At 41.3% G+C, this 72,089-nt stretch overlaps 3 pseudogenes; 1 reads left to right on the top strand and 2 right to left on the bottom strand.

Annotated features, from left to right (window-relative positions):
- The first annotated feature begins 32,377 nt into the window (after positions 1-32,377).
- On the top strand, positions 32,378-32,902 carry LOC148041443 (rop guanine nucleotide exchange factor 7 pseudogene; annotated as a pseudogene).
- Positions 32,903-35,238: 2,336 nt separating this feature from the next.
- Positions 35,239-39,021, bottom strand: LOC148041442 (uncharacterized; annotated as a pseudogene).
- A 3,550-nt stretch (positions 39,022-42,571) lies between these two features.
- On the bottom strand, positions 42,572-43,423 carry LOC148041441 (uncharacterized; annotated as a pseudogene).
- Positions 43,424-72,089: the final 28,666 nt, after the last annotated feature.

Raw genomic sequence — 72,089 nt, 5'->3', positions numbered from 1 at the left:
CAGTACGCTCACTAGATTCGAAAGAGTGTTGAGCTCTTGCTCTCGCAGGCGCCTTTTTGATAGGAAGCTTGGAAGGTGCCATGGCTGTGATAATGAAGGATAGAAAGGTGGAGGGTAGAGTGGAGAGCAATGGGAAAAAATGAAAGGAGAGATGACTTAAATACGAAACTTTCAAACTTACTATGGTGTAAATGAATTTTAAATTTATCATTTCATTTCATTTCTCCACCCCATCCCTACCTCTCTCTATCTCCTGACACCCCCCTCATGCCCCCCCTCTCTCTCTAGGCCAATGAATGTTCCAATGTTTAGAATTTTCATATCTTTGTCTTAGGATTTCAAAATGGACTTTTCATAATTAAAAAACAAAGTTCGAAATCAACTTTGAAAAATATAGTGACAAACCTTTGAAATTTTAAAGAAAATTTATAAGACATCTCATGTTAGAGATATGAGTATTGATGTGTCATATCCTTGGGACTTGTGCTCTCTTGTGGACTCTAAATGCATCAAAATTATTATCTTTATCTAGGTCTCCATTTTTTGCCATCTCTCTCTTGGGTTGCCAACCATTCTGTGTGCCGTTGTCTAGCTGTGCTGTTTTCATATCTTGCTTTTCTCACTTCATATATTGCCCTACTTATAGATTCTGCTTGAGATGTTTTGGACTTCTTTTCTTTTTCCTCGTATCGTATCTCTAGTCTCCTATACCACCATTGGAATAATTGCCTCATAGAATTGGAATCATTGATGCCACCTCCATGATCAGTTGCCTTTTGAAAAGCACAGCGAGCTTGCCAGTGAGATCTTTCCATGCCTTGAGTTGACCATATTGCCAAACTTCCTTGATCTGCAAAGTATGGACCATGTGCTTCAAGTATATGCTGCACAAGAAAAGAGATTAGAAACACAAAGTAATTCGAAATGATGATTTTTTTTTGCAATGGTGATAATACTGACCATGTAGTGTGTTATGCTATTTGTAGTCCATGCCTCCACCATGGACTTATGAAATTTAGCAGCTGTCTCTTTAAATGCATTGGCATCACCATCCATAAACCCCAACTTCTGTAAGAGAGCTGCTAATCTATCTAGGTGTATCCACACCTGCCTTCGCAATCCTCGTTCGTCCCCCATTGCTCCAATCTGAAACAGCAAGGTGCAACTTTTTCGATGCTTCGTACTTCTCTGGTTGTTTTACTAGTATATTGCCTTCCTCATCTCGAGGTGGAGATAAAAACTTCCTAGCCTTGGGTCCGCCAAAGCATGGTTTACAAGGAACATTTCCACTCTTCCCCGATTTTTTCTCATCCTTTTTTATTTCTACTTGGCCTCCGTGCAATCCAACTTCAGAGAGGACTTGTTCTACCTTCTTGCATGTAGCATCAGATTCTGACACGGGCTGCATCTTGTATGCAAAGCATATATATTCATATACTAGCTTCTCAATTATTCTAACCAAACAATGCAATGTGCAAAAGTGAACCCTTGTTAGTGGTATTTCCAAAATAGGGCGCCAGTTTGGATCCACTGGAATTAGCATTCCATTTCTCATGACTTTCTGATCACGTGTCGGAGCACCCTGTTGTCCTGCCTTGGCAAGCCATTATTTCTTTCCATCTTTCCCTTTCTTCCTAGTTTGCATGCAGTATATGCACGGAAATTTTGCATTTGATGCATTTGATAAACCAAACATACACTTCAATGTTTTTAAATCACCTGCAAGATGCCATTCAACTTGATAGTCCCCAAACCCCTCAACATGTAAAACTGCTCCATTATTTTGCTATTGAATAACACTGGGTATATTAGTGAGGTTAAAAAAAACTTTAAGTACTTCATGGTCCTCCTTTGGTACTTCAAATGCTGCAAGCCACCATATTTCATTCTCCGATTGTACACTGAAGTATAAAGGATGTTTTTCATCGATGTTGGGATCCAATGCTCGATTCATAAGTGTTATACTCACACGCTCAAGTTTTTGCCCCTTGATAATCTCACTCTCATCAAGTTTGAGGACAAACTTAAGCTTGCCTCTACATTCTTCCATAGACATATTGTAAAACTTGACCATAGCAATCTGAACCCTACATATATCCAATACAAAGTTGTTGGATGCATTCAATAAAAAGGCAACTTCTTTGGAACCATACTTCAATATGTGTGTGTGTTCCAGATGCGTAGGCTCACCAATTAGTTCTAAAACTTTCTCATTTAGTTGTTTTCGAGCCTTCTTCACGTGAAATGGTTTTGGCAGAGGCATTACTCGCTTAGTATTGAAGACTTGCTTAAAACCTGTATCCAATTGTTGATAGAGCATACTATATGACTCAAAACTCATTCCCACCTTGTCACATAATCCCTGAGCATCTGTAGCAGTAAACAAGTTGCTCACATCCCTAAGACGTTCACTAGCAACACCATCCACAATGTCCCTGAATTTACGATTTTCCAATGCATTTTTGACCATATTCTTGCTAAGGACTTTGGCAATAGTATCATTCTCTGCATGAGGAAACATATTTCTCATTGTAGTAGATTGAGCATATATCCGTCTATGATATTGTCCACTTCCTTTGGCTAATTGGCCAATTGGTTTAACGGATCGGATGCGCCGACGTGCCTCTTTGGTTTTTAAAGTGGGCCCAATCTCCAAAGTTTTTGTGAGCTTCCTCTCTATGTTTTGATTCTCCTTCTCCAAGTCATTGACTTTAGACTGTAACTCCATATTCTGCACGTGTGTAGCATGCATAGCATCTTCAATGACAGACATTACTTGTTGTAGATTCTGGTTCTCTCTATCCTTCTCAGCCAATAATCTATCCTTTTCCATCAAAGACTGCATATTCCCTTGTAATCTTGTCTGCATATTTGTCAAGGTTTGATGAGGCCCTGCTATTCCTTGTGTGACAAGTCTGCATGTGTATCCATACAATCCTTCATTGCCTTCACAAGCAAACTTTACAAATGATGTAAGCCCTTCAAATTGTGGTGGCCTTCGAGTGAGTGGATTGGGTGGATAAATGCACCCATCAACCCAAAGGTCCACATTTTTTTTCCCTGCATTTCTTTCTTGTTGCATCCTGCATCTTATTGCATCATCTCTTTCCACAGTTCTTTTGAACATTGGTGCATATTCATCCTCCAATTGAAAGTGAATATCTCTCTTTCTCTTGGTACATCCTGCACCTGCATTCTGCAAAAAAAAAAGTATGCAAATGTTAACTTGGATTAACATTCAAATAGCAGAACTACACCCCTTTGATTCACTATATCTGTGTTTTTTTTAAAACCCAGTTGGTTCTTGTCTCTTTCTCTTGCTTTCAGTCTTGATAGACCCTAATCAACCCCTAATCAGCCTATAATCTTGGCTTTTAATCTACCTCTAATTAGCATCAAATCTTATCTTCTGTTCTATCCAAAATATTCTCTCTCTCTCTCTCTCTCTTCCTCTCTCTCTCTCTCTCTCTCAACAAAAATTCATCAAGGAAACCCTAAACACATTCATACTGAAGCTTGGCTAGTGGAAAACAATAACATCATCTTATCTTCTACCCTAATTTACTATCTGTCACTCTATCACTTATTTTCTTTGTTCATCTCACACAGTCCTCTCTGTCCCCCCCCCTTCTCCCCTCCTCTCTCTCTCTCTCTCTCTCTCTCTCTCTCTCTCTCTCTCTCCCCCTCTCTCTCTCGCTCTATGAATTGATGCTTAAGGACTGAACAACAACTGTGAAGAATAATAACATCACAAAGATTTAAAAAATAAAGATACCTCCATTATCACTGGATTGCTTGTAGTATAGACTGTTGAAGACGGAGATTTCTTACTGCATATTTCTGAAGAGGAAGATGGCTTGTAGCAGGGTAGAGTGTGTTGTAGATAGAGATTCTTTGATTTCAACAAATGGTATCAAAACTACTCCTCAATGCTGCTTCAGAAGAACTCGTATGCAAGAAACCATATTCTGGAGGGAAAGAGAAGAATGCACAAAATTTGGGACAAAACTAGAGCTTTCTGAGGGAATGAAAAAATGCCCAGAAATAGGTATATACTTGTCCAAAAAAGATGAAAATTTACAAGGAAACTCTTGAGTCAAAAAGGTGTCTCTGGGTAAAAAATAATCTTAAAATATGATGTGTACTTCATTTTATATCATTTTTTAACTTCCGCCCTTTTAAGAAGCGAGAATGAGAATGATTGAAAAGTCATGAGGGCACTAAAGAGGGCATTAAAGAGTCATGAGGGCATTAAAGAATGATTGGCTGCGTTTTTAGAAAAAATAGAATTGTATTTTTTTAGTTATGAGGATTTTGAGAAAAAGTGACCTTATCTTGCAGTTTGGGAATAAAATAATAGGTGAAATCTATTGAAAACACAAAAACGAGATTTTCTTGATTGTAGAAGATCTCTTTTTATAATATTATTTTGGAATCTCTTTTTAGAGAGAGAGGTGAGAGAAACCCCTTAAGGGGCAAAAAAGAGAGTCCATATTTCTCCTAATGCCTTAAAGTATCTAAGCACCCACATCCTAGCTTTCCAATGACTCTTATGAAGTTTATTTGAGAACCTGCTCAAAACACCAACAGCAAAACTGATATCTGGTCTGGTATTACACAAGTAGATAAGACTGCCGACCAACCTCTTGTACCTCCTAATGTCTACTAGTGCTGATGTATCCTCAATGGATAACTTTTCATTCACCTCCATAGGTGTAGTTATCTCCTTGTACTCGGTCGTGCCAAATGCCTTCAAGATCTCCCATGCATACTTCTTTTGAGAGTTGAAGATCCTTCTTGGCTCTTGCTAGACTTCAATCCCCAAACAATAATGTAGCAAGCCTAAGTCTGTTATTTCAAACTCAAAACTCAATGCCTTTCGAGTTTGGTTGATCGTATCTTCATAGTCACTTGTAATAAGAAGGTCATCCGCATATAGGACAATCACTACAAACTTTTTACCATCCTTGTAAACATACAAGTTAGCATCTGAGGCACATCTTTTGAAGTTTAAGCTTAAAAAGAACTTATCTATTTGCTGGTACCATGATCTGGGGGCTTCTTTAGCCCATACAATGCCTTCTTCAGCTTACACACTTTGTTCTTAGAATGAGTGGCTTCAAACCCTGGTGGCTCAGCCACGTATACCTCATCCTTGAGGTCATCATTTAAGAACATTGATTTAACATCCATTTGGTAAACTGGCCACTGCTTGTGGGCGGCCACTGCAAGTGTGAATAGTGGTCATTCTGGCAATTGGGGCAAATGACTCTTGAAAATCAAACCCTTCAACCTGTGAAAATCCCTGGGCAACTAGTCTTGCTTTGTACTTTTCTAAGGTACCATCAGCCTTGTACTTTACCTTCCAAATCCACTTGGTGCCAATAACCTTCCGCTTTGTTGGCTAATCCACTAGCTCCCAAGTGTCATTCTTCATTATTCTATCATACTCGGCTTGCATAGCTGCCTTCAATGCTGGATCTACAAGTGCTTCTTCCAAGTTAGTTGGCTCCTTTACTTCTCTCATAATCTCAGCCATCAAGGCCATATTGACTATGTGAGCAGAAGCCCTCCTTTGCTCCTCTATTCTTTGAGACCTCCTTGGTCCGTCTGCTTTCTCCTCAACAAATGCAGGCATAGGATTATTGTGGTCATAGAGATGCTTCACCCAACGTGGCAATGGCTTTTTTGGTGGGGTGGTGTCAGGTTGGTGATATTTTTCCTCATCATCTGAAGATGATGCTTCCTCCTCCTTAAGGATAGGGACTACTTCACTTGATGATAAAGTGGAAGAACTTGCCTTCTCGTCCTCCATTGTATGCGGCTCCTCCTTGAACACCACATCACGGCTCGCGATGATCTTCTTTGCCTCTTGGTCATATAATTTGTAAGCCTTTTGCTCATCACTATAACCCAAGAATATACATTTTTTGCTTTTTTGTTTTAACTTGTTTCTCTTCTCATCTGGAACATGTGCATAACATTCACATCCAAAATTTTTGAAATGTGAGACAGATGGTTTCTTACCAGTGTAAGCCTCATGAGGTGTTTTTTCCTTGAGAGCCTTTGTGTAGCTCTGATTTAGAATGTAGACTGCAGTATTAACAGCTTTAGCCCAAAAATGGTTAGGCAATCCCTTGCCCTTTAGCATGCATCTTGCCATCTCCACAATGGTGCAATTATTGCATTCCACAACACCGTTCTGCTGATGTGTGTGAGGCATCGTCAATTAATGCTTGATCCCTTTGCTCTTGCAAAAGTCTTCAAATTCCTTTGAGTTAAACTCACCACCACCATCTATTCTAAATTTCTTCACACTTTTCCCTGTTTCATTGTTTTAGCCATTCTTTAAACTTACCAAAATCTTGAGCCTTATCACGAAGGAAGTACACCCGCATCTTCCTATTGTAGTCATCAACAAAATCAACATAAAATAAGAAGATCCCCCTAAGGCCTATATAGGCATCTTATCGCACAAGTCAGCATGCACCAACTCTAGAGGAGCCTCTGCTCTATTCTTGCTTTCCTGTGGAAATGCCTTTCTCTATTGCTTGCCCATCATACAAGCTTCACATGGTTCCTTCAATTCAGTCACTGTAGATAGGTGAGCAACCATACCTTGCTTTTGCATCTCCTTCAACACTACAAATCAGATGTGTCCAAACCTTTCATGCCAAAGCTTACTTGTGCCCACTCTAGCGGTGGCTATAAGAGCACTTAACTCATACATGTTGTTCTTTCTTTCTCCTTTGCCAATAATTTTTCCAACACTGTCAAGAATTTCTGCACCTATCTTCTTGAACCTCACTTCATGACCAAGATCAATTATGGCAGCAACTGATAATAGATTTCTCCTAATTTCAGGAACATACAACACATCTGAAAGCTTTTTGACTTCACCATTTGCAGCAACAAAAGAAATAGTACATGTGCCCGAAACAGGGCATTTTGCATCATTTCCAACCATCATAGTGATGGATTCTTGTAGAGGCTGCATAGAACTATATAGATCTTTCTTGTTGGTCATGTGACGGGAGGCCCCACTATCCAACACCTATGAGTCAGTGGTAGATTCTTCTTGCTCCAAGGAGCACACTTCCTCAATGGTCGCCATGAATAACTCCAACGCTGCTTCAGCTGTATTGGCTGTCTCTTTCCCTTTACTTTTAAGGGCACCATTCTTTTCATCTGCCTTCTTGACATGATAATCTACGATTGCATGTTCTTTCTTCTTGCAATAGAAGCACTCTCCTTGAAACTTCTTATTACCGCCCTTCTTCTTTTTGTCCCCATCACTTTTGGTGGAGGAACCACCTTTGCCTTTTGCATTGGCAGAGAATGCAACATCTCCATTGTTGCTTCCTTCTCGGGCTTTCAACCTCAACTCCTCCTCCATCAATAATGCACAAAACTCCTCAAAAGTCAAAGCTTGAGGTCTCACCTGAGTATTAAGGGCAGTTACTAGTCCATCAAACTTTTGTAGACAAATCCGAAGACACCTCTTCGCTAGCTCTTCGCTAGTCTTTTGTATCCTAGCGCAAGCCATCTGGTCGCGCAGATTCTTAATCCTAGTGATGAATGCTTCAACCGTCTCTCCTTTAGCAAACTTCTCCGCTGCTAGTTGATTCTCCAGGTTTTGAATACTTGTTTGGTTTCATGTTTCATACTGACTCCTCAATACATTCCAAGCCTCTAATGCTTTGGTTGTGTTGAAAACACTGTCAGAATAGCTTGTAACTAAGGCACACAATGCATATGCATTCCTTCGTTTTCAACCTCGTAGAAGACCTACATTTAGAGGAATCATCACACTAGAATTTGATGGGTCGGGGGTAGGCTGTGGTTCTACGTCAGTCCCCAGTACAATATCCAAAAGCTCATAAGAATCAAGGATAGTTGTAATTTTGAACTTCCACAAGGTGTACTTTGTACCATCTAACTTGGCTTAGTTGAAGGTTGGTGGATGAATCCTTAGTGTTTGAATAGCTAGTACAACAACACCGCCTCCTGCACCACTTCCTGATCGCCAAAATCACTTCCAAAAGACAGCATCGTTCCTCTTTGCTGTTGAAGCCTTTACCTCTTGCACACTCTTTGATCCCTAGAGCCCCCTGGGCTCTAATACCATGTAAAAATTTACACGGCACAATGAACAGAATCTGAGAAAGAGATACAAAGTACACAACAGCTAAGAGGACAATAACAAAATTTCTTTATCTCCAAACAACTGATACAAAGATGGCTCTGTCCACCCGTGTGCTTCCACTGTGAAGCTTGGATGGAGATCTAGACAGAAGACAGGTGAAGAGCAACTCTAACTGGGTGAAAAATGGATCATAGATGGCTGTGAAGGGGTTTAGCTTTTATAGCTTGTGAAGGGGGTCATGATGGATGACCTTCCATATGCATCTGTGTCTGTTGACCTTCCATGTGCCCATGTGTCTATTGACCTTCCATGTGTAGCTCCACTAGTTGGCTCAGGAATATTCTAGGGAATATTCCCTTTACCATTGGCTAGGGCCCCTGATAACTCTCTTACCCTGCAACTCGATGCAATGTGCCTCGAGTTGCTACCAGCTTAACTAATCTATCTAACCCAAAGATTAGACCCACAATGGTCACCTTTTTACCATCCGGTCACATAGACCTCATCTGACATACAAGTCAGGACTCAACCAATATCCAGGCTCACATATGACTTCTCCTCATAATGGGGGCCTTACAACTTTGAGCACCATGGATCATTGGTGGCACCTTATGAGGGTGGGGCATTGAGCATATCTAACATATTCCACTCATTATATTTCATCCCAACCCTCAAATTTTTTTACCCTTTAAAAAAAATACAACTAGAGGCACTTGATAGAGTGGCTAAAGAGTGGGGTTGCAAAGCACTACTTTGATCCACATCACAAAATGGAAAGATTGGGTGAATATTATGGATAGCATGATATTCATTATAGGCTTGTTGAGGTAAATCAACCATAAATTTTGATGGCCTTCTCCAATTGGGACGTGCCACATGTCAAAACAAAGCTTATGATACGCACTTGCAACCCATGTAAGAAGCACATGGCTATAATTGAGGCATGTGTTCAGAAATGAGACACAGATAGAGGAGAGGAACCGAGAGCTCAGTCATGTTCTCTATGTTCCATTCATTATTCCATTGTTCTTCTTCACTTACTAAAGTTATACACTAGATTTAACTAACCATGACTAACTCTAGTTAGGTCACACTAACTAACCCAACTTATTAAATGTCTCACACTTACTGATACATTTGGACACAGCTAAGACATTGTCTGCCACACATAAGAGCTTGAAGTCTCAACACTCCCTCTCAAGCTCAAGATAAAACCTGTACACCAAGTAGATGTCGGAATCGACTGAACTTATCTTATCTTTACCCAAAGACTTGTTAAAGATATATGCTACCTACTCATCCGTCTTCACATGCATAAGATTCACTTTCTCTACAAGAACCATCTCTCTGATAAAATGGTAGTGTACCTCAATGTTTTTAGTCCTAGCATGATAGACTGGATTTGTTTCCAGGAGTACACTACTAAGATTTTCGCATAACAAGGTCACTAGAGCATTTACCTATATGTCCAAATCAGCCATAAGCTTAAGTAGCCATGCAATCTCACGTGATGCCAATGCAACACCCTTGTACTCTGCCTCAGTGCTAGACAATACAATAGTTGGTTGCTTCTTGCTACTCCAGCTAATCATTCCACTTCCAAATCCAAAGGCATAACCACTTCTAGATCTACAATCATATGAGCATCCTACCCAATCTGCATCCAAGTATCCAATCAATGACAATGGCTTATCTTCCACATAAAATAGCCCATAATCTACAGTGGAATTTACATATCTCATAATCTGCCTAACAACATCTAAATGTGGCTTTCTGTGCTTCTACATGAACTGACTTATGAGCCCAACAGCATAACTCAAGTCAGGCTTGGTGATGGTCAACAAGTAGATCATCAGACTTCCAACCATCTGCCTGTACATAGTCATATCATCAATTTCAGCTCCAGTGCTAATGTCGAACTTGACATTCTGATCAAGAGGTGTTCCCAGTGGTTTACATTTAGCCATGCTGACAAAACCGAAGTGGAGGGAGTCAGTGAGGCCACTCAGATGGGAAGTCAGGAGCTCAATGTCTTCTTCTCCTCCATTATTCTCCTCTATTTCTCCAACAGTCCACACACACTAAAATAGTATCCTCAAAAGATAGATACCCCAAACTTAAAGACACTTTACATACAACCATAGGATATGACATATTTATCAACACTCCCCCTCAAGCTCAGAATGAGCTTGCACACATAAGACTCCAAGTACACTCCTGAAGTACTCAAACTTATCTTTACCTAATGCTTTGGTAAAGATATTAGCAACTTGGTCATTTGTTTTCACATGGACCAATTCAATCTCTCCATTAATGACTTTTTCTCTAATGAGATGATAGTGCACTTCTATGTGTTTTGTTCTTGCATGGTAGACTAGGTTCGTTGCCAACATAATGCTACTAACATTGTCACAATACATAATGACTCCACCATCAATCTCTATGCCCATGTCATATAAGATCAATCTCAGCCATGTCTGCTCACATGCTACCAATGCAATGCCTCTATACTCTGCTTCAGTGCTTGATAAAGCAACTGTAGGTTGCTTCTTACTGCTCCAACTTACCATGGCTGATCCAAATGACAATGCTTAGCCACTAGTAGATCTTCTATCCATAGAGCTACCTGCCCAATCTGCATCTGAGTATCCAAATAATGTAGGCTTGATTCCTTTTTCATAAAATAGCCCAAATCCAGCTATCTTCTTCACATATCTAAGAACTCTTCTCACTACATCCAAATGTGATTTGCATGGTTTCTGCATAAACTGACTTATCAATCCAATAGCATAACTCAAGTCTCGTCTTGTAATGGTCAAGTAGATAAGACTACCAACCATCTTTCTGAACATAGTAACATCCTTAACATAAGATCCATCATCCATCAACTTAGCATTTTGATCCAATGGTGTATCAACCGGTTTGCATCTTGTCATGCCATATTTTTCCAGCATCTCCAATGCATATTGAATTTGTATCAACCATATACCATGAGATGTGTTAATAACCTCAATACCCAAGAAGTATCTCAACAAACCAAGGTCCTTTATATCAAACTCTTTATGTAACCCATGCTTAACTTCAGTAATCTCCTTCTCAAGTGTACCTGTAATAATGAGATCATCAACATAGATGACCACAACAACCATACCATCTTCTGTATGCCTCACATAAAGTGAATAATCAGCTGTGCTCTGCTGAAATCCCATACTGCATAAGAATTTGCTGATTCTATCACACCATGCTCTTGGTGCTTGCTTCAGTCCATATAAAGCCTTCTTCAACCTGCATACATAATGTGGGTATTTTGAATCCACATAGCCTCTACTTGATCCATGTACACTTCCTCTTCTAAGTTGCCATTCAAAAATGCATTTTTCACATCCATTTGATAAAGCCTTCAACCATAGATAGAAGCCAAAGTAATTACCGATCTCACTATCGTCATTTTAGCTACTGGACTGAATGTTTCTTCATAGTCCAAACCATAAGTTTGTGCATATCCTTTTGCAACTAGCCTTGCTTTATACCTTTCAAGAGAACCATCTGACTTACATTTGACCTTATAAACCCATTTACATCCAATGGACTTCTTGCCATAAGGTAGTTTCACCAAATCCCAAGTCTTGTTTTTCCTTAGTGCATCCATCTCTTCATCCATTGCTTGTCTCCACTCTTTGCTCTCTACTGCTTCTTCAAAGCAAGTAGGCTCCACACGTTGTACATAAGAAACCATGTATGCATAATGCATCTTCATGAACCCATTATAAATCAATCCATCAATTGGATACCTTACCCTTTCTGACCTTCTTAATTGAGGTGCACTACCGTATGTCTCATCTAATCTAGCATGTGGTGGCACATACTTTCCTGCACTTCTAGTGCCAAGCGTTTTAACATGTGGAATGCCATACTCGTCATCTATAGATTTGTCTTATGAACTTTTAGTCATTGGTCTCCTACCTTTTGCAACTTCTGCACTCCTTTGTGCATTTCTCAATCTACCACTCCATGGACTATAGCTGCCACTTCTTTCCACATTCTCTTGAGGTCCTGAAGCATCTTTCACATGCTGATTTTCAGCCTTGTTGTTTGCTGAAATTTTCCTTCCATAGCCATCATCATCATTTCTTTCATAGGAATCAACATCCACTACAATTTTGGGCTTGTACCATGATTCATATTCATTGGATCTGACATCCCTGCTTATGTATACTTCCTGACTCACTGAATCATAGCATTTGTATCCCTTCTTCTCATCAGGATATCCAAGGAAAATGCATTTTACAGCCTTAGGTTCCATCTTCTTTCTCAAATCATCCAAACCATGAACATAACAGACACATCCAAAGACTCTAAGGTATGCAACAGTGGGTGTCATGCCATACATTCTCTCGTATGGTGACATATTATGAATCAAGGCTGTAGGTGTAAAATATTACACGGCGCAGCGAACAGAATCTGAGAAAGAGATAGAGAGTACACAACAGATAAGAGGAGAATCAGTAAATTCTTTAACTCCAAACAACTGATACAAAGATGGCTCTGTCCACCCGTGCGCTTCCACTGAGTGAAGCTTAGATGGCGATCTAGACAGAAGATAGGTGAAGAACTTAAGGCTAGCTGGAACAACAACTCTGACTGGGTGAAAGATGAGTGTATGATGGCTGCGAAGGGGTTTAGCTTTTATAGCCCGCGAAGGTCGTTAGGTCGGCCTGCTGACCGACCTACCATATGAGCCTCCACTAGTCGGCCAGGGAATATTCCAGGGAATATTCCCTTTACCATCGGGCCGGGGGCGCTGCCCCCGGACCCCCGCCAGGGGGGCCGCTGGCCCCCCTGGGACCCCCCAGCCAGGGGCCGCTTCCGCGGCCCCCGGACCCCACAATAGGGGCCCCTTTTAACTCCCTTACCATGCAACTCAATGCAATGTGCCTCGAGTTGCTACCAGCTTAACCACTCCGTCTAACCCAAAGATTAGACCCACAACAGTCACCTTTTTGCCATCCGGTCACATAGACCTCATCTGATATACAAGTCAGGACTCAACCAATGTCCGGGCTCACATTTGGCTTCTCCTCATAATGGGGGCCTTACAACTTTGAGCACCATGGATCATTGGTAGCACCTAATGAGGGTGGGGCATTGATCATATCTAACACCCCCCCTCAATGTCCACCCATAGGTGAACTATCTCCTCGGCCCAATGCCGAGTCTCTGAAGATGAACTTGAAGCAGATCCTTCGTAAGTGCTTTGGTGAAGATATCTGCTCCATTCTCCTCTGTTGGACAGTAGACCAATTCCACTATCCCATCCTCCATCAAATCACGCACATAGTGATACTGGATCTCTATATGTTTGGTGCGTGCATGAAACACTGGATTTTTGGCAATGGCGATGCAACTCTGATTGTCACATCTCAGCACAGTTGGTTCTTCATCCTGCACTCCCATATGCCATAGAATCCTTCTCAACCATACGGCCTCACATGCAGCAAAACAAGCTGCCTTGTACTCTGCTTCGGTAGAAGACAATGCCACTGTTGGTTGCTTCTTACTAATCCAAGAGAAAATTCCTGAACCCAAAGAGAAACAATAACCAGAAACTGACTTCCTGGAATCAATGTCTCCTGCCCAATCTGAGTCACAGTTCCCCACAAGAGAAGTTCCGAAACTGTATGTGATACCATAGTCAAGAGTTTTCTTCAAGTATCTGAGCACCCGCATCCCAGCCTTCCAATGACTCTCATGAGGTTTGTTTGAGAACCTGCTCAAAACACCAACAGCAAAACTGATATCTGGTCTAGTGTTACACAAGTAGATTAGACTGCCGACCAACCTCCTATACCTCCCAATGTCTGCTAGTGCTGATGTATCCTCAACGGATAACTTTACATTCACCTCCATAGGTGTAGCTATCTCCTTGCACTCGGTCATGCCAAATGCCTTCAAGATCTCCCATGCATACTTCTTCTGAGAGATGAAGATCTTTCCTGGCTCTTGCCAGACTTCAATCCCCAAACAATAGTGCAGCAAGCCCAAGTCTGTCATTTCAAACTCAAAACTCAAAGCCTTTCGAGTTTGGTTGATCATATCTTCATAGTCACCTGTAATAAGAAGGTCGTCCACATATAGGACAATCACTACAGACTTTTTACCATCCCTGTAAACATACAAGTTAGCATCTGAGGCACATCTTTTGAAGTTTAGGTTTAAAAAGAACCTATCTATCCGCTGGTACCATGCTCTGGGGGCTTGTTTCAGCCCATACAATGCCTTCTTCAGTTTACACACTTTGTTCTCAGAATGGGGGGCCTCAAACCCTGGTGGCTGAGCCACGTACACCTCCTCCTTGAGGTCACCATTTAAGAACGCTGACTTAACATCCATTTGGTACACTGGCCACTTCTTGTGGGCAGCCACTGCAAGTACCGTGCGAATAGTGGTCATTCTGGCAGTTGGGGCAAATGACTCTTGAAAATCAAACCCTTCAACTTGTGAAAATCCTTGGGCAACCAGTCTAGCTTTGTACTTTTCTAAGGTACCATCAGTCTTGTACTTTACCTTCCAGATCCACTTGGTGCCAATAATCTTCCGCTTTGCTGGCCGATCCACTAGCACCCAAGTGTCATTCTTCATTATGCTGTCATACTCCGCCTGCATAGCAGCCTTCCATGATGGATCTGCAAGTGCTTCTTCTAAGTCAGTTGGCTCCTTTACTTCTCTCATAATCTCAACCATCAAGGCCATGTTGACTATGTGAGCAGAAGCCCTCCTTTGCTCCTCTATTCTCTGAGACCTCCTTGGTCCGTCTGCCTTCTCCTCAACAGATGCAGGCATAGGATTATTGTGGTCATAGAGCTGCTTCACCCAGCGCGGCAATGGCTTTTCCGGTGGGGTGATGTCAGGTTGGTGAACTTTTTCCTCATCATCTGAAGATGATGCTTCCTCCTCCTTAAGGATAGGGATAGCTCTCGGGACAGGTTCATAGTGGACTACTTCTTCGCTTGATGATAAAGTGGAAGACCTTGCCTTCTCCTCCTCCACTGTATGCGGCTCCTCCTTGAACACCACATCACGGCTCGCGATGATCTTCTTTGCCTCTTGGTCATATAACTTGTAAGCCTTCTGCTCATCACTATAACCCAAGAAGATACATTTTCTGCTTTTTGGTTGTAACTTGTTTCTCTTCTCATCTGGAACATGTGCATAACATTCACATCCAAAAATTCTGAAATGTGAAACAGATGGTTTCTTACCAGTGTAAGCCTCATGAGGTGTTTTTCCCTTGAGAGCCTTTGTGTAGCTCCGATTTAGAATGTAGACTGCAGTATTAACAGCTTCAGCCCAAAAATGGTTAGGCAATCCCTTGCCCTTTAGCATGCATCTTGCCATCTCCACAATGGTACGATTCCTGCGTTCCACAACACCATTCTGCTGAGGTGTGTGAGGCGTCGTCAATTGACGCTTGATCCCTTTGCTCTTGCAAAAGCCTTCAAACTCCTTTGAGTTGAACTCACCACCACCATCTGTTCTAAATTTCTTCACACTTTTCCCTGTTTCATTCTCAACAAGTATTAGCCATTCTTTAAACTTACCAAAAGCTTGAGCCTTATCACGAAGGAAGTACACCCACATCTTCCTACTGTAGTCATCGACAATCAACATAAAATAAGAAGATCCCCCCAAGGCCTGTGTAGGCATCTTACCACACAAGTCAGCATGCACCAACTCTAGAGGAGCATGTGCTCTATTCTTGCTTTCTTGTGGAAATGCCTTTCTCTGTTGCTTGCCCATCATACAAGCTTCACATGGTTCCTTCAATTCAGTTATTGTAGGTAGGTGAGCAACCATACCTTGCTTTTGCATCTCCTTCAATACTGCAAATCCGATGTGTCCAAACCTTTCATGCCAAAGCTTACTTGTGCCCACTCCAGCGGTGGCTGTAAGAGCACTTAGCTCATACAGGTTGTTCCTCCTTTCTCCTTTGCCAACAATTGTGCCAGCACTATCAATAATTTCTGCACCTGTCTTCTTGAACCTCACTTCATGACCAAGATCAGTTATGGCAGCAACTGATAAGAGATTTCTTCTGATTTCGGGAACATACAACACATTTGAAAGCTTTTTGACTTCACCATTTGCAGCAACAAAAGAAATAGTACCTGTGCCCGCAGCAGGGCATTTAGCATCATTTCCAACCGTCACAGTGATGGATTCTTGTAGAGGCTGCATAGAACTGTATAGACCTTTCTTGTTGGTCATGTGACGGGAGGCCCCACTATCCAACACCCAAGAGTCAGTGGTAGATTCTTCTTGCGCCGAGGAGCACACTTCCTCAATGGTCGCCATGAATAATTCCAACTCTGCTTCAGCCGTATTGGCTGTCTCTTTCCCTTTACTTTTAAGGGTACCATTCTTTTCATCTGCCTTCTTGACACGACAATCTGCAATTGCATGTCCTTTCTTCTTACAGTAGAAGCACTCTCCTTGAAACTTCTTCTTGCCGCCCTTCTTCTTTTTGTCACCATCATTTTTGGTGGAGGAAACACCTTTGCCTTTTGCATTGGCAGAGAATGCAGCATCTCCATTGTTGCTTCCTTCTCGGGCTTTCAGCCTCAACTCCTCCTCCATTAATAATGCACAAAACTCCTCAAAAGTCAAAGCTTGAGGTCTCACCTGAGTATTAAGGGCAGTTACTAGTCCATCAAACTTTTGTGGACAAATCCGAAGACACCTCCGAGCTAGCTCTTCGCTAGTCTTTTGTATCCCAGCGCCAGCCATCTGGTCGCGCAGATTCTTAATCCGAGTGATGAATGCTTCAACCGTCTCTCCTTCAGCAAACTTCTCCGCTGCTAGTTGATTCTCCAAGTTTTGAATCCTTGTTTGGTTTCGTGTTTCATACTGACTCCTTAGTACATTCCAAGCCTCTGACGCTTTGGTTGTATGCTGAATCAGAGTCAAAACACTGTCAGAACAGCTTGTAACTAAGGCACACAATGCATCTGCATTCCTTCGTTTCCAAGCTCGTAGAAGATCTGCATTCGGAGGAATCATCACACTAGGATTTGATGGGTCGGGGGTAGGCTGTGGTTCTGCGTCAGTCCCCAGCACAGTCTCCAGAAGCTCATAAGAATCAAGGATAGTAGTAATTTTGAACTTCCACAAGGTGTAGTTTGTACCATCTAACTTGCCTTCGCTGAAGGTTGGTGGACGAATCCTCAGTGTTTGAATAGCCGGTACAGCAGCACCACCTCCTGCACCGCTTCCTGATGCGCCAGAACTGCTTCCCGGAGTCGACATCGTTTCTCTTTGCTGTTGAAGCCTTTGCCTCTTGCACTCTCTCCGATCTCTAGAGCCCCCTGGGCTCTGATACCATGTAAAATATTACACGGCGCAGCGAACAGAATCTGAGAAAGAGATAGAGAGTACACAACAGATAAGAGGAGAATCAGTAAATTCTTTAACTCCAAACAACTGATACAAAGATGGCTCTGTCCACCCGTGCGCTTCCACTGAGTGAAGCTTAGATGGCGATCTAGACAGAAGATAGGTGAAGAACTTAAGGCTAGCTGGAACAACAACTCTGACTGGGTGAAAGATGAGTGTATGATGGCTGCGAAGGGGTTTAGCTTTTATAGCCCGCGAAGGTCGTTAGGTCGGCCTGCTGACCGACCTACCATATGAGCCTCCACTAGTCGGCCAGGGAATATTCCAGGGAATATTCCCTTTACCATCGGGCCGGGGGCGCTGCCCCCGGACCCCCGCCAGGGGGGCCGCTGGCCCCCCCTGGGACCCCCCAGCCAGGGGCCGCTTCCGCGGCCCCCGGACCCCACAATAGGGGCCCCTTTTAACTCCCTTACCATGCAACTCAATGCAATGTGCCTCGAGTTGCTACCAGCTTAACCACTCCGTCTAACCCAAAGATTAGACCCACAACAGTCACCTTTTTGCCATCCGGTCACATAGACCTCATCTGATATACAAGTCAGGACTCAACCAATGTCCGGGCTCACATTTGGCTTCTCCTCATAATGGGGGCCTTACAACTTTGAGCACCATGGATCATTGGTAGCACCTAATGAGGGTGGGGCATTGATCATATCTAACAGTAGGTGTTCTATTCATAATGTGAACTACAGTATGCACTGCTTCTGTCCAATATGACAATGGCATTTTCATTTGGTTCATCATTGCCCTTGCAACCTCTGCAATAATCCGATTCTTCCTTTCAGCCACACCATTTTGCTGAGGTGTATACCTGCATATCAATCCCATTTTGATACCATGATCTCTCAAGAAGTCACAAAACTCATATGACATGTACTCTCCACCATTATCTAACCTCAAACATTTTATGTAGCATCCAAACTGCTTTTCAGCCATAGATTTAAATTCCAAGAACTTTTCAAATGCTTCACTTTTATGCTGCATAAAGTACACCCAAGTCATCCTGCTAAAATCATCAATGAAAGTGATATAGAATCTACATTTTCCGCTCATGGAAACATTCTGACATGGGCCCCAAATATCTGAGTGTATTATTTCCAAAGGATAGCTGCTTATTCTCCCCCTCTTTGGAAATGGCAATTTGGACTATCAAGATTGTGGGAGAGAAGGAAGGAACCTCACTTGTAGCTTCCTCGCTTGCACAATGGGAGAATACACACAAAGGTGGAGGCTGAAAACAGTTTTCCTCTTCTTAGTTGTGTAAGCCAAAAAGAACTCTAGTACAAAGAAATAGAAGAACCCTATATATGGGTCTCAAACCAAACTCAACTAACTAAGGTGGCATACTAACTGAGCCACGAACTAGAGTAGATAAGGATAGCTATCATCTAGCTATTATTCATGGGCCGTGTACCAACCGCATCTGCAGCTAACGAGTCGGTGACATAAATGCACAACGGTCACCCTAGCATATCATGAGTGAAGCTCAATATCTCAACACTCCCCCTCGAGCTCAATCCCAATTCCTGCACACCAAGCAAGTCTCTAAACTTGCGTAGCTTCTCTGCGCGCCCAATGCCTTCGTGAATATGTCAGCTACATGATCCTCTATGCTGACATAGACTAGATCAGTAAGACCTAGTAAAACCCTCTCCCACACATAGTGATAATGCACCTCAATGTGCTTTGTTCTAGCATGATAGACTAGGTTATTTGCAAAGTGTATACTGCTCATGCATGCAGCCATTGCTACACCCCTGTACTCAGCCTCTATGCTCGACAAGGCAACTGTAGGCTATTTCTTGCTGCTCCAAGTGATTGCAACACTCCCAAAAGAGAACACATATCCACTGGTAGATCATCTATCAGAAATACTACCAGCCCAATTAGCATCAGTGTATCCATGCAACTGTATCTAAACCCCAGTCTCATAAAATAGTCCATACTGCAATGTGGACTTCACATACCTAAGTATGCTTCTAGCCGCATCCAAATGTAGTTTTCTTGGAGCCTGCATAAACAAACTTACCAATCCAACAGCATGTTAGATATGATCAATGCCCCACCCTCATTAGGTGCTACCAATGATCCATGGTGCTCAAAGTTGTAAGGCCCCCATTATGAGAAGAAGCCAAATGTGAGCCCGGACATTGGTTGAGTCCTGACTTGTATATCAGATGAGGTCTATGTGACCGGATGGCAAAAAGGTGACTGTTGTGGATCTAATCTTTGGGTTAGACGGAGTGGTTAAGCTGGTAGCAACTCGAGACGCATTGCATCGAGTTGCGGTGTAAGGGAGTTAAAAGGGGCCCCTATTGTGGGGTCCAGGGGCCACGGACGCGGCCCCTGGCTGGGGGGTCCCAGGGGGGCCAGCGGCCCCCCTAGCAGGGATCCGGGGGCAGCGCCCCCAGCTCGATGGTAAAGGGAATATTCCCTAGCCGACTAGTGGAGGCTCATATGGTAGGTCGGACCTAACGACCTTCGCGGGCTATAAAAGCTAAACCCCTTCGCAGCAATCTTTCACTCATCTTTCACCCAATCAGAGTTGTTATTCCAGCTAGCCTTAAGCTCTTCACCTATCTTCTGTCTAGATCGCCATCTAAGCTTCACACAGTGGAAGCGCACGGGTGGACAGAGCCATCTTTGTATCAGTTGTTTGGAGTTAAAGAATTTACTGATTCTCCTCTTATCTGTTGTGTACTCTCTATCTCTTTCTCAGATTCTGTTCGCTGCGCCGTGTAATATTTTACACAGCATAGCTCAAATCTGGCCTGGTAATAGTCATATAAATCAAACTTCCTACTATGCGTTTGTACATAGTAGGGTCTTCCAAAATATCACCTGCATCTGGGCTCAGCTTCACATTCTACTCCAAAGGAACTGAAATAGGCTTACAGCCTGTCATCCCATATTTGGACAGCATGTCCAATCCATACTGCCTCTGCAAGAGCTGTATCCCACTTGGCGATCTAATCACCTCAATGCCCAAGAAATAATGCATCTCTCCCAAATCCTTCATCTCAAACTTCTGCTTCAATAGCATTTTCACATGAAGGATATCTTCATCACTATCACCTGTCATAATCAAATCATCAACATAAATGACAAGTAGCATAATACCTTTCTCTGTTTTTCTCACATAAAGTGAGAAATCTGCCTTGGAAATATGAAAGCCAATAGTGACAAGATACTATCCTATCTTGTCAGACCATGCTCTAGATGCTTGCTTCAAGCCATACAAGGCTTTCTTCAACCTGCAAACAAACTCAGAATGAATAGCATGCACATAACCTGGTGGCTACTCCATATAGACCTCTTCTTGCAAATCACCATGCAAGAAGGCATTCTTTACATCCATCTGATGTAAAGACCATCCCTTTGATGAAGCCATAGCAATGACTACTCTTACGATTTCCATCCTTGCAACCGGACTGAATGTTTCTTCATAATCAATGCCATATGTTTGTGCACACCCCTTGACTACTAATCTTGCCTTGTATCTATTCACAGAACCATCTACATTGTGTTTCATCTTATAAACCCACTTACAACCAATTGCATTCTTATCTTTAGGCAAAGGTACCAATTCCCATGTAGCATTTGCTTCTAAGGCGTCCATTTCTTCATCCATGGCTTTCTCCCATTTTTCTTTTTCCATGGCTTGCTCAAAAGAAGTGGGTTCTGGTTCATGTATCACTTTGACCATATAGGCATAGTGAATGGCTTTAAATCCATCATATTTTAGCCTATCCACAGGATACCTAGCTCTGGTAGACCTGCGCAAAGTAGGTTTACTCGCAGGTGCTCTCAAAACATCCCTGGTCTAGGTGTAACAATAGAAATAATACCCAACTCATCATCAATGCTCTGTTCTGAGCCACTGGATTCACCATCCACATAAGAGTGACCTGCATTCACATCAAACATGGGCTGATCTACCTTCTCTTTTCTTTTTTGTGAAACCTGCATACCACTATCTGCATTGTTTTGAGGAGATTCTCCTTATCTCAATCTGCCTATCCATGGCGAAGAATGTGAACCACTGCTAGAGGACACTCCAAGTCCACTAATATTTTGTGACTGCTGCTGTGAATTCTGTGCAGCATTACCATTTTGTGCATCTGCATCATCAATCACACTTATTGGTTTATACCAACTACTCATCTCATCAAAAATAACATCTCTGCTCACTATAAACTTACGAGTAGAAGGGTTATAGCATCTATACCTTTTCTGTTGAGAGTAACCAATAAAGATGCACTTCTCAGCTTTTGGATCCAACTTGGATCTCAACTCATTTGGCACATGAACATAGGCAATGCAACCAAAAATCTTCAAATGCAAAATATCTGGTTTCATACCAGTATACCTCTCCTCTGGAGTCATCCCATGTATTGCTGCAATGGGAGTCTTATTCATTATGTAGACTGTTGTAGCAATTGCTTCAGCCCAATAAAAATCTGGCAAGTCTTTTTCATTGAGCATGGCACGAGATACCTCTCCAATATGCCTGTTTTTTCTTTCTACAATTCCATTTTGTTGTGGGGTATGACTGCATAAATATTGCTGCTTTATGCCATGCTCTTGCTGGAACCTTGCAAACTCATTTGAGAGGTACTCTCCCCCTCCATCTGACCTTAGGCATTTTATTTGCAAGCCTGTTTCTTTTTCAACCATAGGTTTAAGAGTTTTGAAATGCCCAAACACTTCATTTTTCTTTTTCATAAAATACACCCAAACTTTTTTGCTATAGTCATCAATAAAAGTAACAAAATAATGACAGCCTCCAATAGATGCAGCTTTAGTAGTCCACACATCAGAGTGGATTAATTCCAATGGCTTCTTACTCTCTTGAACATGTCTAGGAAATGGTTTCCTTGCCTGTTTTCCAAATTGATAGGCTTCACATACCTTATGCATTTCTGCAACCTTGAATTTAGGCAATCGTGAAACAATACTTTGGGCTTGCATTGATTTAAGTCGTTGTACATTAACATGACCAATGCGTTTATGTCAGATATCAATATCTGCAACTACACCGGTCCCATGTGCAAACATTGCTACACTCAATTCAAGCATGTATGCATCCAATGTAAACATTCTACCCTTCTTCTTTCCTTTTGCTATCAAGTGACCTTTATTTTTCATATCCTCAACAAAGCATCCATGAGAATTAAATTTGACCTACAAGCCCTGCTCAACCATTTGACCAACAAAAACCAGGTTCTTGGTGATATTCGGGACATGAAATACATCCGACAGGTATTTCTTTTTCCCATCCTGCATAGACAAAGGAAATTTTCCAATCTGCACAATAGGATGTGTAGTAGCATCACCAGTCTCCACAAATCGTGGTTTTTCCATTTTCCTTGCATCCTGCATCCATTCTTCATGACCTGTCATGTGGTTTGATGCACCTGAGTCAACATACCACACATCGTTTCTTTCTTCTGCACTTGTCACAGAATTGGTCATGTGCTGCACCATAAACAAATGCTCATTTCTGTCATCACCCTGTTTACTAGAAGATGCATAATTCTCTTGTTGCAATTTCCCATTCATGATGTCATTCTGCTTTTTATAGCAGTCTTTAGCCATATGACCCATTTTACCACAGTAGTAGCATTCAACATTGTTGTTTGCATTTTGGCCTCGTTGCCATCCACCACAACCTCTTTGGCTCCCCCTGCCTCTAGAGTTACCACCTCCTTCTCCATAGGACTGGTTTTCTTGAGTTTGCTGCATATTCTGATTTCTACCACGGCCTCCAGATCGGCCTCCTCTACCTCTGCCTCTACCTCTTCCAACATTTGAGTAGAAGACAACTTCTTTTGAAGTTCCTCCTAAAGAAGATGCACCACCATTTCTCTGTTCCTCAGAAATTAAAAGAGCAATCAACTCCTCAAAATCAGGAAATCTTTCACGGATGGAAATGGATGTTCGGAATTGTGCATAATCCTTTCCTAGACCATTCAAGGTCATAGAAACTAAATCATCATCTTCCACTGGCGGCCCAATGGAAGCAAGTCCATCTGCAATCTTCTTTACCTTCATGTGGTAGTCATTGATGCTCAACTATCTCTTTGCACATTGTGCAACTCTTGCTTGAGCTGTATTTTCCTGGCTTGCGTATTTGTGCTATACATTTTTGACAAAGTATCCCATGCCTCCTTTGGCGTACTTGCATCCTGAATATGCACAATCATAGAGTCTGAAATACTGATAGACAGCCATTACATAACTTTCCTGACTCTCTCATGCCATCTTTTAAATACCTGCATTTGTTGTTGATTGGGAACATCAGGAAGAACTGGTTCTTCTTCATTTCCTGCAACGAATTCCCAATATTCTTTTCCCATAAGTAAATTCGTCGTTCTAAACTTCCATGATTGGAAGTTGTTCTTGTCAAGCTTTTCAGTGACAATCTGTGAAAGAGAATCAAACGCCATTACAGAACACTGCAAAAAATTCTATCACTGCAAAAAACACAGCTTCAGCCTCACAAGGGCAAATCTGCAAAACTAACGAAAGTGGTATTTAACCACACAATCACTTGCTAGTGATGATTTTGCATCAATAGGCAACAAGGATGATTCTGTAACTCCCAATGTCTCTGTGCACAAGCATACGATACAATTTCTATGGTAACTTTTCACCGATCTGTAGAACAGTGGTCGCTCAGCAAAAAACTGGGCCTTTTCCTGAGTGCGTGCGAAAAACTTCCGCCTCCAAAACAGGCCCCGAAATGGCCTTGAATCAAAAAAATAGGGCAACCATAGGCTAAAGCCCTCTCCTACAGCATATACTGCCCTCTTGCTACACAACGAAGGTGTTGAGATATCGAGCTCCACTTGTGATATGCTAGGGTGACTGTTGTGCAATTATGTCATCGACTTGTCAGTTTGCAGATGTGGTTGGTACACTGCCCTTGAATAATAGCTAGATGAGAGCTATCCTTATCTACTCTAGTTCGTGGCTCAGTTAGTATGCCACCTTAGTTAGTTGAGTTTGGTTTGAGACCCATATATAGGGTTCTTCTATTTCTATGTACTTGAGTTCTTTTTGGCTTACACAACTAAGAAGAGAAAAACTGTTTTCAGCCTCCACTTGTGTGTGTATTCCCCCATTTTGCTAGCAAGAAAGCTACAAGTGAGACTCCTTCCTTCTCTCCCACAATCTTGACATGGTATCACAGCCTTGTTCGTGGTAAGGAACTCAAGAAAGCAAGCCAAGTTCGTGGTGTTCTGGTAAAAGGACCAGTGTTGCTTTCATTTTTCTGTTTGGGAGCAAGTCTCTGCAAGTAGCACAACCGAAAAGTGCAAGAGTGCATTGTCTCAGATTGAGATGCCCTTCACTCTGTTTTTTTGATTTTGGGGCCTGTTTTGGAGGCGGAAGTTTTCTGCACGCACTCAGGAAAAGGCCCTGCTTTATGCTGTGCGACCATTGTTCTACAGGTCAGTGAAAAGTTACTGTAGAAATTGCATCGTATGCCTGTACGCAGAGACATTGGGAGTTACAGAATCATCCTTGTTGCCTGTTGATGCAAAATCGTCACTGGGAAGTGACTGTGTGGTCAAATACCACTTTCGTCAGTTTTACAGATTTGCCCTTATGAGGCTGAAGCTGTGTTCTTTGCAGTGATAGAATTTTTTGCAGTGTTCTGTAATGGCGTCTGATTCTCTTTCACAGATTGTCACTGAAAAGCTTGACAAGAACAACTTCCAAGCATGGAAGTTTAGAATGAGGAATTTCCTTATGGGAAAATGATATTGGAAATTCGTTGCAGGAAATGAAGAAGAACCAGTTCTTCTTAATGTTCCCAATCAACAGCAAATGCAGGCATTTGAAGCATGGCATGAGAGAGCCAAGAAAGTTATGTACTGGTTGTCTATCAGCATTTCAAACTCTATGATTGTGCATATTCAAGATGCAAGTACGCCAAAGGAGGCATGGGATACTTTGTCAAAAATGTATAGCACAAATATGCAAGCCAGGAAAATGCAACTCAAGCAAGAGTTGCACAATGTGCAAAGAGAAAATATGAGCATCAATGACTACCACATGAAGGTGAAGAAGATTGCAGATGCACTTGCTTCCATTGGGTCGCCAGTGGAAGATGATGATTTAGTTTCTATGACCTTGAATGGTCTAGGAAAGGATTATGCACAATTCCGAACATCCATTTCCGTCTGTGAAAGATTTCCTGATTTTGAGGAGTTGATTGCTCTTTTAATTTCTGAGGAGCAGAGAAATGGTGGTGCATCTTCTTCAAGAGGAACTTCAAAAGAAGCTGTCTTCTACTCAAATCTGGAAGAGGTAGAGGTAGAGGTAGAGGAGGCCGATCTGGAGGCCGTGGTAGAAATCAAAATATCCAGCAAACTCAAGAAAACCAGTCCTATGGAGGAGGAGGTGGTAACTCTAGAGGCAGGGGGAGCCAAAGAGGTCGTGGTGGATGGCAAAGAGGCCAAAATGCAAACAGTAATGTTGAATGCTACTACTGTGGTAAAATGGGTCATATGGCTAAAGACTGCTATAAAAAGTAGAATGACATCATGAATGGAAAATTGCAACAAGGGAATTATGCATCTTCTAGTAGACAGGGTGACGATAGAAATGAGTATTTGTTTATGGTGCAGCACACGAACAATTCTGTGACAAGTGCAGAAGAAAGCAACGATGTATGGTATGTTGACTCAGGTGCATTAAACCACATGACAGGTCATGCAAAATGGATGGAGGACGCAAGGAAAATGGAAAAACTAGGATTTGTGGAGACTGGTGATGATACTGCACATCCTATTGTGCAGATTGGAAAAATTCCTTTGTCTATGCAGGATGGAAAAAAGAAATACCTGTCCGATGTATTTCATGTCCCAAATATCACCAAGAATCTAGTTTCAGTTGGTCAAATGGTTGAGCAAGGCTTGCATGTTAGATTTAATCCTCATGGATGCTTTGTTGAGGATATGAAAAATAAAGGTCGCTTGAAAGCAAAAGGAAAGAAGAAGGGCAGAATGTTTACATTGGATGTAGATATGCCTGAATTGAGTGCAGCAATGTTTGCACATGGGACTGGAGTAGTTGCAAATATTGATATCTGGCATAAACACATTGGTCATGCTAATATATAATGACTTAAATCAATGCAGGCCCAAAATATTGTTGCAGGATTTCCTAAATTCAAGGTTGCAGAAATGCATAAGGTATGTGAAGCCTGTCAGTTTGGAAAACAAGAAAGGAAACCATTTCCTAGACATGTTCAAGAGAGTAAGAAGCCATTGGAATTAATCCACTCTGATGTGTGGACTACTAAAGCTGCATCTCTTGGAGGCTGTAATTATTTTATCACTTTTTTTAATGACTTTAACAGAAAAGTTTGGGCGTATTTTATGAAAAAGAAAAGTGATGTTTTTGGGCATTTCAAAACTCTTAAAGCTATGGTTGAAAAAGAAACAGGCCTGCAAATAAAATGCCTAAGGTCAGATGGAGGGGGAGAGTACCTCTCAAATGAGTTTACAAGGTTCCTACAGGAGCATGGCATAAAGCAGCAATATTCATGCAGTCATACTCCACAACAAAATGGAATTGCAGAAAGGAAAAACAGGCATATTGGAGAGGTATCTCATGCCATGCTCAATGAAAAAGACCTGCCAGATTTTTATTGGGCTGAGGTAGTTGCTACAGCAGTCTACATAATGAACACGACTCCCACTGCAGCAATACATGGGATGACTCCAGAGGAGAGGTATACTGGTAGGAAACCAAATATTTATCATTTGAAAAATTTTTGTTGCATTGCCTATGTTCATGTGCCAGATGAGTTGAGATCCAAGTTGGATCCAAAAGCTGAGAAGTGCATCTTTATTGGTTACTCTTTGTATCAGAAAGGGTATAGATGCTATAACCCTTCTACTCGTAAGTTTACAGTGAGCAGAGATGTTTTTTTAATGAGATGAGTAGCTGGTATAAACCAGTAAATGTGATTGATGACGTAGATGCACAAAATGGTAATGCTGCACAGAATTCAGAGCCAGTCACAAAATATTATTGGACCTGGAGCGTCCTCTAGCAGCGGTTCACATTCTTTGCCATGGACAAGCAAATTGAGATCAGGAGAATCTTCTCAAAGCAATGCAGATAGTGGTATTCAGGTATCACGAAAAGGAAAAGAGAAGGTAGATCAGCCCATGTTTGATGGGAATGCAGGTCACTCTTATGTGGATGGTGAATCCAATGACTCAGAACAGAGCATTGATGATGAGTTGGGTATTCCTTCTATTGTTATACCTGGAGTAAGGAAGACCAGGGATGTTTTGAGAGAACCTAGGAGTGAACCTACTTTGCGCAAGTCTACCAGAGCTAGGTATCCTGTGGATAGGCTGAAATATGATGGATTTACATCCATTCACTATGCATATATTGTCAAAGTGATACAGGAACCAGAACCCACTTCTTTTGAGCAAGCCATGGGAAAAGAAAAATGGGAGAAAGCCATGGATGAAGAAATGGATGCCTTGGAAGCAAATGCTACATGGGAATTGGTACATTTGCCTAAAGGTAAGAATGCAATTGGCTGTAAGTGGGTTTATAAGGTGAAGCACAATGCAGATTGTTCTGTGAACAGATACAAGGCAAGATTAGTAGTCAAGGGGTATGCACAAACATATGGCATTGACTATGAAGAAACATTCAGTCCGGTTGCAAGAATGGCAACCATAAGAGCAGTCATTGCTATGGATGCATCAAAGGGATGGTCTTTACATCAGATGGATGTAAAGAATGCCTTCTTGCATGGTGATTTGCAAGAAGAGGTCTATATGGAGCAGCCACCAGATTATGTGCATGATGTTCATCCTGAGTTTGTTTGCAGGTTGAAGAAAGCCTTGTATGGCTTGAAGCAAGCACCTAGAGCATGGTTTGACAAGATAGGACAGTATCTTGTCACTATTGGCTTTCAAATTTCCAAGGCAGATTTTTCACTTTATGTGAGAAAAACAGAGAAAGGTATTATGCTACTTGTCATTTATGTTGATGATTTGATTATGACAGGTGACAGTGATGAAGATATCCTTCATGTGAAAATGCTATTGAAGCAGAAGTTTGAGATGAAGGATTTGGGATAGCTGCGTTATTTCTTGGGCATTGAGGTGATTAGATCACCAAGTGGGATACGGCTCTTGCAGAGGCAGTATGGATTGGACATGCGGTCCAAATATGGGATGACAGGCTGTAACCCTATTTCAGTTCCTTTGGAGCAGAATGTGAAGCTGAGTGCAGATGCAGGTGAGCTTCTGGAAGACCCTACTATGTACAAACGCATAGTAGGAAGTTTGATTTATATGACTATTACCAGGCCAAATTTGAGCTATGCTATTGGATTGGTAAGTCAGTTTATGCAAGCTCCAAGGAAACCACATTTGGATGCGGCTAGATGCATACTCAGGTATGTGAAGTCCACATTGCAGTATGGATTACTTTATGAGACTGGGGTTCAGATACAGTTGTATGGATACACTGATGCTGATTGGACTGGTAGTATTTATGATAGACAATCTACCAGTGGATATGTGTTCTCTTTTGGGAGTGCTGCAGTCACTTGGAGCAGCAAGAAACAGCCTACAATTGCCTTGTCGAGCGCAGAGGCTGAGTACAGGGGCACAGCAATGGTTGCATGTGAGGTAGCTTAGTTGCATAAGCTACTTTATGATATGCATCAGTCTACAGATTGGACCAGTTGTCATTTATTGTGACAACATGAGTAGTATACACTTGGAAAATAACCCAGTCTATCATGCTAGAACAAAGCACATTGAGGTGCATTATCACTATGTGCGGGAGAGGGTTTTACTAGGTCTTATTGATCTAGTTTATGTGAGCAGAGAGGATCAAGTAGTTGACATATTCACGAAGGCATTGGGCACAGAGAAGCTGCGCAAGTTCAGAGGCCTGCTTAGTGTGCACGAATTGGGATTGAGCTCAAGGGGGAGTGTTGAGATATCGAGCTCCACTCACGATATGCCAGTGTGACCGTTGTGCATTTATGTCACCGACTTGTCAGTTTGCAGATGCGGTTGGTACACCACCCATGTATAATAGCTAGATGACAACTCTCCTTATCTACTCTAGTTCGTGGCTTAGTTAGTATGCCACCTTAGTTAGTTGAGTTTGGTTTGAGACCCATATATAGGGTTCTTCTATTTCTATGTACTTGAGTTCTTTTTGGCTTACACAACTAAGAAGAGAAAAACTGTTTTCAGCCTCCACCTGTGTGTGTATTCCCCCATTGTGCAAGCAAGAAAGCTACAAGTGAGACTCCTTCCTTCTCTCCCACAATCTTGACAGAAGGACGTCTCAATCTAAGACAATGCACTCTTGCACTTTCCGGCTGTGCTACCTGCAGAGACTTGCTCCCAAAACAGAAAAATGAAAGCAACACTGGTCCTCTTACCAGAACACCGTGAACTCGGTTTGCTTTCTTGAGCTCCTTACCACGAACAAGGCTTTGATACCATGTCAAGATTGTGGGAGAGAAGGAAGAAGTCTCACTTGTAGCTTTCTCACTTGCACAATGGGGGAATACACACAAAGGTGGAGGCTGAAAACAGTTTTCCTCTTCTTAGTTGTGTAAGCCAAAAAGAACTCTAGTACAAAGAAATAGAAGAACCCTATACATGGGTCTCAATTTAAACTCAACTAACTAAGGTAGCATACTAACTGAGCCACGAACTAGAGTAGATAAGGATGGCTGTCATCTAGCTATTATTCATGGGCGGTGTCCCAACCGCATCTACAGCTAACAAGTCGGTGACATAAATGCACAACGGTCACCCTAGCATATCACGAGTGGAGCTTGATATCTCAACATGGACTGCTTGCCAAATTGACAAGCCTCACGTACATGATCAAAACTCACATATCCTATATGCGGTTGCATTTGCTTCAACCTTTGTAAATTAACATGACCAATTTGTCTATGCCATAATTCCACATCCTTATCTTGCCCATGTCCTCTCTCAACATACATAGAGTTTTGAACCACTGGAGTACCTGCATCCAAAGCAAACAATCTCCCTTTCTTTCTACCATGAGCAATCACCCTGCCAGTTCTCCCATTATGAAGCTCTTCAATGAAATATCCAAACTTATTGAATCTCACCTACAATCCTTGATCTCCAGCTAGGTTCTTAGTTATTGTGGGCACATAAAGTACATTACCAAGCTTGTTCTCAATCCCATTTTTAGTAACAAGTGGCACACTACCAATATGAGTAATTTTGTGTAAAGTATCATCACCAGTGGCAACATATTCATCATTCTGCATTTGCTCCTTGCTATCAAACCACTTAGCATGATGAGTCATGTGGTTTGTAGCTCCTGAATCCAAAAACCAGACATTCTCACGAAGAGGATGAGTCATGCTCCCACGCACATGCTCCATATCAAATAGGTGACCTCTACGCGATCCACCTCTAGGTCCATAACCTGTACCACCATAAGTGCCTGCATAGGGGCCATATTGGGCCCTTCCACAACCCCTAGACATGGCATTCTGTTTCTGATAACAATCCCTCTCAAATTGACCAAACTTCCCACAATAATGACAAGTGCCATCTCTTTGTGAAGAAGGACTAGACCGTCCTCTACCTCTAGGGAAAGATCTCCCCATGCCTCTATGCATGAAATTACCATGACCAAGGTTATCTCTTCCACCAGCAAAACCATAATTACTATGACCAAGTGAAGAGTCTCTAGCTCTAGATGAGCTGCCATGACCTCTCTGGTGATAGAAAACACTATCTCCACCTGCATTTTTGCCACTGCTAGATGCATTCAATCCCAACTTGATTTCTTCTATAAGTAGCAATCCAATAAGCTCCTCAAAGTCAGGCATAGAGCCTCCCCTAATGGAAATAGAGGTATCCAAAGATTTGAAAGCTGGTCCAAGCCCATTTAGTGTCACTGACACTAAATCATCATCATCAATAGGTGCATTAATGGATGCAAGGTCTTCTGAAATTTGCTTGATTTCTGCCACATAGTCACTGATATTGCGATTGCCTCTCCATGCACCATGTAATCTCTACTTAAGTTGTATCTTACGAGCCTCTGTACATGTTCCATACATTTTTTCTATGATTTCCCATGCCTCCTTACAAGTATTTGCCTTTTTGATATGAGGAATCAATGTTTCTGAAATACATATGGAGATCCAATGCAAAACCTTCCTATTCTTCCCAGTCCAATCCTTATACACTTTCTTTTGCTCTTTAGTTGGATGTTCAAGAACTTTTGGACATTCATCATCACCTGTTATGAGGTCCCATAGACCTCTACCCATAAAAATATTATCCATCCTGTAAGACCAAACACTATAGTTGTCTTTGGTCAATTTGTCTCCCACGATCTGAGTGATCTGTGCCGTGTCAGACATTATGAGTGCTGCAAATTCAAAAGAAAAACAACAATACAACCTGTTCAGAAATGGTATTCAGCAATATGATTGTCATACATGTGTCCAAAACTGTCATATACATCCATCCATGATGCCAACATGTCATACATTCAGTTCCCAACAAGAAACATCCAAATTGGATCCCACACGATGTCTATATAACCCAAAAAAAGCATCAAAACATGGGTCTAAAGTTGACCACTTTTCCTGTAATTTTTATGCAATTTTTTGTGCCTAGCTAAAAGTACTTGTCAAGCTGAAGTTGCAGAAGAATTGTAGAGCTTGTGCCTTCTTGGGAAACATTTTTAGATGGTAGTAGAGTCGAGGTAATGATCAGCAAACCTCGTTCTGATATCCAGGTCAATCTTCCTGCATTACGAAAGTTGGATGCAATGCTTCTGGATTGCTTAGATAGCTTCAGTGAAACAAAGTTTTGGTACGTTGACCAAGACATTGTTGTTGTGGAAGATGATGGTTATGGTGTACAAAGGCTTCCACAAAGACAAGAAGAAAAGTGGTGGTTGCCTACTCCAAAAGTCTCCATAAATGGTCTTTCAGAAACAGGAAGACGGTCCCTGCAACATCAAAGGGAATGTGTAAACCAGATACTGAAGGCTGTAATGTCAATAAATAGTCAAGTCTTGATTGAAATGGAAGTGCCCGCAGTGTATTGGGATGCACTGCCCAATACTGGAAAAACCAGTCTTGGGGAGACCATTTACAGGCATATTTCTTCAAATTATTTCTCTGCAGAAGCAGTCCTCTGTACACTAGACTTGTCAACTAAGCATAATGTAGTGGAAATGGCAAACCGGATTAAAGCTGCTATGCCTCGGGGACAGCAACCTACATGATCCCTCTAAGATTGGTACTCTGCACGCTTTTGGTGTACGTTCAAGTTATCTTGCATCAAGGCCTCTGCTGGAATAATCTTCCACGAATTGATGAGAAATCACAGGAGTTGTCAAGGTAACCAAACAATCCCCATTCAATCTGTCTTCGATCGGGCTGCTCTGCTCCCTCGGCCTTGGCTGATGATGACGATGATGATTCTTTTCTTCTACTTGCAGTGTTGCAGCAGCAACAACATATGGTGAGTCAACTTGAAAAGCTAATGGGACACACGCAATGTTATCTGGGCCAGGAGTTGCTAGTACATATAATCCAGTTGCTAGTGGTTCTGGAATCAATGGTGGAATAGACATTGCTAGCCGGTCATGAGGAATGAATCGTGGAGTTGGGAGGTTTCTGATGCAAAGAACATCTTTTGTGGCTCCATCCGTCGCTTTCAGCTTGCGCCTGCCATGCAAAACTTAGCAGTGTCTTCGAAAAGTCCATGTATTGTCTGCCTTGGGATTCTCGAAAGATATCAGAAATTCTTTGAGGATTCTGATGGGTAGGAGGCCTGAGCATTGCTATTACTACAAACTTTACAATCTCCCTGTTCTGATACCAACTGACAAAACCGAAGTGAAGGGAGTCAGTGAGGCCACTTAGATAGGAAGTTAGGAGCTCAATGTCTTCTCCTCCTCCATTATTCTCTTCTATTTCTCCTATAGTCCACACACACTAAAATGGTATCCTCAAAAGATAGATACCCCAAACTTAAAGACACTTTACATACAACCATAGGATATGACATATTTATCAACAACCATGCCATATTTCTTCAGAATTTCCATGGCATAGTGTTTTTGCATTAGCCCATAAACCATTTTCAGTCTTGATCACCTCAATACCCAAGAAATACTTCAGTTCACCTAAGTCTTTCATATCAAATTCAAATTTCAGCATTTGTATAATATGTTGTATCCCCAAGTCATCATTACCTGTGATTATCAAATCATCAACATAGATAACCAAACTTACTACCAAATGTATTTTTCGTAAATAGACTATGATTAGCCCTGCCAACAATGAATCCCAAACTTTGTAAGTAATTACTGATCCTTGCATGCCAGGCTCTCAGAGCTTGATTCAGGCCATACACGGGGGGTTCACTCATAGTAAAGAAAACATGTCACCTACATGCAAGGACTTCTTAAAAAAACCCTATTTATGAAGCTTGTAAGGCTAACCTATTTAAGCTTATAAGATACATACATGTATGACTTTTATGTATTCCCTTTCTTAAATGTAAGTCGTCATAGAACATATACTAACTTTCTTTTTTAAAAGTTGGAATTATCCTAAGCAATTAAAAGTATCAAAATGGTTATATCACAAAGTGATTTATGTAGTGGCACTTGGATACCATCGAAGTATGTGTCACAATGTTTTTGAGTGCTTGTGCCACCTTACCACATGAGGAGAGAGAGTAGGGGAATCGAACCCCTTTATACTTAAAGTGACTACACCAAGCGGACACCAAGCTCTCTTTGGAAGAAGGGGAGTTGAATCTCTCTATCAAAACCATGGGAGAGTGCCAACTCTCCCCCTCCCACACTATGATTAATATAAATCAAGAAAAAAAATCAAACAAAAATTAAAGAATTAATTTTTTTCTCTAAGAAAAACTTGGGTTCAACCTCTTACCAAGCACCTTGAAATTCCTAATACTAACATCTAGTTAGTGTTGAGAATCTGCCAATCACACCCTATGTATGCCCCTTTGTATGGAACAACTAGGCTAGGAAGGTACAGTTCATTCTAAGAAGAGAGACAGATGCCATAGGCACAGTGATGAAATGTGCTACCAAGCATTCCTATATAATGATGTACTTGACTATCACTTTCATATGAAGATAATGCAATAGTACTTGTCTCTTTCTGTCAAGTCACTGTGTCATTGTCAGTCCTACACAAGATTGTGTTTATGAGTTCAAGTCTCAATCTTGAAACCTAATTCACTTGTGTAACAGTTGTCTTCTTTGTCAATGTCAACATGAGTAGTATCTTCATCTTCCATCCTCCATAGCTTCCGCCTTTGCCATGCTCTAGATCCCGCATTTCTCACATGGTATCAAAGCGCAGCTGAGCATGGCTTAACATGTTTCAGGTCCTCTCTCTGCTCCCTCAGTCTCTCATGATCTCTATCCAGCTCAGCTCAAGTGTTTAACTTAATCTCCAACTTCATTTTCACTCTCTACCCCTTGGCAGCCATAGCCAAACTGGACCTGCAGTACTTGGAGCCTCCATATCTTCCTCTACAGACCTTATCTCCTCACAATTTCTTCTATGAATATCTTCTCTAGGTCAGGGCGAAGCCTCCTGGTACATCACAGTCTGACATTGGTCCGTCTATGCTCCAGCATTGCTCAGAGTCGTGATTGCTGTCCAGATCTGCGCCTGTGCTGGTCGTACGTCTGATTCTACCTCTGCGCTGCACGATGTACCCTGCGGCCTTAGGGCTTTTGAAGCTTACCCCATAGGCTTGCTTCTCATCAACAGCACACCAAATAATCCGTCCTACGAGCTGCGCCAGGTCGAAAACCAGTCAGGCTGAAAACCCTAACTGTGGGACTCCATAGCCATTTTTTCAAGCTTCCATTTCACTTGATTTTCCTTATTGGCTTGAGTCAAGCTAAACCCTGCCACTTTGATTCACTGATTTGATTAGTCTCCAAGAACATTTGTCCATCAAATCAAGGAGGGGAGATCTCTGAAGCATTGAAGCACTTAAAGACCATTGAAGATTTGAAGACCTCTCATAGACTTGAGTGACAGTAGCTTTTCAATCAACTGAAGGTTTTGCTACTCTGATCTACTCCAAAACTCAGTCTTCAGCAAGAAATCAAAACATCAAAATCAACAAGAAGAAGGTTCAAGAAGATCCAGCATCAACATCAGGCTCATCAAGAACAGTATCTATTGATACTTATCAAGTGTTATTTGACACTATTTTTCTTGTATCCTTTGATACACTTGAGTACAACACTCTTACTGATTTATCTCAGATTTGAAGCTGATTCTTGGTCATATCAATGAAAATCAGGAAGATTTCTATGTGGATACACTTCATGAAGAGTAACATGACTTGTGTTGCTTATTTACATGACATAGAAGATGTTCTTACTCTACTTGCAGAAGGAAATGGAGCTACCTACACCAAAGAGAAATCAATGAATCCATTTGAAGATTCTGAAGACATGTCTACCACTTTGCTTGGGGGGGACAACTGGAAGAGAAAACTCAAAAATGCTACAAGCAAAGTCAATAAAGGAGCAGACCAAGAAGATCATGAAGAAGAGAAGAAAGATAAGAAGATTTTCCATGATGCTGACAAAGAAATAGCATATGCTGAAAAAGACCACAAGGGCCTATCGGTCCCTGTCTCTCATTTTCTGTTTTAAAAGCATTGTACCTGCCTTAATGTTCCTTTCATAAGCTTTGTAAACTCCTCATGTAGCCTTGTACTACAGCCTCTGTACACTTTGTGAGGCCCCTGTTACAGCCTCTGGATGTCCACCATGTTTATGGTACCCACACTTAGCCTTTTCTGTGACAGCCTCTAGTGTTTTTGCCATGTTTGTGGTATGCCCACACTTTGCAGGTACTGCTCTCACTAAAGCCTCTACACACTTTGTACTTTTAGGTTGTGATTGAGGAGGGGTGTTGAGAATCTGCCAATCACACCCTATGTATGCCCCTTTGTATGGAACAACTAGGCTAGGAAGGTACAGTTCATTCTAGGAAGAGAGACAGATCCCATAGGCACAGTGATGAAATGTGCTACCAAGCATTCCTATATAATGATGTACTTGACTATCACTTTCATATGAAGATAATGCAATAGTACTTGTCTCTTTCTGTCAAGTCACTGTGTCATTGTCAGTCCTACACAAGATTGTGTTTATGAGTTCAAGTCTCAATCTTGAAACCTAATTCACTTGTGTAACAGTTGTCTTCTTTGTCAATGTCAACATGAGTAGTATCTTCATCTTCCATCCTCCATAGCTTCCGCCTTTGCCATGCTCTAGATCCCGCATTTCTCACAGTTAGTAGTCACAAATTACAATACACATGAATGAGTGAACTTAGCAATCATAGATATCCTTGAATGAAATACATGTTGAAGATACCTCCAAAACTGTAATGTTGCAATGTACTTTGCTTCATTACCATAAGATTATCAATACATATACTTTTCTTCACCATCAAAGGATTGCCAATGCAGCCATATGCCTTTTCTATTGCATATTGGTGGCTAAGATGGGGACCCAAAACTACTGGCTATTGCCAAGTGTGGTTGCAAGTTGCTTCATGCACATGAGTGATGGAGAGAGTTTATGACCTTAAAACTCAAATTACACCCAAAATGCTCATAAACGTTTCGTGCCAAGTGTGGTTGCAAGTTGCTTCATGCACATGCGTGATGGAGAGAGTTTATGACCTTAAAACTCAAATTACACCCAAAATGCTCATAAACGTTTCGTGCCAAGTGTGGTTGCAAGTTGCTTCGTGCACATGAGTGATGGAGAGAGTTTATGACCTTAAAACTCAAATTACACACAAAATGGTCATAAATGTTTATGACTCTAAAACTCAAATTATACAATAACTAGATGACCACAAAAGTTATTTGATATTTCTTCGTAGCATGTATGATGTATACATATCAGCTTTCAACCTACAAAGAAAAACAAGATTATTAATTTAATACTAATGCATAAGGACAACACATTAAAACTATTATAGATTTGTATTTTACTCTATGCGCTTCAAATTACCTTATCTATCTTTTACATAGTTGTTGAAGATCTTATAGTCATTGGGATCAAGTTGATATTTCTTTGATATTGGATCATAGCTCAAATTTGCCAGAGCAATTATAGATTCCAAGGACACTGATTGATTATCAACGATATCATATGTGTAGCATCTACTTCCTTTGGTTTTTCGATACCATTCTAGATGAATCTCCACATTTGGAGGACGATCTAGAATATCAAAAGGGCCCCTTGTCTCTTTCATACCATTTCCTATCTTCATTCTCATACTCATTACTCTTCCGAGGTACCATATGCCTTTCTTGACCCCTTGACTAGTATTTGCAACCTTGCCTTTTCTTTTGAGCTTTGTATTATCTCTAAGTATAATATCTTTAAATAGAACCGCACAATCATATCCTATTCCAAGGCAAGTACTGGTTTGAGGTTTTGACTTCATCTCAAATGAGAAATATACTCCACTTTTTACCCTTGTTAATCTATCCTTTGATACCATTGGATTTCCATTCAATTGGCTCACAAGTGTGCTCTTGCACAAAGTCTTCCCATTAGCTTCCACAAAAGGTGATATTTGGCTCACCACATTCTCATCATTGTCAACTATAGAATCCATGACATGGCAAAGCTCACTTTTTGTGCAACTGTATCCTCTCATCAACATCCAATATTGTATCCATGATTACATCTCCAACAAAATCATCCAATGAAACTTCTTATTCTTCTTCAAGATTGTCATGTGCATTGTTTTCAAGATTCTTTAAGTTATCTTTTTCTTCCCATAAGGCACCCCATGAAGCTTCACCTTCCATACCAAGCTCATGACACATGACCTTTTCTTCTGCTAAACCCTCCTTTAATGCATATACAATCTGCTCATCAATACTCACAACCGTGTAGTCATTTAAATTTGCCAAAGGAATGCCAGGCATATGATTCATATCAACCCATATGTTTTCTTGCTTTGAGTGAGCTGCCAAAAAACTTAGATTTGAACTTGCTTGAAACTCTGAAATTCTATTCAATGCTCTTGCACACTACTCAACAAGTCACAACCATCATAACACCTCTCATTGCTAACCATCATAACACCTCTCATTGCTAACCATTCCACCTACTTTACTAAAGAAATTCTCACAAGTATCAGATCCCGTAGAAGATAAAGGAACTGCCAAATGACTATATCTATCTCTAAAGATCTTTATGAGAAGAACCACAAAGTGACATGACAATTGGATGTCCATGAAAGTTTCTCTACTAATGAAGTTTTGCTTGAGTCTATATACATCATGCTTGGTGATCCACATGCACCAAATCCTAATAAAACATCATAAATCAACTGATTAATAAGACATAATGGTGCTACCATAGCAACAACATGAACATAAAATATCAGCTAATTATTTATATATGTTCAATAGATAACATGATTTTTGTACCTAAAAAAGAAGGATACCATTCCAGCAGCTTTCACACGCTCATACAAGTTGAGCGTAGGAGATAGAAAAATATCAATGTATGCTGCCTCAATTGAGAGATACACCTTTGTACGAAGTGTTCTCTCTTGACAATGATTGGATCCCATCTACAAGAGCTCTAAAAATTTTTGAACTTTATGTCTAGCTATCCTCTGTGCTGATCTCCAATTTTGTCTATCTTTTCTCTCTATATCTCCTTCTTGCAAACCATGATCATCAACCTTGAAACTTTGATATACCAAGGCTACATGATTTAAGGTGACGAGATCATTACCAAGCACTAATATTTTAGATGCATTATCTAGAGGATTAATCATCTTATTTCCATTATGTATATAATCTTGGTCATGTAATCCAATGATGCTTCCATAATCTTCCATAGAAGTTGTGAATGGCCAACTTTTCCAAGGAATTGAGTATCGAACACTTGTAAGAGAGCTATAATCTTCAACCATAAGCTTTCTTTGTTGAGATTCAGCAATCACACTCACTAACAGCCTCTTTGTATGGAGCTTTAGGGCCAAGGACATGCAGGCTTACCTATCCCATATGCACAATAGTGCCTACTATAGTTTCCTACTTTCCTATAAAGCATTGTACTTGCTTCCTTTTCTTAATGCAATGATAGTACTCTTTTCTTATCAGTAAAGTGACAATGTCATTTTCCACATACACAAGATTATGTTTATGAGTCCAAGTCTCAATCTTGGAACCTAATTCACTTGTGTAACAAACAGTGTCTTTGTCTTCTCCATCATGAGTTTACTCTTCTCCTTCCATCCACCATAACTAACTGCCATGTCCTAGATCCGGCTCAATCGACATGGTATCAGAGCATAGACGAGCATGGTACTACTCCTTCAGCTCCATTTCACTTTCATCTAGCTCAGCTTAAGCTCAGTCCAGCTCAAGACTTCATCTTCTACTTTTTTTTCTCACTGCCCTGTTTGGCAGCCATAGCCAAACCTGCACCTACCTGCCTTTGAGGCCTTGGATCTCCCAAACAAAGCAATATCTCCACGCGCTTCCTTCTGAAGGATTTTTCCTAAACTCATTGAGCTTCCCTCTGTTTCCTAACAGTCCAACATTGGGCTCCTATAGCTCCAGCATTGTCATTCTTCTTTGCTTTTGTCCTATGGCTACCACAGCCAGCCTGGACATACCTCTAATAGAGGGCTGAGATCTCCCTCTATAGGTCAAATCAGCTTACGACCTCTTCTTGGAAGATGTTCCCCAACATTAGGCGCAACTCTCCATCACATTAAAGCCCAACATTACTGTGCCCTGACGTCGGCATTGCAGAAATCATCGCCTCTATCTGAAATTGTGTCTGCCTACGTCTTCCTGCTCTGCGCGCGCCGTACTACCCACGATCTGGTCGATCTCCATGGGGATTTGATAGCCCTTGAAGTAAGCTTCATTTTCATTAAAAAAACTTTTGAAAATGATCAACTATTGAGTTCACAGCTGAAAAATCAGGCCCTTGTCTCAAAAACCCTAATTCCACCATAGCCAAAATCTCCCAAGCTCATTTTTTCTCTCATTTTCTCACTCTTAACACTAAACCAAGCTAAAGCCCACTCTGATCCACTGTCCCAGCACCAAATCAAGGAGGGAAAGGACCTGAGAAGATTGAAGAAGGATCAACGACCCCGAGCAAGGAAGATTCAAGCTCAACATCAAGTCTCTACATAGTGTGTTTTCACACTACCATTACTTGTGTCTCTTGACACATTGTAATTTGCTCCTTCACCTGTAACATCTGAGAATCTTGGTATTGATTTGTTGTTGCTATCCAACATGGGAAAAGACTCTCCAAATGCTCAATTCAAGAGAGTTGGGTTTCACACCTAGCAAACCCGCATCAAGCTCATTCTGATGAAGAAGGGTCTTTGGGCCATTACCAATGGCAAAGAGAAGAAACCTCGGGATGCGGACCTTGCAGTTACTTGGCAAAAGAATGATGACAAGGCACAAGCCATCATTAAGCTAGAATTGGATGATAGCTACATCCATCATGTGGATGCCTGTGACACGTCCCATGACACTTAGGACAAATTAGATACCTTATTTGGTGCACAGTCAAAGTCGTCTAAGTATGGTCTATTGATTGAATTTTTCCGACTTGATATGAAGCCTCATACATCCCTAGCATCCCATCTGAACTACATGGTAATCCTGCTTACTCAACTTGCAGGGATAAAGCTAAAAATGGATGAAGTTGTTTGTATTGGTGTCTTGTTAAAAAGTCTGCCTCCTGCCTATGATAATGTATCAACCACTCCAACCAATATGCCTGATCCTCAACTTGTTGATATTAAAGGGTCTCTACTAGAGGAAGAAAAGAAACTTAAAAGCAAAGAAGAACTTAGCACTTCAAAGGATGAACAAATGTTATATGTAAACAACAGATACAAAGGTAAAAAGAAACCACTCTTCTGTGGCTTCTGCAAAAGGACGGGACACACTGAGAAGTTCTGTCATGCTAGAAAGAGGTCCCAAAAGGCCTATCTTGCAACTGTGAAAGAAGAAGAAGACCATGGACCAAAAGATGAAGATGAAGATGAAGATGAAGACCACCAGGATCGAAAGGACAAGACTCATCAGTCCTTCTACTCTCATTACTCTGATAGACTGTTTTAAAAGCCTTGTATTTCCTTGTCCTAATGCTTCTTGCCATAAGCTTTGTAAACTCCTCATCTAACTTGGCACTACAGTCCCTGTACACTTTGTGAGGCCCTTGTTACAGCCTCTGGATGTCCATCATGTTTTGGTGCCCACACTTAGCCTTTTCTGCGACAACCTCTGGTGTCTACCATGTTTGTGGTGTGCCCACACTTTGCAGGTGGTTCTCATTACAGCCTCTACACACTTTGTGCCTTTCTAGTTGTGATTGAGGAGGGATGTTGAGATTCAGCAATCACACTCACTAACAGCCTCTTTGTATGGAGCTTCAGGGCCAAGGACATGCAGGCTTACCTATCCCATATGCACAGTGGTGCCTACTGTAGTTTCCTACTTTCCTATAAAGCATTGTACTTGCTTCCTTTTCTTAATGCAATGACAGTACTCTTTTCTTATCAGTAAAGTGTCAGTGTCATTGTCCACATACACAAGATTGTGTTTATGAGTCCAAATCTCAATCTTGGAACCTAATTCACTTGTGTAACAAACAGTGTCTTTGTCTTCTCCATCATGAGTTTACTCTTCTCCTTCCATCCACCATAACTAACTACCATGTCCTAGATCTGGCTCAATCGACATTCTTTGCCTTGAATCTCCATCAGAAGCATGACCAAGTATTGGTTCAATCATATCCTTCACATACATATTCCAATGCAAAATGACTTCTTTCCATTGCTCCTTGATGGACATAGAGTCAAAACCTATTACAAGTTAGTTGTATAAGAAGAACTAACTTTGGCAAGCATTCAGCAAGAGGATTTGCAATCAATACTCTTGCATAGTGGGCAATCACATTATGCTCAAATGCATCAAAAATTCTATGATAACCATTTTCACCATCTCCAACAAGTACTACAAAATTTTAAATGCATGTGTGACCTATCTTCTTTCCACAAAAACCAACAAGTTGGTCATCTCTTGCTATCCACTTCACCATTCTCTTGATCATAGTCTCATCTTCAGCAACAATGATAGGTGCACTTCCCATGCAAAGCCCATTTTTCAACATATGATGCTTATATGTTTCTACCACATGCTTGAATACATCCTCTCTCAATCCGATCCTATAACACAGAGCTTTTCTCAATAGCCTTAGATGTAGTTGAAAGATGTGGACCTTGAAGATTCATGGACAGAAAGTTATGCAATCTTGTACCTCCCCAAATCTTAACTGCTTCAAATAGATTTTTTGTTGTATCAGAATATCACTTTCCTCAACCCACTCTTCCTATGTTTTGAGAGACGTCAATGAAAAAGTCAAACAAAGCTTTCTTCCCCTCAAATAATCCATGCTTATGTGCATTGACAATATCAGTGCAAAACTTCTTTGCATCTCCTCGTACCAAGGCTTCAGAAACACTTTCTTGAAGACTCCTCACCTTTACACTCAAAGTAGCAACCTTTGTGTGAACCATATTTCTTTTTTGAGTCGTCTAACCATTATATTTTTAGTCTTAGCAATTCTCAATATCTCAAAATGAGTCAAGTAATCCAATCTTCTACCACCTCCAGTGTCTCTTAATCCTCTTTCCCCTCTAGAGTGCATGTCTCGATACACACGCATGAAAATGTCTCTCTCCTTGGAAATGGATGCACATGATGAGCACTGGAGATTGGAGAAGGGAACTCCCTCAAAACTTACCCACTTGCAATCATTGTGACGAAATGTGCCATTGATCTCAACAAGCTCTGTTCCCAATAAAATCATTGCCTTTGTGCTTGGCTCACAAGTCCAATGCACACCTCCTCTATTATCATCCAAGAAACACTTTACATTGATCATGTGGTTTCTAAACTTATATGATCCTTGCCAAAATCCCCAATAAAGAGTAGCAAGCAAACTCTCCTCTGCACAGTACATAAATTCTATTGTTCTCTTAGAACTTGATACATTGGAAGCATCTACATATCAAACATAGTGAAAACTATTAGTTAGAGTAAAAATTTTATTGTAAAAAAAAACAAACACCCTTTTCTTGAATTAAGTACCGGTGGATTGGCTTGGTCTAAAAAAACCAATCAGATTTCTTTCATTCTTGTCCAAGACCATTACTTTACTTGGGCGGCCTACTTTCTTAAGATCATCACCATCTCCTTTAGTAGTGGCTTTCACATGAAGCTTTGACTTCATGTGCTCTATCACGCACAATCTCAAAGAACCTGTCTTTGGGAAGAATGGTAGCCACTTATCATCCAATGGACACCTTATCAAAACCTTTGACAAGGTAGTGTAGTCTCCGATAGTTTCAGGAACAAGTTGAAATTCTAGATCATTCTCACTTCCAAAAGAAGAGATCTCAAACATTGCTTCATCTTTTTTTTTTTTTTTTGTCTTTATTTCCTCCAATGATGGTGTGACTCCAAGCATGTCATGCCTTTTCTTACCTTTCTTATCCAAGCCAATAGCTTGTAAATGAGATAATGACTTGATATGTGAGTGTGTGAAATTGTATAGAGTATCATGTCCTCCTTGACCATAAGAGCATTCACACTCCTCACACCAAATTTGAAACAAAGATTTCCCTTCCTTATCCTTAGACATAATCTCAAAACTATCATGTCGACCTATGGATTTTAGCTTTTCCTTAGCATTCTTGATATCCCTCTCTCACCTTTTTAACTCAAATGATATGGCAAGAAGACTTTTGAGTCTATTTTTTGGAACATCTTGGACAATGCTCATATCATCCCTTGTCGACTCCATCACATTCCTAGATACATGAAGATCACTACCTCTAGCTTCCATGGATGGCTCCAGCTCATTGCTATCCCCCTCTGAATTCACTCTTTGATGCTTGCATGGTGACTCACTCTCCTCTTTTGTAATGTCCCCCCCCCCCCCCTGTGACCCCCGTGCCTCCCCCCATAGGAACTCCCCCCTTCTAGATTTTTCAAAAATTTTTGATTTTTTTTTTTAAACTCTCTCTCTCTCTCCCCCTGCCATGTGCATGGTAGGGAGAGAGAGAGAGAGAGTAGGAGTAATGAAGAAAGGGGGGCATGCAACCCCCCAGGTGGCGGGAGGCATCGCCTTACCACCTCCCCCTCCACCTTATAAACCTCCCCCTCCTCCCTCGATGATAGGCAGCGGCCCCCCTCCAACGTCCTCAAGCTGAGCACCCCCCTGAGTTCTGCAGAAGCTTCCCCCCCTCCATCTCGACATAGCAATACCCCCCCCTCCTCGCTTGTTTGACAACTGCACCCCCCCCCCCCCATGAAAAGTGTGAAGAGAGGAAGAGGAAGAGGGAGAGAGAGAGAGAGAAGGAGAAGAGGGAGAAGGAGAGAGAGAGAGAGAGAGAGAGAGAGAAGGAGAGAAGAAGGGAGAGAAGAAGAGAAGGAGAGGAAGATGGAGAGTGAGAAGAAGAAGAAGAAGAAGAAGAAGAAGAAGGAGGAGGAGGAGGAGGAGGAGGAGGAGGAGGAGAGAGAGAAGAGAGAAGAGAGAGAAGAAGAGAAGAAGGGAGAGAAGGAGAAGGAGAAGGAGGGTACAAGAAGAAGAAGAAGAGGAAGGGAGAAGAGAAGGAGAAGAAGTAGAAGTAGAAGAAGAAGAAGAAGAAGAAGAAGAAGAGTAAGGGAGAGAGAGAAGGAGAAGAAGAGGAAGAAGGAGAGGAGAAAGAGAAGGAGAAGAAGAAGAGAAGAAGAGAAGAAGAAGAAGAGAGGGAAGAGGGAGAGAAGAGAGAGAAGGTGAAGAAGAGAAGAAGAAGGAGGAGGAGGAGGAGAAGAGAGAAGAGAGAGAAGAAGAGAGGAAGTGAGAGAGGGAAGGAGAAGAGAAGAGAGAGAGAAGAAGAGGAATAAGAGAGAGAGAGAAGGAGAAGAGAAGCTCTCAAAGAAGGGACTCACTCTTACAGATACAGTCGACGCCACCATTGCATGCTCCCCAAGCATAGGGAGAACGAGAGAGAAAGGGAAGGTTCTAGAACCTTCTAAGGGCTATGGAGTTCCTTGCAAGGTTCACACCTTGAGGAAGGAGGACGAGAGCTTAGTCGACGCAATCGAAGTACGCGTGTGGGAGCTGCGAGAGGGGAAAAGAAGCAGACCGAATCAAGTGGAACTATTAATGTCTCAAACACCTGCGGATCAAAATCAGGTTTTCCTAAGACCCGGGTTTGATGATAAATTATAAGTTCATAAATATAGTTTAAATTCATTAGAACATGGGAGGAAAATAGTGAATTTGCATGATGGGGAATACAGTAAGAAAGGATATGATCGTACCTAAGAAAATAAGCTTCATTGTTTAAGACTTTAGAATTCTTCATCATAATGATGTCCCTTTTACAATCTTAGAAATTGTGCATGTTAGGTAGGATTCCTAGAGAATGTTCATGAATATAAAGCATTGAGTGCGTGCGTTAAGCTGAGCTAGAAGAACTTATGAAGCTTATTTCATGAATGAAAGTAATCACCGGATGTCCCGCATTCAAAGGAGATATGCTGGAATCATAACATTTGGATAAAACTAAAATAAGGGAAGGTTTCATTACCTCACATTGCATTCAGTTTAATCTTAAATTGTGCTAAGTTAAACACCAATGATCTTGTAGATAAAGGTATTGGGACCTAGTGTCCTCGTTGATTCTCAAAAGTAGATTGATGTCTCTTTTTGCAACAAGGAAATAAACGTTGATGGGATCTGTTGCAATTCGTAACAAGAAGCTTAGAGAAATTGTCATGCATAATTGAAAACCGTACCTAGGGAGCCAAGTCATGAAATGAATCTACCTCCTAACTAGCATGGAATACCAAGGTACTCAATCTAACTAGGCTTCACCTTGTGAGGTGCATAGGTAAATAAACTTGTCAAGTCCCTAGACTATGAGAGGAGGCACTACTTCCAATTCAGAACAAGGACAATTGAATTATCGTATGGGTAGCTACAATGTATTCTGGGGAAAATACAAACTTGTCTTGCATTGACAAGTTGAGCAGAGACAAAGCCTCTAAGTCCTAGAGAAATCTAATCCAAATACCTACCAAGGGGGGAAAGTTCCCAAGGGGGAGAGTAAACAAGAGTGTTCAATCATCATAGACCCTTATGGTGCGTCTCAAGGAGGAGTAAGCTGTGTTCTCAAAAGGAATACAATAACTATTGGTTCCAATACTTGGATGATAGCCCTTGGATGCTTGGAGTAATATTCTGGATGAAAGTAAATGGAATGAACTGTATCTTGGGAAGAGTACAGTGGTTGTTACCTCAATTGCTTGGTTTTTGCCTTTGGGATGCCTGGTTTATTTTGGAAGCCATGTTATAAGTTTATGTGAGGAAGTAAGTTGTGGGAAAAGGATGGATTAAGCAAGTTATTGTTGATATGGAAAATGACATTTTTTTCTAAGTAAATGAGTTTAGGCTGGCTATTTTAGCTTTGGTTGATTCCCTAAAGGATAAGGAATGGTTGTGGTTTTGGATGCTAAACCAAGTTGTTTGTGATTGATGATTGCATGGCCGGGTCTAAGATGACTGATTGCCATGGAAATAAAAGGGATGTTTTCCTTAGTAATTGTTATTAAGCTGGTTGCTTCAGTTGTGGTTGATTTCCTAAAGGGATAATTAAGGAAGGATAGCGCTCACTACCCCCCGCGAACCGCAAAACCCTAACCAAGGGGGTTATGAATCCGCGCCGGGAATGTTGACCGAACCTGCCGCGAGAGGTCTCTCTGTGGAAATTACTTGGCATAGGAGGACGCTTGGGTTCCAGTGGGGGCTCTGGCCGTAAATCCCAATGCCTCCGAACCCTACACAAGAGTTCTACATGACTCAAGATGGGATCTCGAGGCCTTGATACTAGTTACAAGGCAGAATCTTGGTAGGATAAACCTTCGGGGTTTGTTGCTAGGAGACAGAAGGATTTTTTTGCAGAGGTAGAAAGGAACACTTAATTCTCCTATATGGGTAGGATAGAAACATTAATTTGAAGATAAGTTAAGGAAGTGTTGATCTTGTTTTATCTTGTCTTTGTGTCTGTGCCCTAAATTACGTAAAGGAACCTGTGACTAACGGGTTAATTAAGGAAGCTACTTTTATGTGTCAAACATAATGAGGTAGGTAATTAGATAACTAAAACAACCCCTAAGGGAAGCATGGTGGATGTGACCAATGGGTCTATCCTACGGAAGGGTGATCTCAGTTAGCCGAGAGCTTTCCTCAAAGGAAATGTGAACGAGAAATGTAAGGAAAAAGTCGGTCTATGACCTTAGACAATGTTGGCTAGGAACCCGAACTTCAGGTCGATCCTAGTGGGAATGGCCGGATAAGTTTCGTTGCGGGGCAGACTCGAGAGACCCTAGTTAGCAAACCCCATATCATGATGGGCGGCGTCTTATAGATATATCTCTCGATGGACTGCTAAGACATGTCCCACAATTTGAGGAGTAGGCACGTTACATCTCTCAATTGAGTGGTGACTTCTTCTACATTAAGTGTCCATCTCTCCTCTTGCTTTGCTCCAACAGGAAGCATTCTAGAACCTCTCAAAAAGACAAAGTCATTTGAGATGAGACTATCAAGGAAAATCTCCTCTCATAAATCTTTATAGGTTCCTCCTTTGAGAAATATAAATCCCAAAACATGGCTTTGATCTGTACCCTCATTTAGACGAATCAATATTTCCTTTCTTGCCATACTTATCCAAGATCAAAAAACTACCGAGCAAGAGATTCCCACTTTGAATGCTGCAAAATCAATGTAGACATACCAAGAAAGCATCTGTCCACTCAATATACAACATTGGCACAGTGCTAGGGGGTTGTTCCTGCCCATAATAAGCTTGAAACATAAGCACATGAGTTGAAAATGCCTACCCAACAAAAAAACGGTTAATGACTCAAAATCACAAATTTCTAAAGTGGAGACAAGTGAATACCTATGGGGTAGATGTCTTAGTGGTTTTTATTGGAGTTCCCATCTCCCATGTGCTCATGTCTGACATGAAACTCAGGAGCCACCAATCCCAAAGCTCCCTGCCCAACCACTAGAGAAGAAACCTATAAAAACAACCCACTTAGAAAATGATTAGAACACTTAATTGCTTGGTAGATTTTCTGTCATGATTGGAACATAATTAGAAGATAATCAAAAATATTGGAACATAATGGTCTGCACTTATGATAATATGGTTTGCACTTATGCATTCCGGCCTACCCTTATGGCATTACAAGCTTCCCTTCCCTTATGCATTGTTCCCTTCCCTTATGCATTTTGACATTCCCTTATGCATTATGACATGCCCTTATGCATTCTGACCTTCCCATATGGCATTGCGACCTCGAGGCTATCATTGGTATATAAATCCTATATATCATGTGTGTTCATGGCATGTTTTATATATCCCTATGTAACCTATTTTGCAATATTTTGTAATCTACTCATATAGCTAAGGGGATACGAGGATTGATTTGTTTTTATCTTAATGAAAATTGTCCAACCATCCTTAAGTAGTTCTCATAATATATTTTTCTTATAGTAAATGGTTACTCTCAATATATGTGGATGTATTCCTTCAAAGAAAATACTTTACTAACAATTAAAATAGTTATTATCAATATATAAAACTTTCACGTGCATGGGCTAGGTTAGTTACTAATCAAATGGGTGTTCGCATAGGGACAAGGAGTAACAATGATTATAAGTTTATCTCCCATCATTTTATAGAGTTCTTAAATGAGCATGGCATTATATGCCACCTCACCTTGACCAAGTCCCCTTCTCAAAATGGAGTGGTTGAGCAGAAGAACCAAAGTGTGATGAACATACCATGATCCATGCTCTTTGTGGTTGTATTACTAGAGCGCCTATGGTCAAAAGCTATCAATAACTCTTTTATAGATGCATGTACACCAAATCACAAAAGGTGAGCTCGTGCCATGATCTTAGCTTCTCATTTTTGTAGGATATTCCTCTAAACTCAAGTCTTACCATTCAAGGATTGAAAATATCTTCATTAGGAGGGATTTTGCATTCAACAAGAGGGATATTCTATAGGCTTCCCAATCCATCAATGATTATTCTCCCTCCCATGTGCCTACTAAGCCAAAGTTTCTTTCTGCTATTAGTTCACTCGCAAAGACTTCTACTCCCTAGACCACTTACTGATACCAATAGACCATGAAAATTTTGGTGGGTCCTTCCACCAAACTGTATCTAGAATTTCTAAAACTATATATAAAACTTTCACCTACATGGGCTAGGTAAGTTACTAATCAAATGGGTGTCCCCATAGGAACAAGAAGTAACTTCCATAAGGCTACTTTTGTAAGAAGGCTACTTCAAGGTCAATGCCAATGATGTACCACATGTTGTGGCTTCTAAACAGTCCTAAGGCTTACTTGTGGCACCTAAGACCTTCCACAAGTTATTCATACCCAATTAGGTGTTACATGTGACAAACTAACTACATGCAAAGAAACTCAAAAGAATCCCAAGCCCAAACACCTAAAGTCTATGCTGAGCACTTTTTGTAGGTAGTGAAAAATAACATAATGTTTTCACCTTCACTTTTTTGGCCCATCATCATACCATTCATCTAGAAGGTTTCCAAGAGACTATGACGAGACTCATTTAATTTTTTAGCTTAATTTTAGAGGGTCTTGCCCAAAATTGGAGACCAGTTCATATGTTACCAAGTACTCTACTCGTGCAAGAGAGTGATGAGACTTGATTCCTTTGCCTTGGCTAGGTCATCGACTATAAAGACAGGTTGGGGTGTCTCTCCCTCCTTGGCTAATTTGACCTCCTTGACCCTAGCAGGTCCTTCTATGGGTTCTCTTGTGCTTGCCCCTGGCGTTTGGTCCCCAGCAAGATCACTACCCTATCGCCTTTCTTGAACTTGGTGAATCTCCAGGTCTTGCGGTGTTCTTTCTCTCTTCCTATGCATCCTTAGGCTACTTCCTTCTTCCCTCCTTTAATCTACGGTGCCCGGGAGAGGATGGCCTCTCCAAGGCCTTCACTACCCATACTTGCATTCGTACTATGTACATATTGGTTTAAAATTTGCAAGTCTACCATCGCTAGACTATGGAGTCACACTAGCATGATTTGCAAAATAGATATAAAGATGTGCGATTGAAGATTTCATCGTCAATGAAAAGGGAAAAAAAATCATTTAGTAAAAAAGAGCCTTATGAGATGGCACACATTAGAGCCTTTGAACAATACATGAAATGTCTAGTCGTTGAACATCTTTGAATGTTGTCTTGCGATATCCTAGGTTCTTCCACGTAACCACTTTGCCACATGAGTACTTCTGAAAGCATTCCAAGTTGTTTTATTATTAGTCCCCCACTAGTATATTCAAATTTTATCATCATTGGCAATCATTCTCCAATTGGCCCCTTTACCCTAGTGCTTATGCTTGCATTTTCTAAGAGCTCTTATCACCACCTTTTGCAAGACTTTCTCCATTAAAGCAAGCAAGTACAATGTTTTATCTTCTCTATTATCTCACATTGAACAAGGTGATTTTGAACACTTTCACCCGTATAAAATTCTGATTGTGAGGGAAGATACATCAAGTGGCTTGTTTTGCAATTGAAAGTGTTGAGCTTTTTGAGCACCTTGCTCAAGTAAAATCAACACCTGTTGGCAATGAAATTGGACCTCACAACCCATGACAAATGTCTCTAACCTAATAAGATAAAGTCCAAATAACCTATCTTAATGGAGATTTTACAATAGAAGTAGATGATGAAATGGATTTCTTGAATACTTTAACGAGGGTACATGGCCAATAAGTTGATTGCCCCCAAAAGAAAAATTAATGGTTTTGAAGATGTGTCACATGTGGGTTACTTAGACATGGGTTCAAATTGTGCTTCTATTTTGGTCCTAGACCTTTTCGAACTACGAGTGGATTTCCTATGTGATGTGCAACTTTCCATTTCTTATATGCCAAATTTGCAATCGCATGATGCAATATTTTTGTCATGAGTGCTGTCTCATAAGCACATCCTTGCAGGTAATCAAAACCTGAATTGATGCTACCTTTAGTAAGATTTAGAGAGCCATTTATGTGTGGCAACCTATCAACCCCTTTGCCCTAACAAAAAGTAGGGACAAGTGTGGATTTTCACTCCCTCGCTTCTTTGTCCTTTATCTAAGGCAAGTTGACAAAATTGTGAGGGCCTATCAAGAGAGAAGGTTACAATACTGGAGAAGCTCGGGTTTTAAGGAGATGTGAATATAGAAAACTAGTCCAAAACTAATACTAAAGCTTTAGTCACTAGCCTTAACCAATCCCAATCACATGAGAATCTGATAATAAACTAAGTTAACATGCTTTATAGTCCTAATAGTTACATATCATGATTTCCAAGTAGGATTTGTACACATTACAATGACATGCTAGGGCCTTCCCTTAGGCCTTAATGCCCCTAAAATAGGGATTGCTGATAGCTAGTATGTTTGCCCCTAAAGTGGGGATTGTATTTTCTTAGCAATCACCATCCTCATCCATGCACAATGACTCAAGAAGAACAAGTACATGCTATCCCATATGTCATTTCAGCAAAGACACATGAAAAACATCATGGACCTTGAAGGTACTATGTAGCTCCAATTGATATGCTATCTCTCTAACCTTGCAAATGATCTTGTAAGGACCCTAATACCTATGACCAAGCTTTGTGGTGGTATTTCCTTCATGCAAACAATGCACATAATCTCCTCTTTGATAGACATCTCCCTTGCGTTCATCCACATATTTCTTATGCTTGGCTTGGGCATCCTTCATATTCTTTTTAACCAACTACAAAAGGGCATCCATCCTCTCCAAGTCATTCCATGCTTTTGCTGATATTTCAAAGCCATGTCTCCAAGGAAGAGGGCTTTCCAACCTTACATCCATGCATTGTCTCAAATGGGCTCATGTCAATATAGAGATGCTTGGTACTATGGTAGCAAAATTCAATAAAGTGCCAACCATTATTTCTAAGTATCACGTCAAAAGTGCCTCAAATATTCCTCCAACCATTTGTTCACAATTTCTAATTGTCCATTAGTCTTAGTTTGGTATGCAGTGTGAAGTCTGAGTAAAATAACCACTACTATAAATAATTCTTTCCAAAAGTGACCACATATAACTTCCTAAGGAAACCATGATGCTTAAAGACATGCTCAATGAATTTTCAAGCAACCTATGATGCTGAATATTGGGTCTTCATGGGTTATGCTATTCTATCCAACCCAACATAATTGATGTCCCATCCCCCCCTTCTTTTTCCCCTCTATCCCCTCCTTAAATTTAAGTTCAATATAGGAAATTAAGAGGGGTCTACCTCTAATGTATACGCTTAAGTGTCCCCTTCCAAAAACCCCCCTCCCTTGCACTCACATGATACCATACAACATCTATAGTGAACCCCCTGGGAGCCCATACAATGCTTTTTTCAGCTTATATACACATCCTTTGCTGATCCATATAAACATCCTCTGCTAAATCACCATTGAGAAATGCATTCTTAACATCCATCTGTTGCAATTTCTAGCCTTTAGCATCAATGCGATCATTGTTCTTATGGTTGCTATCTTGGCAATAGGGCTGAATGTTTCCTCATAGTCTAACTCATATTGTTGAGCATATCCTTTAGCAACCAGCATGGCTTTGTACCTCTCTACACTACCATCCGACTTGCATTTAATCTTGTAGACCCATTTGCACCCAATGGTCTTCTTTCCTTCTAGTAGTGGCACAAGATCCCATGTTCTATTTTCAGCCAAGGAAGATATTTCCTCATCCAAAAGTGTGCACCAATTTTTATCCATCACTGCTTTACCATATGTAGCAAGTTCTTTGACCTCTATCACTTTTGTCATGTAAGCATAATGCTTTGCAGAATAACCACTGTAAGCTAGTCTATCCATAGGGTACCTGACTCTCTGCGAGCATCTAAGCTATGGTGCACTACTTGATTCCCCTTTCTCATGAGGTGGAATATATCTATTTTGCCTACTACTAGGCATATACACAATCAGATTACTAAGCTCACTGTCTAGACTATCAACTGAGTCATTGCCTGAAGTCATCATGCCAAGTGTCATCATACTAGATGCATCCTCAAGGACTCTTTCTTTCCCTTTACTGTCCATCACATCATATCTCCCCCTCACTGACATAGTGGTGTCAGTGGATGGTGAGCCAGAGCTCCACAATCTCCTTATCCATGGAGACACCATTGTACCACAAAGGCATGTCAATGCAGTACTTTGCTTTTTACGAGTCAACTATAGAAACATGTGTAGAAGGCATATTCGATGGCACTGCAGTCGGTGATGCATGCCAAGATGCCATCTCATCAAAAATACCATATCTGATGACTAGTGTTTCCCAAGTAGAGGAATCATAGCATTTATATGCATTCTTCTCCTGCGAATAACCAATAAAGACACACTTATGTGCTTTCATATATAGCTTATTCCTCTTCTCATCAGGGATGTGCACATAAGCAAGACAACCAAGTACTTTCATGTGACTGATATCAAGCTTGTAGCCATACAATTTCCCAAATGGTGTCATATCATGAATACATGTAGTGGGAGTTCTATTCAAGATATACATGGCTGTCATAATAGCCTCAGCCCAATAATAGAGCAACATCTTCTTCTCATTCATCATTTCACATGTAGCTTCCATTAAGACCCTGTTCTTCCATTTAGCTACCCCATTATGTTGTGGAATGTAGTTCCATGTAAGCTACCTACGTATGCCATTTTCAATCAAACTCATTTGACACATACTCCCCACCACTTTCAAATCTCAAACAAGAGATATAAAAATCAAATTCATTTTCAACCTGCTGCTTAAATTGCTGAAAAATAGCAAACACCTCATCCTTTGTTTTCAGTATATAAACCAAATTATAGCGACTGAAGTCATCAATGAATATCACATAATGCCTAGAGCCTCCCATAGATGCATTATGGGCTGGTCCCCATACATCAGAGTGAACCAACTACAACTATCACTTACTATTTACAAATGGCAACCTTGGTTGTTTACCAAACTAACAAGCATTGCAGATATGACCAATATCTATGTAGGCAAACTTGGGTAGACTTGTAACAAGTTGTTTCTTCTACATCATTTGCAGCTGCTAAAGATTAACATGCCCCACTCATTTATGCCTCATTTCTAAATCTCTAACTCTACCAAAGCCATGGGCAAACATGGCTGATTTCAACTGTGGCAAAGCAGCATCAAGAGTAAACATCTTGCCATTCCTATGACCACGAGCAATCAATTTACAGCCATTACCAACCTTCTCAATGAAGCAACCATGCTTATTAAACCTAACCTGCAAATTTTTCTCAATCATCTAGCCCACAGACAATAGATTTTTAGTAATTGATGGGACATGCAATACATCATGTAAGTTCTTCTTCTTGACATCATGGATTACCAAATGCACTTTGCATTTATGTTCGATACTCTGTTGTGTGTCATCCCCTATGCATACATAACCATTCCTCTCACGCACCATGTCAATATACCAATCACCATGAGGCGTCATATGATTCAATGCCCCCAAATCAATATTCCAAATAGCATCCTCAGTAGACTTCTCATCAACCCTATTGTTAACCCTCAAAAACAAACTGTGAAATACACGGGATCTAGAGCATGGTAGATGCGGAAGCTATGGAGGTTGAAAGAGGAAAAAGAAACTCATGAAGACATTGACCCTGACTAGGACAAACTATTACACAAGTGAATTAAGTTCCAAGATTGAGACTTGGACTCATAAACACAATCTTGTGTATTGACAGTGACATGACACTTTACTAGAAAGAAAACAATACTATCATTGCATTAGAAAAAGAGTGCAAGTACAATGCTTTATAGGAATTGAGTGGTGGTACTTTCTCCTACTGTGCATATGGGATTCTGGTCCTAAGCCCTCATTGCTTCTCACAAAGAGACTAAAGTAGGTGTGATTGCAAATATCTCAACACCCCTCCTCAATCACAACCAAAAGTACAAAGTGTGTAGAGGCTTTAGTGAAAGAAACACCTCCAAAGTGTGGGCACACCATAAACATGGCAAAAACACCAGAGGCTATCGTAGAAAAGACGAAGTGTGGGTACCACAAACATGATGGACATCTAGAGGCTGTAGTAGGGACCTCACAAAGTGTACAGAGGCTGTAGTACAAGGAAAACTAAGGAGTTTACAAGTTTATATTTGAGGCATTAGGGCTAGGAAATACAAAACTAAAAAAGTCTATCTGAATAGAAGGACTGATGAGGTTTGTCCTTCTCCTGGTGGTCTTCTTCTTATTCTTCTTCCTTTGCTCCATTTTCTTCTTCTTCTTTGACTGCAACTAGATAGGCCTTTTGGGACCTCTTTCTAGCATGGCAGAACTTCTCGGTGTGTCTGGTCTTTTTGCATAAGTCACAGAAGAGCTGATCCTTCTTGCCTTTGTACCTGTTGCCAATATATAATGCATGCTCATCTCTAGAGGTACTTGGTTCTTCCTTAGTTTTTAGCTTATTTTCCTCCTCTAACAGTGATGCCTGGATATCAACAAGTTCAAGATTTGGCATGTTGATTAAAGTTGTTGATACATTATTATATTCAGGAGCCAAACTCTTAAGTAGAATACCGATGCAAACATCTTCTTCCATTTTAATGTTGATTCCTGCAAGTTGGGTTAGAAGTCCTTCCATGTAATTTAGATGTGTGGCAAGTGATGTGCTAGACTTCATTTCAAGCTTGAAAAAATCAATTAGTAGGTGTGATTGCAAATATCTCAACACAAACAAGGTGGAAAATCTAGAAAATCCAAAGCAGAAGACAAAGCCAAGGCAAAAGCAGAATGAAGAATGAAGGCATGCCAAGAAAAATCGGGAAACACAAGAAGTGTGAAAAATCCCTAAATCAAGGAGAGGCACTCAAGAAAAAGTGCAAGTCAATACTTTTGTAAAAGAGAACAAGGTGAACCGTGATTTATTTTAAGAGTGCCTGTGCAAATTGTAAATGTAGATGGTTGGTAGGAAGGAAGCTAAGAAGATAGGAGAACAATGGAAAAAAGGGCTAGTGGCCAGCCATGTAAAAAGGGAATGATTACCCAAAGGGGATTTAGGACTTTGTATATAAAGTTCAAAAGATGCATGAGAGATCATTTTTTTGGTGTGTGGCAAAGTGGACTCTTCTTCTTCTCTCCTTCTCTTCTCTTTGCTTGCTTGTGTGTGCTTGAGGGATGGAGTGTGAGAGTGTGAGGGAGTGAGTGTGTGAGGGTAACGGATCAAGGAGATGAAGCTCTCCACCATCTCCTCTCTTCTTCTTCTCTCCTCTTCCCTTCTCTTCTCTTGTATCACGTGCGGCTATGGAGGATAGAGCTTGGAGGTGGAGGTTTGAGGATGTTTGAGCTTGCATCAAGAATTGTAGAGCTATCGTAGTGCTTCAGAGAGGAAGCAACTCAATCAAGCATCAAGGTAAGCTCACTACACTCATAGAGAGGGATAGCACATTGGCTATGTGAGAGGTAGCCATTAGTGCTTGCTTGATTTGCTTAAACAATAAGTAGTCCATGGGTCTTGGCGGTTGAGCTTGCGCTTGCCTCTACATTTTTGTTCTATTGTCGGGATCAATGGATTTAAGCTTGAGCGCTTGCACGCTTCAAATCAAGCATCAAAGTGAGGGTTTCATCCCCAAACCAGATCTTGAGATAGATAAAAGGTTTTGGGTTTTAATACTGCTACAAGTATTTTTGGATTTTTGATGATTGATTGAGGAGAAGAAATCCATTTAGTACCTTGCTTTTGATTTTTGTCGCATTTAGAGTAGGATAGGTAGGAAAAATTAGAGGAAATCAGAGAGGGAAGCTTGAAATTCACTGCTATAAAATAGTCCTGAACACAACAATAATAGGGAAAAATGAGAACAAAAGAGTGATCAGATGTCGAAGGTCGAGTGATTGGGAAGGCTAAGGTGCAGGCAAGTGAGAAACCTCATTTACAATTCTAGCTTTGTGTGTGTGTGTGTGTGTGTGTGTGTGTGTGTGTGTGTGTGTGTGTGTGTGTGTGTGTGTGTGTGTGTGTGTGTGTGTGTGTGTGTGTGTGTGTGTGTGTGCTTGCAAGTCCAAGTCTACATCAGATCAATCGAAGCATATCGGGACTTTCAATGAGATTCACGTATGGATCTAGAGCATGGCAGATGTGGAAGCTATGGAGGTTGAAAGAGGAAAAAGAAACTCGTGAAGACATTGAACTTGACAATGACAAATTGTTACACAAGTGAATTAGGTCCCAAGATTGAGACTTGGACTCATAAACACAATCTTGTGTATTGACAGTGACATGACACTCTACTAGAAAGAAAAGAGTACTATCATTGCATTAGAAAAGGAGTACAAGTACAATGCTTTATAGGAATTGAGTGGTGGTACTTTCTCCTACTGTGCATATGGGATTCTGGTCCTGAGCCATCACTGCTTCTCACAAAGGGACTGAAGTAGGTGTGATTGCAAATATCTCAACACCCCTCCTTAATCACAACCAGAAGTACAAAGCTTATAGAGGCTTTAGTGAAGGCAACACCTGCAAAGTGTGGGCACACCATAAACATGGCAAAACACTAGAGGCTGTCACAGAAAAGGCTAAGTGTGGGTACAAAAAACATGATGGACATCTAGAGGCTATAGCAGGGGCCTCACAAAGTGTATAGAGGCTGTAGTACAAGGATAACTAAGGAGTTTACAAGTTTATGTTTGAGGCATTAGAGCTAGGAAATACAAAACTAAAAAAGTCTATCTGAATAGAAGGACTGATGAGATTTGTCTTTCTCCTAGTGGTCTTCTTCTTCTTCTTCTTCCTTCACTCCATTTTCTTCTTCTTCTTTGACTACAACTAGATAGGCCTTTCAGTACCTCTTTCTGGGCAGAACTTCTCGGTGTGTCCGGTCCTTTTGCAGAAGTCACAGAAGAGCTGATCCTTCTTGCCTTTGTACCTATTTCCAACATATAATGCATGTTCATCTCTAGAGGTGCTTGGTTCTTCCTTAGTTTTTAGCTTCTTTTCCTCCTCTAACATTGATGTTTGGATATCAACAAGTTCAAGGTTTGGGATATTAATTAGATTTGTTGATACATTATTATATTCAAGAGGTAAACTCTTAAGTAGAACATCGATGCAAATATCTTCTTCCATTTTATTGTTGATTTCTGCAAGTTGGGTTAGAAGTATTTCCATGTAATTTAGATGTGTGGCAAGTGATGTGCTGGGCTTCATTTCAAGCCTGAAAAACTCTATCAAGAGACCATACTTTGATGATTTAGACTGTGCACCGAACAAAGTGTCAAGTCTCTTCCATGTATCTTATGAGGTCTCACAGTTATCCACATGGTGGATATAACTGTCATCTAGCTCCCGTTTGATAATGGCCTGAGCCTTATCATCATTCTTTTGCCAAGTGATAGCAAGATCCGCATCATGAGGCTTCTTTTCTTTTCGAGTGGTAATGGCTCAAAGGTTCTTCTTCGTCAGGATGAGTTTGATGCGGGTCTGCCAAGTATGAAACCTGAGTCCTTTGAAATGGGCAGTTGGAGAATCTTTGCCCATGTTAAGCTTGTGGGAACAGCAACAAATCAGCTTCAGAGTTATGAGATTTAAGCAGCAAAAGAGTTGGTTAGGATGTGTCAGAAAACACAAGTGCTTAGAGCACTAAAATGAGTGTTAATAGACATTGTGTTTCTTCCTTAAATCTTTCCAAATCTGCAAAATCCTTCAAGATCTTTCATATCCAAATCTTCCCCTTCTTGGTTTGATGCTAGGACCTTCAAATTTGAGTGAAAATGGGTTGTTCCAGGTGGCAGGAGAGAGAAAGTGATGACATTTTTGAGCTTGATGAAGTTTGGCTATGGCTTCTTGGATTAGGGTTTTAACCCACCCTGGTTTTTTTCTACTTGTGGGAGCTATATTTGATCTTTTTTTAAAAAATTATATGACAATGAAGCTTGCTTCAAGGGCAATGATATGCCCAAATGAGCTCTAATACCATGTTAAAATATGTGAGATCTAAAGCATGGTAGATGCAGAAGCTATGGAGGGTTGAAAGAGGAAAAAGGAACTCATGAAGACATTGAACTTGACAAGAACAAATTGTTACACAAGTGAATTAGGTTCCAAGATTGAGACTTGGACTCATAAACACAATCTTGTGCATTGACAATGACATGACACTTTACTGGAAAGAAAAGAGTACTATCATTGCATTATAAAAAGAGTGCAAGTACAATGCTTTATAGGAATTGAGTGGTGGTACTTTCTCCTATTGTGCATATGGGATTCTGGTCCTGAGCCCTCACTGCTTCTCACAAAGGGGCTGAAGTAGGTGTGATTGCAAATATCTCAACAAAAACCCTACCCAATTTTGAAAATCGAAAAACCCATAATCAGACCACTTGGACTCAAACCGTCTGATCAGCTAATCGGACCAACTCCAATCTAATAGACTACCCGTACGATCGCAACAATCAAACCACAAAATCAAACCAATAGCCTTGTCCGATCAAGCATACACCAATCGGACATTGTCTAATTGGACATCCGATTCCTAGGATCGAAATCCCAGATTTGTACGCACGAAAATCAAACTACCAGAATAGGACCAACTCTAGCTGTCTGATCAGACACACACACTTGTCTGATTGTGACAATTGGACCTGGACCTATCCAATCCCCAGAATCGAACACTGGTAAATTGGACATCTGATTTTGAAAATCAAACACTGGTAAATTAGACGTAGCCTGGGAAGGAAAGCCTGGGAATTTGATGAACCCCGGCTAACGAGAAGCATGACCCACGTTGAAAGAACCCATCAATCACCTCACACGTAGTTACAAACCTAGGGATGGTGGTTGCATGGTCTGAAAGGATGTTTGGTGTTGTGGGTTGATTGCAAGTCCCTTGACTTGGACGAGCCAGACAAGATAGCACAGTAAAAAAAAACCTAGAAGCTAGCAGGAACAGTTAGGAACCAAACACACGACCCTATTAAGCCAACCCATAGACAAGAGCACCAGAGCTACACACACTTTGTTTTTTCACCCACTCTAATTTCTATCACTCAAAGCTCAATTAAGGAAAGTTAAAAGCCTGATTTCACACAGTACACAAAAAAAGCACACACACGCACCCATGCACAAAGTGAGGGTAAGTTGAGGATTGATTGTAAGTAACAAGGAACACACTTGGACTTAAGAACTAGAAGGAACCCACCAGTAAGAGAAGACCCAAAGACATAGAAGGGATATCGAATCCCCAAAGGTAGGACCAAGCAGAGAACATGGCCAAAAATATGAATGCAACAAGGATAGACAATACCGCAAAAGTGGATCTACCACCCAGCCTTATCAATTTGATCGAAAACTTGGAGAATAGGAAATCCTAGGCATGGAAGAAGGTAGCTCAGGCTGTAGAAGTGACAAGGAGCTTAACTAGGAAACTTTCCTAAGGTTATCCAACACTTAGTCTATAAATACGATGCTCAAACCTGGCTAGAACACCATGGTAGACCAATCGAGGACATCATGGCAAACCTAGAGGAAAGAAAACTGGCCCGTAGAGCTCTCCAAGGCCTAGCAGTGACAACCAGGATCAGCAAACTAGGAACTTATGCAAGAGCTTAGAAATCCGAGAGATCTAGAGAGTGCTAGCCTTAGTGGGCAAGAATCAGTCAGAGAGCGAGAGAGCGCTAGAAGGAGATCTAATGCTTAGCAAGCTTCTAACAAAGCAGCTACTAGGTAACACGACCGCAGAATAAAGCGCTGCAGCATTGGAAACATCACTACTGATAGGGTTGAGAGTCAACCAAGGCTCTAGGAGCAAATCAAAAATCCATGTGATAGCAAAGCAGTTGGTTAAATACCAAGCAACCGATGACCCATACAGCTTTGTGGAGTAGTTTGAGTAGGTTTGCAAAGCCAACGGCCTCACTGATCCTACTCAACACTCCCAAGCCTTCGGACTGTGCTTAGGCAACAAGGTTCAGATCTAGTACACAAGTCTAGATGCTGTGGAGCGTGCCAATTTCAATGGCCTAAAAAATCTCTTCATTAAGAGATTTTCGAAACCGAGATACTCCAATAACCTGTTAGTGTGGCTTATGAATGTGAAGAAAAAAGAGAGAGAGGAAATTCAAGATTATGTGACCCACGTAAGGAGCCTCTTCAAGAGAATTCCCCTGGGTGAGATATCAACCAAAAGGGCAGTATCCACAGTATTCATCAATGGAATACGGGGCCAGGAGCTCTACAAAGCCTTGGCCGACAACTTAAGCTTGCAGCAAGATGCATTGGCAAGGGTCTTTGAAGAAGCTATTAGAGTGGATGACCAGCTCAAGAAAGAGGCTCGAGAGGCTTGAATCACAAAGAGTCTAGTGCCAAGAGTTTCGAGAGAGTCTCAACACCGAGTGAGAAAATAGACTCAAGCACTCAGGACAAAGGGAAGGGCACTGAGTTGGGACAAGAGCTAGCAAAAATTAGGATGGACATAGCCAAACTACAGGAGATGATGAGACAACCAATGCGCCCACACATCCAATGTGTGCATTGTGGCAAAAACCACTTACTAGATGAGTGTCAGGACCCTAGATCATGACCTTGTGCTAATTGCGGTAGGTTTGGCCATGACACCATGCATTGTCGATCACCTCGGAGGCTTCCATACCCGCAGCTTTATGGTCAGCCCCACCTTGTGAATAGGCCACCAAACTTCTTTGGGAGGGGAGCCCTGTTGGTAGTTTTGACACCAAATGAAGCTAAACCTACCATCCCTAGGAGGGAAATCAATCCTATAGGTATCCCTAGACTGCATGGACCCTAGATGACCCATCCACCGAGTAATATCCTAGTCCACTATGTGGACGAGCCTAGCAACAATGAGCCGTATGTATGTGTCATACGATGAGGAAGGCAATGCTATTCTCATGGACTATCGACCAATATCGGTGATGGCGTTGGGAAGAGGGAGAGGGAGAGGCCTAGGAGGGCAACCCCAAGAGCCAATTGTGTGCTAGACTTGTAGTCATATAGTCACCCAAGACATATTTCTTTGTGTTGCCCCGAGAGGGAGTAAGCGAATAGAGATAAGACTAACTTAAGATCTGCTAAGTGTGGAATTACCCATCTCTTTGTTGATTTCCCTAGACCAAGGCTATCCTCTAATTTGGTCAATGAGCCATCTGTTCCATCAGGGTTGTTTGGTGTCGAAACACTTGATGGGGAGGCAACACCTATTCCATTATAGGTCATGACCCACGTGCAGACAAAGCAGGCCGGCATATCATTACTAGGGCCTAGAAACCTTGATACAACCTTATTTGGAAAGAAGAGCCAAAGATGAAGGAAGAAAGGATTGAACACTAAGATCACCCTCAAAACCAAAAGTGTCACAACACTACCAGTTGGAAGGAAAGTCATTGATGCTGAGGAAGAAATGTCGGCTCCATGGATGGCTAAGAAAGAAAGTGCTCAGGTTGGGGAGTACCCCAATTTGAAGCACCAGCTCAAAGCCATCAAGAAGGTGAAAGAATGGGTGAGGGAGGCCTAGGAGCACCTAAAGGATACTGAGCCCATACTTGAGGACAAGATCAACGATCTCTCAAGCATAGGCACCCCAATCTCTCTCCCACAACCAAGAGAGGTGATGGAACCACAAGCTGGGCCACTTGGACAAAGTTTAAATGCTTTAGGCCAGCAAAATAATCAAGGCCATTGGCGGCCAAGAACCACAAACCTAGAAGATAGGTGAGTGACTAGCAACCTGCTCAATACATTGGTGACCACCCCAGTATCTCTAGGCTTAGGCAACCTGCTTAGGTAGCACCCAACATATGGCTGGAGCCAAAGCAATGGGTTGAAGAACCAAATGAGCCAATTTTCATGGACTTGCCTGAGCATGATGCGGAAACTCAAATACCGAGCCTCACTCTACGCTCCATATCTAAATCCCTGCATGTCAACGCCTTTTGGGAAGGCACGAAAATGCATGCAATCCTACCCCTAGCACTAGGAGATGTCACCAGAAAGGGGATTATGGACACAAGGGTAGGAGTGAGTGTACGGAGCCATGCGATACTCCAAACTTGGGGTAACCCACCAGTCAAGACTGCTAGGTTTAATGTCACATTGGAAAATGGAATGAAGGTGAAGCCATTCAGAGTGTTGAAAATTTGGCTAGTAAAGATTGCAAGGATCCAATTCTCTGTTAACTTCATAGTCATGAAGGGAGTGGACTACGACATCCTGCTAGGCAAACCTTTGATGTGCAACGCGAGAGTCATAGAGGACTGGGGAAACGGTATTATCTTCTTAGGCAATCAAGCAGAAGCCATGAGAATAAATATGGACATGTGGAAGACTATGCCAATTAACCTCGACACCATCTCCACCATGCTGAAGGGCGATGGACAAGACTAGGGGATCCTATGGGGATCTTACCAAGTATATATCGTGACCTGAGGATGAGCGATACTGGATACACATTCTTACTACCATTGACCTACCATTCTTAGATACTGAGGTGTAAAAAAAAGCCATCAAGGCAACTAATAAGTTCAAGGACACACCTTCAATGCCAGTCTGCATGATGGCTGGGAGTCTACGTGGAAGACCCACTCATGTTGCATTCTAAGTCCCAAGCAATAGACGTGAGTTCATCCTAGGGTACTTAACCAAAAAGTTGGTTGGCAATCCAGCAACGAACCTTAAGCCACTCCAAGATCTCTTGGATGAGCCTAAATGGCGATGGTCCAAGGTACACAATTTGAACTTGAAATACAATTGGACCTTACTCCTCAACCAATAAGAAGGGAATTGTCAGAACCAGGAGAATCAGGAGCAACCGGACAAATACAGCTCCCACAAAAAATATGAGGACTGTTGTTCTTTCAATGATGAGAGAAAAGGGAAATCGATACCCTAAAGTACGACATTGGGGGGCATATAATTGAAAAAATGCAAGTAGACCCTAGATCGCACAAACAGGGCACATTTAGAGTGGAGAAGGCAGTCAGACATAAGGACCAGGATCAAACTTGGTTGGAGTACACATGTGCAATCGACTACGAGCAGGCATGCGTAGCCTAACCGAGTGACACACCACTAATGCAAACGGACTCACCTTCTAAGCTATGACCACCGAGAGAGAGGCCCTCTTCTAGCAAAGATGCAGAGTTCAATTCCCAATCAAAAATCAGCTCAAATAGTGACCCAGAAATACCTCGGCCTCCCAAGACCAGACGCACTAAGGGAGACCTACCCGCCCACCTATGATGTAGACAGTTAAAGGAGGAACCATAAACACGGAGCAAAGAAACATGGATAGATGAACAACGAAAACCGCAAGACCTACCAAAACAATTCACAAGGTTCAAAAAGGGAGATAGGGTGGTGATCTTTATGGGAGCCAAACAACAAGGGCAAGCAAGTGAACCAATCGAGAGACCCGCCAAAGTTAAAGAGGTCAATTTATCTAAGGAAGGGGAGACCCCACGACTTGTCTTTATAGCAAATGACTTGGCTAAGCAAGATGAAGCAAGTCTTGTTACTCTTCTGTGAGAGTATATAGACATCTTTGCTTGGTCCCTAGAATAACTTAAAGGGGTAGACCCGAGTGTGGTGACCCACAACATACCCATGACACTGATGCAAAGCCTACCAAGTAGTGATCATATCCCATGAATCCAAAGCACCAAAGCACGCTCACACCATTAAGGAAGAAATTGACAAACTGATGAGAGTGAGATTTATCTACAAAGTTGAACACACTAATTGGGTCTCGCCCATAGTCATCGTCTTAAAGAAAAATGGGAAGATTCAAGTGTGTGTCAATTACAAGAAGGTAAACGCAGCTACAAAGAGAGATAATTACTACCATACATAGAACACATGTTTGAGAGAATAGCTGGCAAGAAGGCCTATAGTTTCTTGGACGGACTCTCTGGGTACATTCGGGTGCAAGTGCATCCTAATGATAGACATAAGATTGCATTCGCCACTAAATGGAAAGTATTTGCCTGCATAGTCATGCCTTTTGGATTGACTAATGCACCAACCACTTTCCAATGACTGATGTGTACAATATTCAAAGACATGCTGAGGAATGAGTTAGAAGTCTTCATGGATGACTTATGCATTCACTCTACTTGGCAAGAATACTTAGGTAGGCTCCGAGTGGTCTTTGAACAATGTCGGTTGTACCACCTCTCATTGAACCCCTTGAAATGCCAGTTCTGGGTTAAGCATGGATGTATCCTAGGACATGTGGTGTCAAAGAATGGCATTGCCATAGATTCCTCCCAGATCAAGATCATTGTCAATCTTCCACCCCCAGTTGATTACAAGGGTGTTCAATGCTTCTTGGGACATACCGAGTACTTTCGACGGTTTGTGTTAAACTATGCATTGATTGCTAGACCTCTATACAAGTTATTGATTGTATTCAAATGGACCACAGAATGCCAATGTGCGCATGAGGAACTAAAAAAGGCTCTAACCACTGCACCGATACTACGAGTCCCATATTGGACACTCACATTCCATGTGCACATCAACGCTTCGAAATTCGCAGTAGAAGCAGTGTTGTGCCAACCTGGTGAACACAACCTGGATTACCTAGTGAGCTTTGCTAGTAGACAACTCACTGAGACCAAAATGAATTACTCAATAATGGAGAGAGAGGGCTTGGTGTTTGCTATAAAGAAATTCTGACATTATCTTTTGGCTATGCCTTTTACTTTCTTTGTTGACCATCAAGCCTTGTTGTATCTTGTTAACAAACCATATGCATTGCTAGATGGCTTCTTCTACTTTTAGAGTTTGACTCCTCAGTGGTGGTGTGTAAAGGGAAGCATCATTACATGGCTGACCATCTGTCTCATGTCCCCACAGGAGAAGCGGTTGGACAGGGCATTACGGATGAACTACTAAACATGCATCTATTTTGCTTATCCAGTGAAAAAGATTTGTTTAGAGCTGACATGATGCCATATTGGGTAGATGACATAGTTCAAGTGCTTGAACATGGACTATCGGAACAATCGATAGAAAAGGCCCACCTTAGGCGGCTTATCCTGAAAATCCAACCCTATTACCTGATAGCTTACCAACTTTATAGGCTGGGGAAAGACAGGTTGCTGCACAGACGCATGTGTGAGCATGAGATGCATGACGTACTGACAGAGGCACACGATGGAATTGTAGGAGGACATTTCAATGGAGATGCGACAACCCGCAAAGTGTTGCAGTCCCAGCTGTGGTGGCCTACTCTCTTCTGAGATGCGACGCAATTCATGAAGCATTGTGATGAGTGCCAACAAACTAAAGTCCCTATCCATAAATATCACATGGAGCTAACCCCAATTATCACACAATAACCTTTAAAGAAATGGGGGATTGACCTCATCAAACCCATTAGTCCGCTATTATAATGTTTGAGATGAAATCCTAGTAAGAGCAAATCAATTTACAATTCTTCATGAGGGCATGGTACAACCTTGCAACAATATTGGTTAGAGTGAAGTGAGTTACCCAAATTCTAATAGGACATGTTGGTAGGTGGGATCCATTGATCATTGTCTCATTTCTATGCATTTCATGGAGTCTCATGGAATGTGATTTTGGTCATTCTTTTGAGTTGTTAAGGTGTGTGCCTAACAGAGTGTGGGATAGGTGGGGGTTTAGAAAAAACTTCTTATGAGTATGCTTACGAGTTGAACTAAGGATTTAGAGCTTTTTGCATGCATTATAGGTGAAGTGTTTACTCCTTTGGAAAAATCATCTCCAAAAATTGTAACATCGTTACTAATTTTTTTAAAAATATTTCAAAAAAGAAAAGAAAGGGCCATTTCTTCACACTATAAGATATAGATCCCATACCAATGTTCAAAGTGATGAAAATGTTCATTTAAAAAATTGCCCCATCATTCCTAAACATGTCGATATTAGTGTCTCTATGAAACTGTCGCTATTGGAGTTGGTATTTGCGTTGCAAACACTAACACCAATAGTGATGGTTTGTGATGCATATTGCGACACCAATAGTGATGTGTACAGTAAATTTGTGATGCTAATAGCAATAGTTATAGACCTGCCCTACCACATATAGCACTATGTGCTGTATTTATATTCTACAAATGGATTACATGTTAAGTGTGCAATGATTGTCAAGATGAGCACAAAATATACTTAAACCCACAAGACTGATACATAGAATAAATACAAGATCACTGATGAAAACTCATGGAATCATGGCAAGATACAAATGATGATAATAACATAGTACATAGAAGATGCTCACATAAATCACATGACCAAAAAGAAAGAGGATTTGTGCTCCACAAATCCAAGCGCGAGCTATAGATCCTCGCTATCGAAAAGCTTGTCCTGATGCAAAGGAGCATCAAATGGAGTCTGTAAAAGAACTACACATCAATCCACCATACATAATGCATTTTAATAAAAATAGTAACTACAGACAAGAGAGATGAGTGGCTTACTGGGCCCCGCGTGCATACATTCCATCCATCAATACAGTGAGACCGTGTCTCTCTGCATATTGAGTCTCTAGGCTGGTGGGATCGGGATTTGTAATGGAGTGCTACAAAGAAAACATAATACAACTATTAGAAACACAATTGTCAATATAAACGATATTGCAAATATGAAAGCAAGAAGAACAAAAGATAAACTTACAAAGTCCTCCAAATAAGTCATGTGCCACCACTCCCAAGATGATGGACCACCCCTACCTCCAATCATGCCCTCGTTGCCTCCCATTGTTGTCGCCAACATCTTGGAAAATCTATAGCCTCCTCCTTGATTCTCTACTAGTCATCTGCATCTAGCCACTCAAGCTTTGAGGCCCACTCTTGACTACCTTGTATGTATCCAATTGTCTATGTGACATGTACACATGCATGCACTCCATCATCTAGCCTATGGAAGACCTCTTTGCCATAGTGGGTACTAGAACTCCTCATGCAAGGATGCTACTATGTAGTCATTTCTCCCCTCAGGTATGTTCTTCCAATGGTCCAAGATGTTGTGCCAAAAAACTTGTTGGCACGACTTTCTCATAAGAGACATCACCCTCCTCCCCTCATCATTCATGATCACGGCTCTTGTCGTGCTCTCATCTACAAGGCATCCATACCCCTCTAGGGTATGTCTAAGATGTGTCCTCTCCCACCTACAATCATGCTCCTGGGCATAACTAGTAGACCCATGTACATCTGGTATAGCCACAGTGGTGGTATCCCTCAGAGTAGCACCCATAGGAGTACCATCTATGGACCACTGAGCAAAAGATGGAGTCAATGGAGAAGTAGACATCCCCAAAAGTGTGACAAATCCTATAGGTGATGCAGCTCCACCAAAATGATGAGATATAGACACTGCATTGGTACCTCCACAACAACCACCTAAGCCACCCTCTCTCGAACCATCATGCTCATAGCATCCACATCTCTATAGCACCCCCTAGAACCACTCCCCCCATCTAGGCCTAGTCTCGAGCGTCGACCTCGTCTAGTGGAAATTGAAGCATCAGAGCATGCTAAAGTAGATCTAACATAATGGCATGATGGTGTCCAAGACACCTCCTGGTCCTACCATATCTCTAAATCAAGCCATCTGATTTGGAGAGATACATGTGAATATCTCCTGCAACTCCTTGTCACTCATCCATTGACTCATCCTGCTCTCCAAATATCATCAAAGGTCACCTGCACAAACAGAAAGTAATGTTAGCACAATCAATATAAAGATTCAAGCAAAGCACGATAATATAACTCTGAAAAAAATGATGTTACTTAAAATGCATATTCTAAAGTATCCTTATAAGAAATTCATCAATGAATTGAGTAGGCAGATACTGCAAGTATGACATAGCCTTCAGTCCCATGTCAATCTCTTGGCACAACTCTGCATACACTAGAAGGTCGATAAATAGGTCACCACAAAAGGATGTGTCTATCTTGTTCTCAAAGAATTATTGTCCTCCTATCTTTTTGTCATCGTTACCCAATACTGCCTCCTCTACATGCTTCAAGCCATCTTCGAACTCCACCCCTTGCAATATCGACCCCTCCATCTACATATTGTCCTCATCTACACTGGGAACATTGCTTTCATCATATACTCTCACACTTCAGGGAGCTGAAGGTACAACATACCACCATTGAGATTGTTGGGGGTTTGGATAGAAAATTACATGTTCAAAATCACATATAAGAGAGATTCAACATTTGTGACATATCTATGTCATTTAAAAAAAATCTAAAATAGTTCATTCACCTGTTCACAATGGGTCAGCACAACAAAGGTGTCACACAAATCCTTCCATCTCTTCTCGGAATTTATTTCGAGAAATCCAGATGGACCTCGACGAGCGGTTACCCCATCTCATCTATAACAATGTTTGGATCCGTGGCTCGCCGTCGCCTCTCTTGCTCAAACTTTGCCATGACACCACACCACACTATATATTTTGTACTATATATCAATGGTTAGATTAGTTTTCACAAATAAAATCTAGATATGACAGCTTATAAAACATGTTGTCACCTTTAGACTACATCCCCTCAAGAATTCCCACTTCTTAGTAAAGACCTCCACCCCTTCATGAGAGGTTGCGATCAAAGCTCCATGTAACCATCGCAAAGATATAAACCGCGGCATCTCCTCCATGCCCTCAGGATATTGAATCGATTGATGGCACTTACTACATCAAAATTCCAATTGCACTTCTTCCTGATTTTTCGTAGCTTGCTTGTCGCTAGCGAGCCACATCTCCATGGATGCATGTTGCAACATACAAAAATGATTCACTTTCTCCTTCATTGCAGTATCCATCCTTTTTTTAATCCTATTTTCAACCACCACATCTCTGGTCAGTCTATCAGTATCCTTCAAGGATAGCATATTGTTGTCTAAATCCACCATTAGTAGCCATTGTGCAATATGCACTAACGCCTTTGATACTAGCCAACCTTCAGCCATGCTACCTTGTGGCTGAGCTCATTGTTGCACAAAGCCTTTCAGGGTTTTCATGAAGTCCTCCAAGAAGAACATTCATCGCATGTGGACAAGTCTCGTAATCTCCACTTCATCTACAAGATGCATCAGGAGGTAGATTTGTATCATGAGCATGCTGGTGGGTAGGTACTTCTCAAAGAGGCAAACCATCTCCACTACTCCTCCCTGCCTTTCAAATCCAATAGAGGATGTCTTGACCTCCTTTTGTGAGATCCATTATACTAAATTTGATAACTTGTAAATCGCCCCGCGTATTTTTGGAGTAAGGCATCCTGCGATCGTGATCGGTAGTACAAACTGTCATAAATGAAAATACATTACAAACACTAACTAGACTCCAAATAGCAAAATACGCAGGCCATGTACAATTGAGGCAAGTATAAACCTTACATATCTTATGCCAATCATGGGATTTTATCCCTAATAGTTGGTCGTCTTTAGAAAAAGTGGATCTGAGGGAATGCATCATACCAAAGAGTGTGGATAGACCTGATAATTTGCTTCACAATGCGCTCTTCTTTAGTGGACAAAACCCAAGGAGCGCGAGGTAGTTGCAAGCGACCATCAACACTTCACTGTGGCCAAAGCATCTCCATCTTGCCTACCTCCTTCAAATCCATTCGTGCCCCTGTAATGTCTCTCTTTCCTGTGATGTGGTCCCATAGTAAGCTGCCCACATTCTTGAAAATATGCATGGGATCCTGATCTATAAGTGGGTCCAATACGGCAACTCGTAGAAAACCAAGAACCGTCGCATTCGATTTGGATGTGACTTTGTGTGGACCATTTTCAACTTGTATCAGCTTTGGGTGTTCATTCGTGCTGGAGATCGTCCAAGAAAAAATTCCCTTAGACCATGACCCTCCCGAAAGAAAGTAGTGTGCCCTTGATATACCATATTCTTCATGGTTTGTGACCTTTGGGAGTCTAACTATGGCCCACACAATGGACATGCATGATAACCTGAGGTAACTATACCCATCCCAACACACCTATTTAGTGAACACAAACTTAAACAAGCTATGATAGATATTGCCACAATGAGAACGGACGCCTACTTACCTGAGCACTCCCTAGATCCTGAAAAGTCGTGCATGGTCCACATGAGAATGGCTTGTATATTGGCGGACCATCAACCATTGTGCTTGTTCATATCTTCCACGGCGACCCCCTCCTCCCATGAAATCTTAAG

The sequence above is a fragment of the Lygodium microphyllum genome, chromosome 1, assembly GCF_053477565.2.
Source record: "Lygodium microphyllum isolate KBCC chromosome 1, Lygodium_microphyllum_v1.1.10, whole genome shotgun sequence".
NCBI classification, from domain to species: domain Eukaryota; kingdom Viridiplantae; phylum Streptophyta; class Polypodiopsida; order Schizaeales; family Lygodiaceae; genus Lygodium; species Lygodium microphyllum.
Note: the sequence above shows the minus strand (reverse complement) of the source record. Positions and strands in the feature narration are given on the sequence as shown.